Genomic DNA, 71,128 nt, shown 5'->3' with positions numbered 1-71,128 from the left:
ATACGTAGTACTCCATCCGTTTCACAATGTAAGTCATTCTATCATTTTTCACATTTATATTGATGTTAATGAATCTTTATTAACATTAACTAGGAAGGAAGCCCGCGCAGATGCGCGGGCAATTTATTTTTTGTTTATAAAAACTACCGAAAAAAGTCATATATCATCATAAAGAAGCACATATTACCTCATAACTTTACCGTAAAAGAAGGAAATATTTATACCATGAAATAGGCCATAGATTTTGATATACTAAATGATAATGTCTATCATATTCAAACAAAAATCACATTATTTCAGTTATATGTAAACTTACCTATCATCATCCTTTGCAAACATAATATGAGTTTTGATCTTTTTTCTTTTATTATACATCAGTTTTGATCTTTTTTCTTTTATTATACATCTAATTCACCTATACATGTTCATGGGTATATACAAAGGAATACTCTATATTGTCAAAATTATTTGTACTAATTGTTAACACAATTTATATGAGAACGACATAATTAAAAAGATAAAATATGGTTCCATATGACATTTTTGATTGTATGTATGTTTTTTTTTTTGCAAATGGTAATCTCTTGTATGTACGTGCTTTTTTATGTTTTTTTGACAAATATTTTTCTCTCATATGAGGTATGGTGTGCGTATGTGCATTCATAGGGTGGGTGTGCACACGTTTATATGTCTGCCTATAATTGCCTTTTGAATTGTTAGTTAAAAAATATTTTCAAGAAAATTGGTGAGGGTGGCATGAAGCAGCGCCATGGCAGCGTGACTTATTCGTCAACCTTGCAAATAGCGGTCGATACATATATGCATAATTTGAGGAAAACCTTAGGGCTACAAAGAAAGAAACAAAAAACTACCAAACAGGGTGGACCATATATGCACTCTTCTTTTTTGATTTTGATATCTCCGGTGTATGTGCGTGCATAGAGAGGGATTAGCTGGTTTTTAGGAGCGAGGGCTTACGTGAATATATCTAATTTAATGGTTGAAAATAATGGATTCACCGGTTTAAATGCAAATCGATGGCTAGATGTTTTTTTCCCTTATATTTTTTCTTAAATTTTCTCCTATTTATTAGAGCATCACATGGTATCTCACAAGTGTTTGTAGGAGTATAGGAACGCTATTACTTATACTCATAATCTACTTGTAGTCAACTATCGTTTCTTATGATTTTGTGGCATCCTCTATTTACCTATCATTTTTTATTAATGGTTGCCCACATAGTATCATCATTTATCTTTGGTGCTTGATGACACACGTGCTTATTGGATGTCAACTAATTATTAGGTGCATTGTGCATTGATGTATCATAAGCAATATAACTTGATGATTAGTGACATGGGTTTGTATATAGAGCTTATTACGTAGGATTTAGCGGGGACATATGATTGATATATTATAATATTATTGATTCAAAAAGTATATTTTGTACCACATATTTACTTTTAGTACATAAGTAATAAATTTATGGTTATGTTCTAAAGTGCTTATTGGATTGGCTACTCCGTTATTTGTCATGACCATGCTTACCGAATTGCTAAATGGTGTGTACTTTAAAAAATAATTTTTATTATATAAGTTTTCTAAAAAACAAATAAATCTATTTTCAAATTTTTAGTATTAAATACTCGATTAATCTTGTGCTAATGACTTATGTCGTTTCGCGTGCCCTGGATAAACTAATTCAATGAGCTAGATCGAACGAAGTCAAAGCCCTGGATTAGGTGTTGATATGGTGTCAAATGAATATATTTGATCTTCAGCTTTCTAATAATATATGAATAGAGTAAAAACATAATACATGAAAATATATTTATGATAAATTTAGTAATATCCTTTTGCCATATCAGTATTTTTTACAATAGGGAGTGAGTAATTTTTGAAAATTCTACACACAGTTGAAGTTGTTTTTATTTTGGAAATTGTAAGTCTAATTTAATTATAACATAATCTATACTTTTAATTTATTTATATTTTTTATGGATGTTTCGATGACATGCGCCTAATTTGAATACAATTCAAAATAGCATATATTTTTACAACTTAAAGCATAGTTAATATTTTTTTTAGTTATTAGTTTGGTTCCATCTAATCTAAATGAGAAGAAAAAAAAGGAAAAATAAGCATGCGGGACCCGGCGCGTGTATGTACCGTACATATGTACATATTTTTTCTTAAGCAGGAATACCTGTGTACGTAGGTATGTACTTTTCTTAAGGAGGAATACCAACGTATCTAATGCATGTATATTGTCCGGTAGTGGCATTACGATGTGGGAGTAATTTTTAAGATAGATCTAATGGTTGAAAATAAAAGATCCACCAGATCATATAAAAACCGATGGTCGGATGTTTTTTTTTTACAATTTCTATGATTTATTAGAGCACCACATAGCGGTTTAAAAGCGTTTATAGGGTACTATGTGGCGGATTAGAAGCGTTTGTAGGAAGTTTATCCTCTTGATTACTTTTTCTCCCTTTTTCTCTTTATGAAAATATTTACAACAATAATTTTTAAATAACCACATCCTTCTAAATTATGTATTTTTAAATAACCACATCCTTCTAAATTATGTATATTTATTTGTGACAATATATTTTTTATCGTCATAATTTTTAACTTTTAAATCATACGTTCATTTCTTTTATCTATTTGGATCATTGTGTTATTTATGATAAAAATCACAATTAGAATTTATGACATATGTTTTCTACTTCACTCGTAAAATGTATATTCTTCTAAGTTCTATTTACTATCCTTTGCATGTTATTCAAACATATATGAAAAAGAAAGTGATTATATATTATTTCATCATGTACCATTTCACTGCGCTGGCATGCATAAATAAAATAGAAAGTGCTATATATTGTTCGATCGACTTTTTAAAGCCTCACCTATAAGAAGAATGCCCGCGTAGCTGAAAACATATATTTTTACATCATATATTTTTTATTGTAGCGTAGCTGAAAACATATATTTTTACATCATGTATGTTATTGTACATTTTTTTACCATATTTGTGGATTAATAAATTTTGTTTTTCTACAATAAAAAATACTATTTTAAAAAACCATCTATTTTTTTCTACCCATGTACATATATTTTTTTAGTCTTAATTATAGCTTTTCTTTTTACTTGCATATATACGTCCGTATTTTTTTAAAGTAAACAGGGCCTTTTAATAGTTTTCTATCGTAGATACGTTTTTTAAATGAACAGTACCTCTTTTTTTCTTTCTTTTTTTTTTTGCAACTGTGAGTACTTACGTCAGATTTTCCTTCCTTTTCCATTGTACGTACTTAACTGGGATTTCCCGGTATAAACGATTTCACTGGTATACACATGATATTAAGAGGAAGCAAATATATCTAATCTAACGGTGTAAATAACGGGTCCACCAATTTAAAAGAAAATCAACGGTGAGATTATAAAATGCCACGTGGCAATCTAAGAGCGTTTGTAGGAACACCATATGGCGGCTTAGGAGTGTTTGTAGGAAGTTTAATAGACTTTTAGTATATAATAGATAGATATGAATGTGGGAAATGCTAAAATGACTTACATTGTGAAATAGAGGAAGCAGTAGATATGATATGCGGCTAGACATGTTTAATTAGGTTGTGACCAGTACGGATCAAGTTTTTATCTACAAATCAATAGCTAATGTTGGATCTGATGGACGAGGAATAACCGAATAACCTATTTTGAATAAGTTATCATACAGGCCCACATGAAGAACAATATGTTTTCTGAAAGAACTTAAATATCTATTTCCCATCGCAACTTCGCAAGCCAAGGTACGGTACTTTGTCCGCCTTATGCAGTCCATTTAACTACCCACGCAGTTTTTCTTAACAAATCAATCGCAAACTCTAATTAACTGAAAAAAAAGAGAAAAATTCTCACTTTGCTTTTTTTGGGAATTTTCTAATTATCTAATGTTTGAGAAAAAAAAAGAATTTAGCGTGCAGTCCATTTAAATACCCACGCAGTTTCTCATTAGAAGAACAGTTTTTCTTTTTTTTTTTTTTTGGAAATTATCTTTGAGAATAAAAAAGAGAAAACAGTTTTTTTTTTGGGACGGATAGAAGTAGACATTAGCGTTAAGACTCGAGCAATTTCCAAAAACAATGATACTATACTTCTGTTGACTAAGATTTCGTCGGGTCAACGACATGCCCCGCGAAGAGTACCGCGCCCGACGATTCCTCCACCACAAAGAAGGCGAACGGATGGTCGGCGACGAAGTCCTCCCTTGGCGGCGGCGGCGGCGCATACCGCGCCGCACCTTCCATTAACACTGCCGTGGCCGCCGCCGCCTCGGTGCCCTCCTCGTTCACCTCGATCACGGCCTTGTGCAGGACGTCCGACACGCGCAGCGGCTCGCCCTCGATCATGTCCGGCAGCTCGGCCCGATCGAACACGGCGTTCACCCCGACACCCCGGAGCGCGCGCACGACGCTGCGGCTGAAGGAGAGCTTGAACCTGGGGATCCTGAACTCGCCGACCTCGACGCGTCGCACCGGCATGTGCTCGCTGAGGAAGCCCTCGCCGCCGCCGCCGCCACCGGCCGCCGCCATCCTGTCCTCGAGGCTGGACAGGCCGTCGCGCTCGTCGGGGAGGAGGATGTACATGGAGTAGTACCGCGGCGAGGGTTGTGGCGCCGCGTGGTCGTGGGCGTACGGCATCTTGAGCACCTTGAACCCGTCGTGCGCCGCGATGTACTGGTCCTCGCCGGTGCGCATGAAGTCCGCGTCGACGGTGCCGTGGCCGTCGAGGAGGTGGAACTTGTCCTTCTTGGTGTCCTGCTTTCGGAATGGCGTCTGCCATGTGCCGTTGAAGTAGATGGCGCTGGTGACCACGAGACCCGTGTCCGTGCTCACCGACCCCGGCGGGAGGATCGTGTCGATGAGGTTCTCCGTCGCGGCCGCAACCCAGCTGTTGATCTCCTTCCTCGCTTCTTCCGGCTGCATGGAGGATTGATCGAGAGGAGATCAATGGCGGGTGGGTTAGTGACATTAGATTGACATAGATTGCGTCACAATGTTATTGGCTTACGTTGGCGAGGAAGTCGACGGCGCGGGTTGCGGCGTTGAAGGAGGCGGCGGCGGCGTCCCGGAACGCCAGCTTGAGCGACCTCGTCCGCTCGTGCCAGAGGCCGCACGCGTGCGCGACGCGGGGCCCGCCCGTCGCCGTGCCGCCGGCGAGGGCGCGCGCGATCTCGGCGGCGTTCTTGGCGAGCGCGTCGCGGGACGGCGCGCCGAGGGCGGCGAGCAGCTCGGTCAGGGTGGTGCCCCGCGCGCCGGCGGTGACCACGGAGAGCGCGGAGTAGATGGACAGCGGCGAGAAGACGAGGTTGCCGCCGCCGCCGCCGCCGTCCTCCTCCGCGGAGAACTGCTCGGCGAGGCGCAGCGATATCCCCATCAGGCCGGAGGCGGCGCACCGCCGCGAACACGCCTCCGTGGTCGAACTGTTCCCGTCCTTTCGTCCGCCGCTCGTCGGAGAGTCCGATTCCGGTCGCCACCACCTGCCCCGACGGCTCGCGATCTCCCCGAGACGAAGCAGCAACGAGCGAGGCGAGAGGAGGAATCGAGCGGAGGAGGAGGAGGAGGATCCAATTCCAGGAGAGGCTAGACAGATCAGAAACGAGGAGATTAACGCCATGAAAACAACGAACAAATCGATCCAATTCCAGAGAGAAGAAAGAAACAAAGGGGGAAAAGATAAAAGCCGTACAGGGGAAGCGGAGGTCGAGCGGGTGGTCGTCGCGGAAGAGCTCGCCGCCGGCGAGCACAAGCACCGCGAGCACGTAGACGAGGAACAACACCACGAAACCCTGGATCGCGCAGCACCGGCGGCGCGGCGGCGGCGGGCTCCCCATTGGACGGCGACGGCCGCGGCAGCAAACCTGGCGGCCGGAGACGGAAAACCCTAACCCTAGAGGAAGCGCGCGCGCGACGGGCACAGCCGGAGCGGAGCCGCGGGTGGACGGCCGGCCGGCCGCGCGGAGGTCGGAGGAGACGCGGAGGCGGCCAGGCGAACCAACGCGATGGGTGAAGGACGGGATTGGTTTCTAGTCCCTCGAGCAGATATCCCCTCGTATATCTTTTTCTTTCAAACTCGATGTAAATAGTTGTGAAAAATTCTAAAAAAAATAATAATGTAGAGTATAATGATACCTACTAGTCTACCAAAATTTAAGTTCAAATTCGATCTACACATTGAGAAACAAAAAAGACAAATTTAGATATAAACAGTACACTACTATTCATACGCTGAATTTGTCTTTTTTATATCTCGACGTGTGAGTTGAGTTTGGACTTATGATTTTGTGGAGTTATATACATGTGTTGTATGAATGTTGTCAAATTTTTCCAGAATTTTTCATAACCATTTAGATGATTTTTAAGCAAACGAGAGGATATTCCCTTGAGGGATCAGGATAGTTTCCCGGTGAAGGACACTAGTAGTAGTAGAGGAATTGAGGGGCGAGTGAAGTGTGGCTAGCCAGCTGGGTGGGGTGGGCTGGCGTGGACCGTGGACACGGTGTATATGCTCTCCTGTCCCGTGCAACGAGAGCCTTCAAGGCTAAGGTAATGACAGTTGGAGCACGGACAGTGTCCACGGCGATAAACGCGTGGATAGGTTGGTGACTGCTGTTTCCGTGAGGTATGGGCAGCACTCTAGATTGGCCAAATGGGCATGGCCCGGCCCCGGCCCAGGCACGACTAAAGCACGGTCCGAGATCAGTCGGGCCGGTATGGTCCGACCAACACGCCGTGTCGTGTCGTGCTCGTTCATGGGATGTACCTATGGCCTAGGCAATGCTAAAAAAGACTCCGATTGTACCGTGCCACCCCTTGAAGGCGCGATCAGTCCACCGTGTTCTTCCTTGGAATAAGTTTATTTTAACTCTCTTATCTCTTTGGGTCGTGTCTTGAATGGCTCAAATAAGTCTATTTTGTTTCCCTCATCTCTTTGGGCTGGTCGTCGATTGATTACGGCACGTCGGAGCGTTGGGCAGGGTTGACACGTCGTACGAGGAAGAGCCCAAGGCATGGTCTAACGGTCGGGTCGGGCCATGCTGTGTCTGTGTCAGACCAAATCTTCATGCCTTGGGTCAGGCCGTCGAGTTGTAGGCCTTTTGGCCAACTATAAGCCTGACCCTTATGCGGTGGGGCCACACCCTGTTGACCTATCTACTCAACATCGAAGGCTGCGTTCTTTTGGAAAGGTCGGGAACCCCTCCCCTCTGTACGGAAAACAGAGCGATAGATTAACATGTGATTAATTAAGTATTAGCTATAAAAATTTGAAAAATGGATTAATATGATTTTTAAAGCAACTTTCTTATATAAACTTTTTACAAATGTGTAATGTTTAGCGGTTTGAAAAGCGTGCATGCAGAAAACGAGGGAGGTGGGTTGGGAACCCATGAGGAAGAACACAGCCTAAGGGTGTGTTCGGCAACCCCTTTTTCCACCCATCTCCCTCGTTTTTCGCGCGCACGCTTTTCAAGCTGTTAACCAGTGTGTTTTTTTTCAAAAAGTTTCTATAAAGTTGATTAAAAAAATCAAATTAATCCATTTTTCTAAAAAAATTAGTGAATATTTAATTAATCACGCGCTAATGGACCGCTCCATTTTTCGTGAGTACTATTTTGGGTGGGAACTGGAAATGGCGAACACAGCGTGTGTTCGGGAGGGCTGGTTCACAGCTCCCTCCGCCTTGTTTTCCGCGCGCACGCTTCCTAAACTGCTATATGATGTGTTTTTTTGCAAAGTTTCTATACAAAAGTTGCTTAAAAAATCATATTGTTCCATTTTGAAAAAAAATTAGCTAATACTTAATTAATCATGCACTAATGGATCGCTCCGTTTTCCGTGTGCGCACTGCGCTGGTTGGGAACTAGCTCCAGCGAACACACCGCCGCTCCCTGCCACATCGCCGGCGCTGCCTCCGGATCCGGATGGGTGAGGGGCGCCACCACCGGGGAGTGCGACACCAAGCTGCCACCGCTCCCGCTCGCGCCCGCCCCACGCCCGTGAGGTGTAAAGATGGAGAGGGAAACGAGGATAATGATGAGGAGAGAGGTTAATGAGGATAAGGATGGGGAGGTGAGAGAGATGGAGAGAGATGATAAGGATGAAATTTTTGGTTGAGAGGGAAAAGATGTACGAGGAGGGAGGGGTATTTTCACGTGCGGTCCTTTTAAGAGGTATGTATGCGAAAATTGATTTTTACGTGTGGCCCTTTAAGAGGTTCGCCTGCAAAATATGCTATTTTTGTGTGCGGAACTGCAGATCCTTAAAAGGTCCTCTTAAGTGTCCGCATACAAAAATAGGAGGACAATTTTTACAGACGCGACCAGTTACATCCGTCTGCAATCTAAATAGTTTCTTATACAGGAAAATCCTTTTTTTAGTACTGAAAATTCTAACCCAAAACAGAAAAAAAAAATGCACAACGTTATTGAATAGTCCGGAAAACGATTGAGATCAAACATATCCCCCACCAAAAATTCTCATGCCAGATCGCGCACGCGTGCGCGACGCGCGGCCCGCCGCGCTGCGGGGTGCCGTCGGGGAGGGCGCGCGCCATCGTCTTGGCGACGTTCTCGGCGAGCTCCTCGCGGGACCCGGCGCCGAGGGCTTTGAGGAGCTCGCTCTGGGTGCGCCCGCGCGCGCCGGCGGCGACCACGGACAGCGCGGAGTAGATGGACAGCGGCGAGAGGACGAGGTTGCTGGGGCCGGCCTTGCTGGCGCCGCCGTTCTGCTGGACGCCGGCTGCGGCGAGGTGGTCGCCGCCGGTGGAGAGCTGCTTGGTGAGGCGCATGGACAGCGCCGCCAGGCCGGAGCCGGCGAACAACCGTGCCCATGCTTCCATGGAGGAGAATTCGGTTTTTTTACGTACGCTGAAAGGATTACACGTAATCTATCCGTGGATTATATGTATCGCACCTGCATGCATATAAGAGACACATATGTCGTGTTAAACACGGTAGGATTTGAGCTGTTTTGCGGTCATCCACTAGATGCCTCGTAGGGTACGTTTAATGGTACGTTTTTATGCCGTTGATGCTATTTAGCTCTATTTTCCATTCACTTGTAATTCGGTTAAATTTAGCGGAATTGCTAAATATTTGTTGACAGATTTTTTATGGCTAAATCTTTCACTTTCTAAACCGTTGGATGTGTCCTCTAGATTCATGCTAACAGTTTAATACGCATCAAGATATGTGCTTTTAGGAAGAAAAAGCAAACCATATTTAGGGATCGATCCTGTGACCTCATTGGGCTATTATATTTTTATGATCTAGTTTGAACTTACATCTTACTTATACTGTAATTACATGCGAGTTACATGCAAGTTACATATGTAATTATAGTACAAATATAATGTAATTATGAAAATTACATATTTAATTATAGTATAAACATAGTGTAATTATGTTACAGATACATTTGACAGATTTTTAGGCTAATTTTCAGTCCAATGTTGTATAGATAGTCCCATTTAGTAGTATGTGTTCCAAAAAAGAGCTATATCTACTCTCTCCGTAGTACAATATGATGGGAGTGGATTCTAATCCCTCGAGGGGATATCCCCTCGTATACCTTTTTTTTTTCCAAATTCGATGCAAATAGTTGTGAAAAATTCTGAAAAAAAATAACAACGTAGAGTATAATGATACCTATTAGTCCACCAAAATTCATGTTCAAATTCGATCTACACATCGAGAAACAAAAAAGACAAATTTAGATATAAACATTACGCTACTATTCATACGCTGAATTTGTCTTTTTTATATCTCGACGTGTGAGTTGAGTTTAGACTTAAGATTTTGGGAAGTTGTATATATGTGTTGTATGAATGTTGTATAATTTTTCCAGAATTTTTCATAACCGTTTAGATGGTTTTTGAGCAAACGAGGGAACATCCCCTCGAGGGATTAGAATAGTTTCCCCAATATGAAACACTCTCCCACACGGACGCCTGATGAAAGACAAAAAATATCAGACACTCTTAGATTTTTCGTACCACTCCCTCCGCCGCTCTGCATCGCTTCCTCCGTCCCCATTGCCTCTGCTGCGGCCACCAAACCACCACTTCTGCCTCCCCCTTCTCCAACTCCCATAACCCCAACCTCCGCCGCCCCTTCACCTTCCTCTGCCCGTCCCTACCACCACCGGTGGCGGCAACATGGGCTCAGGGTGACCATGGAAGAATATGACAGCATGAGCGTCTCATCGTGCCAGGCGCTGCAGGCATAGGAGATGGGCGGCTCGCCAGACGCGGACTCGTCGGCGAGATCGACCTCCATGACGCGATGGATGGACTCCGTGAGGTCATCGAGCGACGCCGCACCGTGCAGTGCGAGGAGCTCGTCGAGGGTGGTGCCCCTGGCCCCAGCCACCGCCAGTGCCAGCACGGCGTACAGGGACACCGGCGAGAAGACGATGTTCTTCTTGTTGTTGTTGCCGCTGCTGCCGCCACCGCCGGCGAGACGCTTCGCCAGGCGGAGCGCGAATGCCGTCATGCCGCGGCCGCCGGCGTCTTCCATGGTAGTCATGGTGATAGCTATTGATTGGATTGATAGTTTTCGTAGAAGTTGAATAACTATTTTCAACTTATTTTGTTCTTTTTGTTGCAACTTGTAGAAGTTAAATTTGGTCTTGCATAATTGTAGAGGGATGAAAATCCATATCCTATATATAGACGATGTTTTCGCGCTACTAATTTTGGACCCCCTGGCAAGCAACAATCTCCCTCGCAATTTTCAGGTTTTTTAGTAATTTTTATGAATTCAAATTTAGTAAAAATAGTTAAATTTCAAATATTTTCGTGTAAAAAAGTTTTGAAAAAACCGAAACTCGTGAAATTTTTGTTGACACTGAAATCACATAATTTTTTCCCTTCCTTGTTTGCACAAATCTTGAAACAAATCTAACAGTTCAAAATTATATAAAAATTACTCCCTCCGCTTTATATGATAAGTCATTTGATTTTTTTTCTTAGTCAAACTTTTTAAAGTTTGATAAGTTTGTAGAAACATATAGTGATATTTCAAATACAAAACAAATATTGTTTTAAAATATATTCAATGTTGGATTTAATGAAACTAATTTGGTGTTATAGATGTTACTAATTTTTCTATAAATTTGCTCAAACCTAAAGAACTTTGACTAAAAAAGTACATTACACTATGTACGATTGTACTATAATTATATTTGTCAACTTTTTAAAAGAAATTTTGTTGATAAATATGTAGCAAAATTGAAACTATTTACAAAATTCCACGTGAAGCGTACATCTGTTCAAGGTATGTGCACGGCTATAAGGTAGATGCAAAATAATTCGAGTTCGGATGTATCCTTGATCACCTCAAGGGGATTTATGTAGATGCGCGTTCTTGCGGGGTATGAAATGTATCTTACCAAGTTAAACCCGTGATATTTACTTGCGTGTGTCACGTTTGTATATGCGTGGTCGGACAGGAAAAGATCAAAGTACCAAATATTTACAAGGTGTGGCAACCTTTACTTACCGCGCACTCTAGCAATTTACATAGCACAAAACAGATAACATAGAGTTAGAGATATAGGACGATGACATGAAAATAATTTTTCATGTATTATATGACTGATGTTACAAGTGTTCCTAACCATTCCATATATATATATATATATATGACAAGTTGACAACTAGGCTTGTTCTATGTCGGTGGATAAACCGTGTGTTGATTAATAAGTCCAGGGATGGCCTAGCCCACATTGAGCTCCCATATAAACTAACATTATGAAAAAGTCTAGCTCCATGAACTTTTAGTCCAAGGCCTCGAGACATGGACCAGGTTCCTCAAGGCCCAGATCTGCATATGTGTGAACAACAAATCCCACAAACATAAATAGCACCTAATCTATGCCGACGTTATGATTTACCCTATCCTGAAGATATTTAAACTACACTAGCTTTGTGTTTACCTTATCTTCTCTCATTAGAATTTAAATTACATCAAAGTTTTTCTCCCTATATGGCGTATTATATTTTTCACTCTTTTGGAGCCCTTTATACGCTATTCACCTAAAATAGAATACCATGATTTTCACTATAAAAAGGTCACCTACCTCTATTTGCAAACACACACAAAAACAAATTACAAGTCATTTCCATTACCAAGTCCGTGTCTGTGCGCGCGCATAGGTGAGGTGTGCCATGGCAAAGCTTACCAGGCCAACAATATTGCCCGCAAAGTGACTCTTAGGAAGCGTAGTGCTGGATTGATTAAAAAGGTAACAGAGCTATCAATCTTGTGCAGTGTCAAGGCTAGTATCATGGTGTACAACATCAATGAGACAGGTGATCCAGTGGCATGGCCATCCATTGAGGAGGCCAAAGACATGTGGAGCAAACTCATGGACATGCCAGAGGCTGTCCAGAAGAAGTGGATGCAAGACTCCAAGACCCTACTTCAGCAGCAAATTGCGAAGCTCCAGAAGAGAAGAAGCTGGACAATCTGAAGGCTGAGACCTACAAACGTGAGATCACCAATATAATTTCTGAGCTATCAGTTGGTCTCTGCAAGAACCTAGATGATCTATCTCCCGAGATGGTCAAAGGTGTCAAGCTGGAGGTGGCGAAGCATAGGGAGGCTATTAGAAACCGCATTGTCGAGCTTCGCGCCCAAGGTGCTTCTTCTTCGGTGGTTGTGGCTCCACAAGAGGAAATAGTTGCACCACATGCTTTTCAATTTGATTTGAATGAACCTGCAGCGGTTGATGATGATCCTCCCATAGTGAGGAAGAGGTCGATCTCCCCTGCAACTAAAGGTGCTTTGTTTGGCAAGACTTTTATATGAGTACTGGTTTCAAGGAACATGGTCCTCACATAGCTAGTCTATCACTTGTTGCATGAAAGGAGAATATTTCGATAGTTTAGTTGGTGGCAATATTCCGTCTTTTATAGTTATAATCAATAAACAATGGGGCATTTGCGCTTTTAATCCTGTTTTGAAGCCTAACTACCAATTTGTCCATGCCTTTTCAAGTTTGCTCATTTCAAGGGAAAAAACCCCTTTGTGTCCATTTGATCCTAGTTTTCAGTGGTTCTTGTTTTTTCAATCCAGTTTGTACATCAGTGTATAGAAAATATGTGATGGAATTTTTAACTAATTTCATGATGCAGTAATATTTTTTATTTCATGAGGTCACACTACTACCTCATGGAAATTTGACTAATCTCAAGACACGGTAATGCCCTACACCGTTGGATGTGGCCTTCCCCTTCTTGATGCCGTCGGATGCTACCGCGCCACTGATGCATGCGGCTTGTGGATGGGAGAGAGCAAGGAGGCCATGTCGATGTAGCCTAGCCACCATCCTCGCCGTGGCGTTGCTGTCATTGACCCGCAGCAGTTGAAGTCCAACATGGCCACGGAAGACTTACCGCCGCCGGATTCATCGCCCGGGACTTGCCGCAGCCCAAGCTCCACCATCAGATCCACTAATCCTCCTCCTCATCGTCGAGCTGTCGCCGCACAGCTGCTTCTGCATGAGGACAATGGGAGATGGCGAGGAGAGCGCTTCTTCATGCTATGGTGAGAGAGAGGAGAGGGAGAGGGCTCCTCTTTATTGCCAAGCCGCTATCCCTCCATGCATTATTGACCCAAAGGTATGCTCGAGTGCATAATTAGATGGGCAAATGAGTAAATGACTCACTGTAACGCCCCGCAATAATTAGAGAAAAAGAAAAGAGAGAAAAGAGCAAACTAGCAGCCCAGCTAAGCCTTGGGCCTTGGCCCATGCGTGCAGCCCAGCAAGTAGCAAGCAGCAGCAGGCCAGCCCATGCATGCATGCAGCCCACAGCAGCAACATGAAGCAGGAATTTTTTTTATTTATACATTTTTTTATAAAAATATTTACAAAAATAATTTTTTGTTTCGAAAATTTACAAATCTAATTGCCTGCCGCCCTCTAGGAATCGCCCTCTCCAAGGGCGGCAAGGGACCTAAATACAAAATTTTTATTTGTGTTCAAACCCTTCCCACCGGTTTTAATTGCTTAAAAACTAATAATGCTTATTCGATACTCCAAATGATTTTAAATGGAAAAGTGATAAACTACAAAGTTATAGATCTCATCAAGATCTACAACTTTTATATAAAGTTTATCTCCATCCAATGTCGTTTGAAATGTAGATCTGAGATTTTTTTAAATGTGTTTTATATTTTGTAACGAATATTTGGACATCTTAAATGAAAAAGTTATTAACTACAAAATTGTAGATCTCCTTGAGCTCTACACTTTTGATATAAAGTTTTATTTCATCTGACTTTATATAATATAATTTTAAATTGTAAAATCATAGAGCTAACAAGTTATGCTGGAAAATTTACATTTAGGTCCCTTGCCGCCCTGTGGAAGGGCGATTTTTAAAAATCGCCCTCCCAAAGGGCGGCAGGCGATTAGATTTGTTAATTTTCAAAACAACAAATTATTTTTGTAAATATTTTAATAAAAAAAAGTATAAATAAAAAAAATTCCATGAAGCAGCAGTAGCTAGCATGCAGCAGCGAGCAGAGCAAGAGCAGCAGCAACAGCTGTAGCTAACTTTAGTCCCACCTCGCCAATTTGAGAAGAGAGGGAGCAGCTTATAAGGAAGGCAGCACGGTCGCTAGGAATTCTGATTTTGGAATTTTTGCGTTAAAGCGAGGTCGATAGTGTTAAATAGTGTTAAGTGTGATTCAACTCAGATGGATCCGATACCGTTTTCGGGCTGGTAAACTTCGTCGAGTATATTGCTTTCTCTACTGTTAGAAATAACATTTTGAGTTCAAGAACATAGACAACTTAAAAGCATCAGTGATACGGTGGTGAAGTCATGAGTTATACCCACAAATATTATGCATATGTAAGTGGGCTTTCAACACGAATTTAATCAGTGAAATCATATACGTGCCGCTGATTTTCATCTATTTGAGAGTGTGTTAGGGAGCGTATTCGTGAGTGTGTGAGTGTGGTGTTACATGTACAGTGATATATGTGCATGTGAGTTTGTTGTGTAATAAAAAAAAGAATTACTCATTATAATAATCTTCTGAACATCTCGCAAAACCGAAAATTTTGTGATCCATTAACACCCTAGGTGGCTAGGCCAGAAGAAGCCCAAAGAACACAATTCCACATTGGACCTAGAAGAATAAGACCAAACTAGAATAATTAAACATATATAAACAATGCTCAAATTGTTCATCTCGAGCAGAGTTGGGTCGCGTCGGCTCACCCCAGTGGCAACTAATCCCAGCCCGCCTTATGGCATAGTCTGGGTGGTGGAGGGAGCAGTAGCCCCCCAGCAAGCGCTCGCCGCTGACAATGATGACGACGACTATAGCGACTGACGGGGCGGCGGCAGCCTGCCCGCCTGCTTTGGTGCCGAGCTCCTATGCATCGGCCATCAAGCTCCCATGCGGCGTCGGCTCTTTCTTGGATTTCCGTGGTAAGGATTCGGACTCAGTTCCCTATGGTTTTATTGGGGGTTTCTATTCAATTTGTTCCATAGAGATATCCCAACCCAAATGTGTTGGTCTCGATTTTAGGGGTTCCTCTCGATGTTCGTGGGCTAGGGCTTTCAGTCTTTGTTGCTCCATTCTTGCAGGCTTGCAGCATGTTTCATGTGGCTGCAAATTCACCACATGTAAGCAAAGAGGGTTCACAGCTCCACAGTTCACACAGTAGTGCAGCAATGTGCAAGTTCTAGCATTGCCATGGCATAATGTGGGAATTCTCTGGCTTTCTTTAGGTTAGAACAATGGATTAGTATGTGCTCTCGTACTCCAATTGTATGAGCAAGATTGCATTCTCCAATTCCAGAGAAAAAAAACCCCTAAACTCAGGTGATGCAATCCTTAAATTTCCCTACAAATTCATCAATTACTATTATGAAAGTTTTTTCCATCCATGAGGATGTATCAGGAGGTACTAAGTACCACCAGTACGATTGAAATATGTCCGTTCAATTCGCAGGGACACGATAGTCATAAAAAAAAGAGTGGTTTGATAGGGCTGCCCCATGCTGGTGTTGACTACTTGACTTTGCCTTCCATCCTAATTCATCGTCGCCGTTTTCGTCGCCCCTGCTAGCCTACTCTCTCCCTACTCCCCAGCCTCAAACTCCTCCTGATCTAGCGGCAACGGCAGCGCACTATCCGGAGTGTGGCCTCGTCCCCGTTCTCACCACCCTCACCTAGGGGGGTAGCGGGGCGGGGCGGGGCCGGGTTGGATAGGAACCCCCCCGCTCCCCGCATTCCCTCCCCCCCAGCTGTTAACAGTGAAATTTGGTAAGCCCGGAGTAGTCATCGGCTTAGAGTCAGCATCGGCTTTGAAGTCCTGCAATTGGCCGATGAGAATTGTCAAGTCGTTAGTTGTCGGATTCTTGCTATATTCGGTTAAGAAAATTGATCTACTAAAGGAAGCTTATCTAGAAGAGACCGAGTTCAAAGAGAATGCGGCATGGCAAGTTATCTATTAATTAGGAATAGTTTGTTAGTTTCCTTTTATCTTTAGGAAAGTGTGTTTAGTATCCTATAAGGACTTTATCTTTTCCTTTTATCTTTAGGAAAGTTTTTTTCTTGTCCAACAAGGACTGGTATCAACCCATGGGTATAAATATGTACACCCGGGGTCTATGTAATCTATCACTACGATCAATACAATTCGGCGCATCGCCACCCTTTTTACTTCTACTTTTGTTTTTACGTTCCGGCGGAACCTGGCACCCGACGCGGGGCTGCATCGTCTTCGATCTCCGGCGAAGGGATAAGTCCAATGTTCCGCCGGTCCAGGCAATTGTATCGTCTACGTCGGCGTCGTTCAAGGCTGCATCAGTACATTCGACCTCTTGGATTACTCTGGTTTGGATAATATATTTGCCTGGCTATTTATCATATGTCTATGTTAATCTAGTCCTAGCATCTCAATTTAGCTCTATCGGCTGTCTCTCACTTTAGGGTTTCTGCCAGTATCGGCTAAATCGCTTTGCTAGATTAGATTAGCCTAGACATCTACCACCCTGAAAATCAGTCAACGGCTTGATTGTCTAGATATTGTGTTTCTTTTTATACTTAGTGCTGCATCAGTTAAGTTTGATCTACTAAGTCGTGCTTAGAACCATAATCTCTAGCCTGCTTTTTGATTGCCAATAAGGGTTTCATCGGGGTTTCAGCCGGTGAGTTATCTGGACGTTGCATCGGCTCATAAGGATTGCATATACATATAAGTTGGATTTAGCCGATGACAACAAAGGTTTCATTGTTTAATCTAATCTTGTGGATTTCATGACATCGGACCTCCAGCCGATGTGTGCTTTAACCTTCGGATCGATGCTTATTTATCATATCAATGCTAGCCGATTGGTTTATACTGGATTATATTGTTATTTTATTACATCATCATCAGCCGATTGTCTTTATATCATTATCTACATTGGACATATAGCCGATTGCTTAAACCCTATCGCTATCGGCTGGTATTGGCATCGGCTATTATCGGCTATCGGCTGGAACCACTCCATCGGCTTGTCAGACGATCAGCTATTTGATCTACTATTTGCATATCTTGTCAGTTGCAGGATCAAACTGACTAGCACGCTCGCATCTCATCAACCTTTGTACCTGCATAGGAGCTAAGCAGATCTCCCAGACCGGTGTGTTCGATTTTTTCATCAACACCAGCCCCCGTCCCCGCCCCCGCATTGGTCACCACGTGGAAAACCTCCCCCGCCCCTGCAGGGAGCCCGGCGGGTGAGCGGGGCCCCGCACCATCTGGGTGGAGTTGGTACTCTATTGAAACAACACAACACACTGAATAAACAATGACATGATCACAATAACTTTTCAAGTATTATTATGTGATTGATGTTACAAGTGTTGCTAACATTTCATATATAGCCATATAGGTACGACAACTAGGCAAGTTCTATGCCCACGGACAAGCCGTGTGCTGATTAATAAAATCTTGGGATAGCCGAGCCCACATTGAGCCCCATATAAATTAACACTATAAAAAAAGTCTAGCACCGTAAACTTTTAGTCTAAGGCCTCGAGCCATGGATCAGATTCCTCAAGCCCCAAATCTGCATTTGTGTGTGGACAAATCCCATAAATGTAAATAGCACCTAATATATGCCGACGTTATGATTTACCCTATCCTGAAGCTATTTCAAACTACACTAGCTTTACGGTTACCTTATCTTATCTCATTAGAATTTAAATTACACCAAAGTTTCGCTCTCTATTATGGTGTCTTATCTTTTTCACTATTTAGAGCTCTTTACGCGCCATTCACCTAAAATAGAATACCATGTTTTTCACTATAAAAAGATCACCCTACCTCTATCGGCAAACACAGAAAAACAAATCACAAGTGTCATTTTCATTACTAGGTTCGTGTCCGTGCGCCCATGTAGGTGAGGTGTGCTATGGCACGGCTTACCAAAAACGCTGCCCGCAGAGTGACTCTTAGGAGGCGTCGTGCTGGATTGATTAAAAAGGTAACAGAACTATCAATCTTGTGCAGTGTCCAAGCTAGTATCGTGGTGTACAACATCGATGAAGCAGGTGATCCAGTGGTATGGCCATCTATTGAAGAGGCCAAAAACATGTGGAGCAAACTCATGGACATGTCAGAGGCTACCCAGAAGAAGTGGATGCAAGACTCCAAGACCCTACTCCAGCAACAAATTATGAAGCTCAACAAAAAGCTAGACAATCTGAAGGCTGAGAACTACAAACGTGAGATCACCAACATAATTTCTCAGATAGGAGGTGGACACCGCAAGAACTTAAATGATTTATCTCCCGAGATGGTCAAAAATGTCAAGCGGGAGGTGGCCAAGCTCCGGGAGGCCATTAGAAACCGCATCATCAAGCTCCACGCACAAGGTGCTTCTTCTTCGGTGGTTGTGGCTCCACAAGTGGAAATAGTTGCACCACATGCTTCTCGATTTGATTTGAATGAACATGCACTAGTTTAATATGGCGTGCCCATAGTGAGGGAAGAGGCTGATGTCCCTTGCAACTAAATGTGCTTTTGTTTGGCAAAACTTTTATGTGATTACCGGTTGCAAGGGGAACATGGCTAGCCTATTACTTGTTGTATGTGAGAAGAATATTGATATTGTTTAATTGGTGGTAATGTTTCATCTATTATAAGCTTGTTGTGATGTGAATAAATAAATTGTTGTTGCGTCAGTAATAGAAAAATGTATTGACTACATTATATTTTCTATGGTAAGAAATAGTTAATGACTTAATTTTGTAACGCCATAGTTTTAGTGAGGCATTAATAAAAACCTAATTTCAAAAGTGTGAATTGTGCTAGAATGATACGATCAATAAATAGTAGAAAAATGATTAAGCAATGTTTTATATTGATATTGTTTGTGGTTTAAAGCTAATATTGAAAAATAAACTGCAATAACAATACCCAAAATTAACTTTAAAAAAAATCAAATTTCAAGATTTAAATTTTTGCTATGGCTGATAAGCGAATAAGTAGACACTTATGATAGTCTTGGTATCTTCTTTGCCAAAAAAGAAATGACGTTTTGGATATCGATATACTAGTCCTCAAGGTCCATGCTATCATCTCTCTCTCAAACTATATATTATCAAAAATAATTTAAATATAACTGTATGAGATATCTTTTTTTTATGAAAAACTACTAATATAGTTTCTGCATTTTGATTGCTGATAATTTTGTAATATGTATTAATTAATGATTTAATTAAGATGTTAAGGTTACACACTCTAACATGTCATCGAAGGATACTTGTAAACTCCATTGAGTATATTGCATTCTCTAGCGTTAGGAAGAATTTGCATTTTGACTTTTTTTTACTACAAGAACGTAGATAGATTTGAGATTGTCTTTAGTGACAGCTAAAGTGAACTTATTTCAAAATGGTGTGGCGGGAACAATGCACGGACATCCGCTGATCCGCCACGGCGCCATTTCGCCCGCGCAGGTGACCACGCACTAGAGCGCAGGGTGCACTGGTGGAGAAACCATCTTTCATCGGTCGGCCGATTTCCACAATAGTCCCGGATGCAATAAAAACCGGGGCTAAAGATGATCTTTAGTCCCGGTTCAAAAGGGTAACGGGCATATTTGATCTTTAGTCCCGGTTTGTGTTACCAACCGGGACTAAAGATCATCTTTAGTCCCGGTTCGAATGCTGTCAGGGCCTGTCAGGCCCCCCGGGATCTTTAGTCCCGGTTGGTAACACCAACCGGGACTAAAGATCGTAACTTTAGTCCCGGTTGGTAATACCAACCGGGACTAAAGATCCCGGTGATCTTTAGCCCCGGTTGGTGCTACCAACCGGTATATATGTGTCTTCTTCCTCCTCCAGCTGCCCGAGCAAGCTTCAAAATTTCTTCAAAAAAGAGGGGAGGTCATGCCAAAATTTCTATTGAATTTATTTTGGTGATTACATACAAATCGGAGGTGCCTAAAAGGTTTGCAACTTCATCCTCCAATGTTTTTTTTTGTCATACTACATTTGCACCTATGTTTTGCACACTTTTTTTGTCTCCAAAATTTAGTTGTAAGTTGATGAGAGAGAAAATGTGTGTGGGGAAGAAAGAATATATAGAAATTTAGTTCATTTGCTAAACAAGGTTTTATAAAATAGTTGAGAAGGAAAACTCTAGTGAAAGTTAATCTTAAATAATAGAAAACAAACTAAAATGAAAATTAAAAGAAGTAAAACACATTAAAATTAGTTTAAAACTTTACAAATAGTTTTTAAGAATTATTTGGTGTAATATTTTATGATTTTTGTATGAATAAAGATATCTTATAATTATTGTATGACTGTCATTATTGTAAGAATAATTATTTGTGTACGGTTTTTTGACTCATGTAGATGGATCGGCAATGGATGTACGTTGACCGGCGGTCCAAAGAGTTTATTGACGGCGTGCACTATTTTTTGAGAGTGGCCGAAGCTAACAGGCAAAGGGGTTTTATTTGTTGTCCATGCAATAAGTGTAAGAATCAGAAGGAGTATTCTGCATCCAGGACTATTCATTTCCACTTGTTTGAGTCGGGGTTCATGCCAAGCTATAATTGTTGGACATCCCACGGAGAGCAAGGTGTTGAAATGGAAGAAAATGAAGTGGAAGACGACAATATTCCGGACTTTGCTCAGTATGTTGGATTTGAAGGAAATCAAACGGGCGAGGAGGAAATAGCTGCTGATGGTAACGACGTTGCGGATGATCTTGGTCAGATGTTGCAGGACGCCAGGGAGGACTGCGAAAGTGAAAAGGAGGCCCATAAATTGGACAAGATATTGGAGGACCACAGAACTTCGTTGTACCCAGGTTGCGAGCAGGGGCACAAAAAGTTGGATACCACTCTGGAGTTGTTGCAATGGAAGGCAAAAAATGGGGTTAGTGACAAGGCATTTGGCGATTTATTGAAACTCGTCAAGAACATTCTTCCGGGGGGAAACAAATTGCCCGAGACAACGTACGAGGCTAAGAAGATAGTCTGCCCGTTAGGACTGGAAGTTCATAAGATTCACGCATGTCCGAACGATTGTATCCTATATCGCGGTGAGGAGTATGAGAACCTAGAAGCATGCCCTGTTTGCAAAGCACTACGATACAAGATTAGACGGGACGATCCAGGAGAAGTTGACGGGCAGCTAACAAAGAAGAGAATTCCTGCTAAGGTGATGTGGTATTTGCCTATAATACCACGGCTAAGGCGTTTGTTCAGGAACAAGGGGAATGCTAGAATGTTGCGATGGCACGCTGAAGAGCGTCAACAGGACGGGATGCTGAGACACCCCGCCGATGGTTCGCAGTGGCGAAATATCGACAGAAAATTTAAAGAATTTGGAAAAGACGCACGAAACATACGGTTTGGTTTGAGTACGGATGGCATGAATCCTTTTGGAGAGATGAGCAGCGGCCATAGCACTTGGCCCGTTACGATGTGTATCTACAACCTCCCCCCCTGGCTATGCATGAAGAGGAAGTACATAATGATGCTGATTATTATTCAAGGCCCCAAGCAACCTGGTAACGACATCGACGTGTACCTAAGACCACTGGTCGAAGATCTTAAACAGTTGTGGAAGAAGGAAGGTGTCCCCGTGTGGGACGAGGACAAACAGGAGGAGTTTAACCTACGAGCGCTGCTGTTCGTAGCCATCAACGATTGGCCTGCACTTAGCAACCTATCCGGACAGTCCAACAAGGGGTACAAGGCTTGCACTCACTGTATGGATGAAACAGAAAGTACGTATCTTAAGCACTGTAGGAAGGTTGTATACATGGGTCATCGTCGATTCCTTGCAGCAAACCACCCGGTACGGAAGAAAGGCAAGCACTTGGAACATAAGGCCGACCACCGTACGAAGCCTAAACATCGCAGCAGGAAAACAGTGTTTGCTATGGTTAAAGATCTTAAAGTAGTGTTCGGAAAGGGGCCTGGAAGCCAGCATATAGAGAGTGAAGATGGTCACGCGGCGATGTGGAAAAAGAACTCTATATTTTGGGAGTTACCATATTGGGAATTCTTGGATGTACGCCACGCAATCGACGTGATGCACCTCACTAACAACCTTTGCGTAAACCTTCTTGGCTTCCTAGGTGTATACGGAAAGTCGAAAGATACACTGGAAGCACGTAATGATCTGAAGCATATGGAACAACGCGGCGACCTTCACCCGGAACCAAAGGAGAAAGGAAGCCATTACTTGAGTCCAGCCAGCTACACTCTTAGCAAGGCAGAGAAGGAAAGTATGTTTGAATGCTTGGAGAGCATAAAGGTACCGTCTGGATACTCCACGAATATCAAGCGAATAATAAGCACGAAGGAGAAGAAGTTCACAAACCTAAAGTCTCATGACTGTCACGTGTTGATGACACAACTGCTACCAGTTGTAATAAGGGGTATCATTCCAGACAATGTCCGGGCAACAATAACAAAGCTATGTGCATTCATGAACGCAATTTCGCAGAAGGTCATCGATCCGGATAGATTAGAAGCCCTTCAGAATGAAGTGGTGCAATGTCTCGTCAGTTTTGAGTTGATATTTCCACCTTCATTTTTCAATATAATGACGCATCTGCTTTGTCACCTTGTGAAAGAGATCCGTATTCTCGGGCCTATGTACCTACACAACATGTTTCCTTTCGAGAGGTACATGGGCGTTCTGAAGAAGTATGTTCGTACCCGTGCTCGTCCAGAGGCAAGCATCGCCAAGGGTTATGGAACAGAGGAGGTCATCGAATTTTGCGTAGAATTTATTGAAGACCTTCGCCCAATCGGGGTACCTGAATCACGCCATGAAGGGAGACTACGGGGAAAGGGAACTCTCGGAAGGAAAGCAATAACGACGGTAGACAACAATTTATTCAGTAAAGCCCATTTCACTGTTCTGCAACACTCTTCATTGGTAGCTCCTTACATCGAGGAGCACTTGGCTCTAGTTCGCGCCAGGAACATCGGTAAGTCCGATGCATGGATTACACGGCATCACATTGATACTTTCCCCGCGTGGCTACAACAACATCTCATGGGTAACGAGTCGATCAACCAACAACTTGCCTTCCTGGCGAGGGGACCGTCTGGGTCGATCGCGACATTCCAGGGATATGAGATCAATGGGTACACATTCTACACGAGAGCCCAAGACATGAAGAGCACGAACCAAAACAGCGCTGTTCGTGTCGATGCCATGGGACACAATGGAACAACTGCCACGTATTACGGTGCCATCGAGGACATATGGGAACTTGACTATGGTCCTCTCAAGGTTCCTCTGTTCCGGTGCCAATGGGTTAGGTTGACTGGTGGAGGCGTAATGATTGATGACAGTGGGATGACAACTGTTGACCTTAACAAGGTTGGATACTCGGACGAACCTTTTGTCCTTGCCAATGATGTAACGCAAGTCTTTTTCGTGAAGGACATGTCTAGCAAAGGAAAAAAGGGCAGAGGGCCTGATGAGCCTAAGCGTCAAGTGGTTCTCCCAGGCAAAAGAAAAATCGTCGGAGTTGAGGACAAGACTGACGAGGATTACGATCAGTTGGATGGGCAACCCCCTTTCACGGTGACGATTGACCCTAGCATCCTCCTATCAAATGAAGACACCCCTTACTCACGCAGCGATCACAAGGAGGGAACAATAGTGAGGAGAAAGTACGTGCCGTAATTATTGTGTACACGATGTAAACTATTTTGGATGTATTGATTATCCATATAAATCAATTGATGTATGGCATATGTTAATTACGCACGATTATTAGAGGTTTCAACAAGTTTAAATCATGTATATGCTAGTTATATGTGATACTTACAATTTTTAAAAGTTTTAAATCACACAGGTGGCAATTTCATATGTATGTTAATTAGAGTTTTTAACATTTAATTTACTAGCATTCATATGCTAATTATAATTGACTAGAGGATTTTTAAAAGTTTTAAATCACGCAAGTGGCAATTTCATATGTTAATTAGAGTTTTTAACATTTAATTTACTATCATTCATATGCTAATTATAATTGACTGGAGAATTTTTAAAAGTATTAAATTTAATATATTTTTAAAACTATCATTCATATATTAGAGTTTTTCACAATTTAATTTACTATCTTTCATATGCTACTTATATATGACTATTCGAATTTTTAAAAGGTTTAAATCATGCATGTGGCATTTACATATGTTAATTAGAGTTTTTAGCATTTAATTTAATATAATTCCTACGCTAAGTACATATGATGATTACAATTTTTATTAATTTTAAATCATGCAGTATGTACATACATATCTTAATTAGAGTTTTTACCAATATAATAATATCATTCATATATATGCTAAGTATATATGATTATTGGAATTTTTATTAATTATATTTGTTTATTACGATTTATCCACTTAATTTATTACAGACAAAAATAATTTTTCGAAGTAATTGTCATTAATCTTTGTACTTTAAATAATGTTAATGCATTAACTTCTATTTTATAAACACATATGTAAGCGAAAATCATATGCAGTGCTATAATCTTTAGTCCCGGTTCTTAACCCTAACCGGGTTTAAAAAGAATTTCGAAATAGCGGGAAAAGATATTTACTCCCGGTTGTTGAGAACAACCGGGACTCTTTAGTCCCGGTTGTTCTCAACAACCGGGAGTAAAGATCTTTTCTTTACTCCCGGTTGTTCTAAACAACCGGGACTAAAGATATCTTTAGTCCCGGTTGTTGAGAACAACCGGGGGTAAAGATCCGGGGGTATATATATTTCCGGTGCGCCCTCGTCTTCTTCACCAACACTTAGACGTTTTCGGCCGATCGATCTCTCTCGGCCTCTCTCCTTCGCCGCCACTGCCTAGGGCAAATCCCCGCGCCGACGCCGCCGTATCTCACCGTCGTCTCGAGCTCGTCGTCCTCGCCGCCGCCTCCGCCTCCTCCGCTGCCGCCGCATCTCTGGGGTGAGAGCCGCCGCCGCCAGATCTCCCTTCATGCATCTCGATCTCTCCGATCTCGATCTCTCTCCGTCGCGCCGCCCACCATGAGACGCCGCGCCACGACGACGACGCGCCACGCCGCCGCCTTCGCCGCCGCGCAACGCCGCCGCCGCATGCCAACGCCACGCCACCGCCGCCGTCGCCACGCCGCCGCCGCCTTCGCCGCCGCGCGCGCAATGCCGCCGCCGCCACGCCACGCCGCCGCCGCCACGGCCCCGCAACGCCACGCCGCCGCCGCCGTCGCCACGCCGCCGCCGCCGCCGCCACGCCGCCGCGCCAACCGCCGCCCCGATGCCGCCACACCGCCGTTAACGAACGAGAACGAGAACGATCGAACGAACGTGAATGAGAACGAGCGAACGAACGTGAACGAGCTAGGGAACGTGAACGAGCGAACGAACGAGGACGAACGTTAACGTGAAATGCAATCTATATATATATATATATATATATATATATATATATATATATATATATATATATATATATACATGTTACTTCGCATTTATCCTAATACATCTTTTTGTATCTTGCAGAAAAGACGTGTTGTCGGAGTCGTCCGTCAAGCCTGAGTGGAAGAGCTAGCCCTAGAAGGAATTGGAGCAGGCAAGTGACGTAATAATATAAATGATTGTTATATTTGTAATGCAATTAATTAAGATTATTAGACCTGTAATTAGACTTATCATATAAGATTGTGTAGTGTTCTAATATTATTTGAGTTTTAATATAAGATTATTTTATTGCAAATTAGACTTAGTATGACATTATTGACTACGGAATTGGTGCGACTCCTAGCAATTGACTATTGTAGTCTTAATTAGACTTAGCATATACGCACGAAACACTTAGCATACATGACTATTTTAGTCTTAGCATGTAATATTATTTGAGTTTTAATATAAGATTACTTTATTTGTAATTAGACTTAGTATGTAATTATTGACTACGGAATTGGTGCGACAAGTAGCAATTGACTATTGTAGTCTTAATTAGACTTAGCATATACGCACGAAACACTTAGCATATACATGACTATTTTAGTCTTAGCATGTAATATTATTTAAGTTTTAATATAAGATTATTTTATTTGTAATTAGACTTAGTATATAATTATTTACTAGCTAGGGTTGTATAATATACGTCACCTAGACTTAGCTTATATCACGATTTGTAATTAGACTTAGCACGTAAGGTTGTGTAGGGTTCTAATGTACGACATTTACACTTAGCATACATGACTTAGATTGTTAAAACATAAATGTCTCGTGACTTAGCAGATGTTTCTTGTATCAACAGATGGCTGACCGCGATGAGGAACAGATATTGTACGATACAATCGCGGAGGGAAGCAGCCAGTACTGGAATGAAGAAGAGGGGAACGAGGATCCAAACCAGTACTTGAACGAGGAAGGGAACGTGGAGAGGGATGCGGAGGGGAACCAGCAGGGGCACGTGGAATGGGATGTAGAGGGGAACCAGGAGGAGGAGGCTAGTGGTAGTCAACCCTCCGTTGGACAGAAGAGGGCACGCGGGCAACGAGGTGCAGCGAAGAAGCTTGAGGGTCGGCACATCATAACGGAAGTGGAAGAAGATGGACGTCCTAGTGCCCCGGCCGAAGCCGCCAAGAACTATGTACGTCACAGCGGTTGGGTTGTGCGGGATAACGTGCCTGTCAGTACGGTGTACTGGCGAAGAACAAGGGCACGCGGAGATCATGAGAGCTTTGTCCCAGATTCGGAGAAAGAGATGCTGTGGACCACAATGCTCGAGACATTCACCCTTCCTGCGGGTATAGAGGACAAAGTGAAAAGGTGGACTCTGAAGAAAATGGCAGAACAGTTTCAGAGCTTCAAGGGAGATCTGTACCAGAAGTATATACTGAAGGGGCAGACACCGAACTTCGACACATTCCCAAAGCTAAGGGATCACTGGGACGAGTTCGTTGCATATAAGACAGGTGAACAAGGGCAGGCGATGATGGAAAGAAACAAAGAAAATGCCGCCAAGAAGAAGTACCATCACCACTTGGGGTCAGGAGGCTATAGCGTCGCGATGCCGAAGTGGGAGCAGATGGAGGCTAGCTTGATTGAGAGGGGTATCGAACCGGCAACAGCCAATTGGCCGGAACGATCGAAGTTCTGGTACTACGCTCACGGTGGAACGCTCAACCCAGCTGATGGCTCACTGGTCTTCGGCGATCAGATACGAGAGGCTGCGCGACGACTAACAGATGCAGTGGAAGCCTCCTCTCAGGGCACGTTCCGACCAGACAGAGATAGGGACGAGCTGACACTCGCCCTGCAGACTCCAGAGCATCCAGGACGAACACGAGGGAAAGGGGTGATTCCTTGGAAGATTGGTTTCAAGGAGGACATCCACACGTACAGGAGTCGGATGAGGAGCAAGAGAGATACCGAGGCGAAGATTGCAGACCTAGAGTTCCGGGTATCGAGCTACGAACTCAACATGCAAGAGGAGGTGGCAAGGAAGGTTGATGAACGCATGGCCGCACATCGGTCCCATGATCCCCAGCCGACCATTCCTCCTGCAATGGTGAGCCCGTCAGGAAACCGTAGCAGCTGCGCCTCAACGGGGCAGGTAGGATCACAGAGCATGGACGCCATGCAAACACAGGACGAATCGACCTGTCCCGTTGATGACATCACTCAGCGGACACCATGTGAGCTGCATATTCCTTTCAAGAACTTATCAATAAAGGTAAGATTTAGCCATTCCGCTAGTTGCTGCTTATATATGTTGATTACTAATAAATAATCTCTCACAACATGAAGGTGGCGTCGGGCATGGCCATCCCAACGGACCCTTCAGGTACTTACCACTGCAGGCCGATTCCAGCAGGATACTCGAAGGTCGAAGTTAAGTTGGTCGAAGGCGCGTACGAGGACCTCGAGCTGGATTACCCTGGAGGAGACGGTGAGACGCATCTACGAGACACATGCCATGCCATTATTCTATGGCGCAGGCGGTACATCATCCTCCCTGGGCGACAAGCGGCGTCTCGTGCACCATCTCCTCCGGCTCCGCCATCTCCTCCTCAGGATCCTGCACCGTCTCCTCCTCATGCTCCGCCAGCACCGTCTCCACCTCAGGCTCCAGCATCGACTCCTCCTCAGGATCCTGCACCGACTCCTCCTCGTGCTCCTACACCTACTCCCCCGCAAGCTCCTCTTCCGGCACCTTCAAAGTCAAGGGCCCCCCCAGCTCCACCGCCTGCCCACACAAGGGCAACGAAGAAGGCGAAAGTTGACGCCGCCAAGAACAAGGACCCGAGGTACGATTGCACGCAAGAGGAGCTTGACGCTTACGTTGCATCAGAAGTCAAGAGACAATTCAAGCCTCGAAGTCCAGAAAAGAAGATTCCTATAGACCCCAGTGTCAGGAACTTCTTCAGGGGTATGTCTGCATCTGTCAAGGAGGCCATCAAGCTATCGGACTATGAGCGAACGCTGAAGAAAGCATCTTCTGGAAAGTCCAAACCAGTCCCTCAGCTTGGAGAGCAACCAAACCAGGAGATCGAGCCGTTGGTGACCGGTAAAGAAATGACGATAGAACAATTTATTACTGACACCGGTCTAACTACGGATCAATTGCTAGGAGTCGCACCAATCGAAAAGGCGGAAGTGAAATACATGTACGAACTCGGTAAACCGCTTGTCAAGCCTGAGCTGCTGCAGTCCCTACCCACACAAATGTACAAGTTCCATCAGCTGTACATGGAGATGAGCGCCACCGGTAGAGAGATGATCGGAGCGAGGATCAGGGACACGGACTTCTTGCAAGGAGATGATATTCTCTGGATAAATTTCAGGGTAATCTACGAACTATACCAGCTGGACGCCCTCGACGTCTCTATTATGAGTTGCTGGATTTTGTAAGTATATCGTTCAGTTAGATTTCTTACTATACGTCTCCTTTAATTAATTAGGTCCTTGTATATAAGTAGACTATAGAAAATAATATACTCCCTTTTATCGTTGTAGAATGGAGATTCAAAGGGCCCGACGGCGGAGGGTTTTCGATACTGGATTCATCGACCCTCGGAAAGTAAACGTCGCAATGCTCGACCAATATCCACAAGAAACAGAAGACAATCTCGTCCATCTCCTGAAGGCGCAGCATTACAAGACGTTCATATTGTTGCCATACAACACAGAGTTAGTTTAATTTTACTGTCTTCCTACATACCAAATTTCATTCCCGTACGAACTTGCTAAGTGTTTCATATGTAATGCATCCCACGCACATTGCAGATTCCACTGGGTGCTTTTACTCTTCGACCTGGAGGCCTGCACCGTCAACGTATATGACTCAATGGATAAAAAAGAGTCTACGTTTGACAAGGTTTTCGAAGTTATAGACAGGTACCGTCATAAGTTCCTTTGTTAATTAAGAAAATCTTGTTATGTTAATTGCTACTACGAATCATAGCTTTAAACTCCATGTAGGGCTTGGTATCGGTTCCGTCATTTGGTCCGCGGCAAATGGAGAGAAAGACTTAGGCGGAAGTTCAAATTTCCTGTGAGTACACATGCTCTACATTTATATTTCTCCGATTCAAATACATACAAGTGTATATTAATTAGATCTCTCGTTTGTCATTTATTTGTAGTGCGCAAAGCAAAAGCAGGGAACTAACTTGTGCGGCTATTACGTGTGCGAGTATTGCCACTGCCTTGTATACCAAATCATCACCACAAGAGAGCTCGATGTACGTACAAATAAATTCAAAATTTCATTTCGTAGCGATTTCTTGTTTAATTACTAATCAATTTCATACATTCATATAGTTTATTCACATGAGGGATAACCTGACCACACACAAGGAATTTATCGCGGCGGTTCAAGAACAACTCATGGGATTCATCAACGAAGAAATCCTTGATCCCAAGGGTGAATTCTACTACGACGGAAACACAATTCACCGGTCCTTAGCTTCTGAGCTAGCAGCGACTACTACTACGTCGAAATCGTAGCTAGCTAGGACATATAATGGATTGTAATTAATACATGACTACATATGTTTCTATATGCATGTGTACACATTTTCTATAATGTAAATATATTTTGGTCATATATATATCTATATACATATGCATTTGCATAACATATATATGTATAAATACATATATATTATGCATGTATATACATATAATATAATAATATATATATATATATACATATATATATGTATGCATATATATGTATTGAAACATATATACATATATATATATATATATATATATATATATATATATATATATATATATATATATATATATATATATATATATATATATATATATATATATATATATATATATATATATATATATATATATATATATATATATATATATATATATATAAACCATGCAGCAACAGGGCCATGCAAAAAAAAAAAGGTCAGCTCGATCTTTAGTCCCGGTTGGTAACACCAACCGGGACTAAAGATGGCTCAGCCGGCCACGTGGCTGAGCCATCTTTAGTCCCGGTTGGTGTTACCAACCGGGACTAAAGATCGATCTTTATTCCTGGTTATTTCACCCGGGACTAAAGATAGCGATCTTTAGTCCCGGATTGGTACTCCTGGTTTGGAAACCGGGACTAAAGGGGGGTTACGAACCGGGACTACAAAGGTTTTCTCCACCAGTGGTGACTCCGTCGTCGCCTGCCACCCATGTAACGTCCCGCCTTTCTCAGGCCGGACGGACCCGCTTACATCTGACAGCTTTTATAGATCGTAGACTGCTCGGGCCCTTTTACATGCCTTTCTTAGGCCAGGCCCGCTTACATTTGACAGCTTTTATAGATCATAGACTGCCCGAGCCCGCTTACATCTGACAGCTGGCCCGCTTACATGTCTTTCCCAGGCCGGGTCCGCTTATATTTGACAGCTTTTATAGGTCATAGACTGCCCGGGCCCACTTACATCTGACAGCTTTTAACACAAGTCTCGTGTGCACCCGAGAAGAATTTAGTCTTTTCTGCACACTTTGTCCTCACTCGTGTGCACCTGAGAAGAATTTCCCGGGTCGGTCACCCATCCCAAATTACTCCAAACCAAGCACGCTTAACCTCGGAGTTCTTTGGAGATTGGCTTCCGGAAAAAAAGTTGCAACTCATTGATATGAGTATTCTATTAATTCTATTAAGCCCTAGGCTGGGATGTCACAACCCATCTCTTCACTGCCGAGAGATGGGAAAAAAGAGTGAAGAGGGAGAGGCAGAGGAGGGAGAAGAGATGGGTTGCTAACATGTGGGGTCCACGTGGGTCCCCCTCGTCATGTCAGCCAAAACCGGTCACTATACTGTCGAGTGATCAAAGTTAACACGGTATTGTGAGTTGAGGGATGTGCTATACCGTATTTCGGTTCAGGGGTGAGTTGTAGACTCGGTGACAAATTGAGGGACCTAAAGTGAACTTGTACCAAAATGAAATGAACCCGTCGGCCCAGATCAGATCGGAGACCATCCCCTCGACTCTGCGGCGGAGTAGCCGAGCCCAAGCAAGCGCTCGCCGGCGGCGGCCATGGACGACGACCGTCGGCGGCGCCTCTTCCTGGATTCGTCAGGTAACGCCCGGATTCAGTTCCCTGCGATTTTGGTGGGGTTGCCCCATTCGATTCATTCCATGAAGATATTCCCAGAATCCCAGGTGTCGATTTTAAGGGTTTCGTGTCAATTGCGCGGCAGATTCGTGTTCTAGTGCGTTCAGTTATGTTTTCTAGGTGTTCATCCTTCTTGCATGTTTCATCTGGTTAAAATATTGGCGCATGAAATGTACAGAGGGTTCACACTTGCATGGTATATCTGTGCAGCAATGCATCAACTCTAGCTTGCAATGGCCTACAATGGGAGTTGTCAGAATTTCTTCAGCTAAACAATAGTAGTAGATTACAACAAAGTTTAAGGGCTGCATCATCTGATTGCTTTAGTTATTTTTTCTGAAATTCGAGAATGCAATCTAACTCATAGAAGTATAAGGAACTTACCCTTAGATAATAAACGAATGCTATGAGATCATTCTGCAGAACAACGATCTCAAAAATGAACAGAAAGGAAAAACATTGTCTAAACGCAGTTCAATAGTAAAAGGGCCTCTTATAACAATCTCCAAAGCAATCAAAATAACAGAAGAACACTTCAGGTCCAGATGGATAAGAAAGCGAATGTTTCAGGTAGGCTAGCAAAGTAGCAACAACTCCATAACGATGAACTTATTGGAATGGTCAATGGACTTGACAAATGCAGAGGCATCAAACAAGATTGCTAATGTAGGGAGAAGGTAACTAGCACTCCTAGTCTCCTACAAAATCAGCTCTTGAAGATGCTGCATTTTTTGGTCCATCTCACTCTCAATCCAGTGAGCTTCGAAGTCCCAGTGCAGATCAACCAGCCAGAGTTTCTTCAGGGTCCGAAGGGTTTCAATGCCAGAAGGGACACTCTCCAGCCCTGACAGAGCCACAATGTACAAACCTTCAATGACTGGAAGTGCACCACTTATAATTTTTAGCTGGTTGACATCAGGCATGTGCTTTCGCACAAGTGTCTTCAGGCATGGGAAAGCCGCCGCGTCAAGAACCAATCTTTTTGCGCTATGCATGTTGTTCAGTCTTAGATAAGTGAGGTTTGACAAATGTGATGCAAGCATCGCCAATGGATCCTCTCCAAGATTACACCTACTTAGAGCTAAATATTTCAGATGTGTACCATGGCTATGAAATATCGGGTAGTCTAGTGTGCCCTTAGCACATTGCCCTCTGATAATTAACCTGTGGAGTTCATTGGAAATGGGCTGGAGAGCCTCAAAGCAAAGTGGCTCATTTTCATCCTTTGCCGAAAGAAGCAAGCTGGAAAGAAGCGGCATATTTGATAGTGTAGCAAAAATATTTCCACAATCAGCAGAACTTATGTTGTCAATCCAAATACTTCTTATCTGCATTAGTTCCTTCAGCTGCTCGGCCAAGTCCTTGCTGGCTTCCACAGTCTCAAGAGTCTGAAGTTCTTCCAACTTAGACAGATCATTGGGTGCTTGCACTCCTTTGAAGTACCGGAACTCTGAATGTTTCTCACCATCAGATCTATCAGCTAGCAGGTGCCTTAGCTTCTTGATCTTAGTGATTCCACGTGGTAGCTTCTCTATTTTGGTTTGCTTGATGTCCAGAGTTTAAAGGTTGGAGAGCTTGTCAATAGACTCTGGTAGTGAGTAGAGTCTTGTCCGCCTTAAGCCAATGTAACGTAAATTAAACAAGTAACAACAAAGAATGCCAGGTTCCATCCAAGAAACTCGGATTTTTTTTTTGAGGAGAAAAAAAAACGCATACATGCAGTTCTAATTTAGAATGATTCGTTCAAAGATGGCCATATGTGCTATATAAAGTAAATTTGGTTTAGCCTTATTATAGCAGCACTTTGGTTTAGCTCCAGCTCCACGTGGTGAGAATTCTAGGCGGATAGATCTGAAGCAATATCCGGTTTTAAGAGTTGGGGAGTCGAGATATCCGGTTTTGTGGTTTAGGGTCACGGATTAGATTTTGATCACTTTTGAGGGTAACAATGTGAACTTATTCCTATGCAAAAACAGGTCGGCCCAACTTGTGTATCCCCTTCTCAGCCCAACAAGCATAGGCCGCCTTCTTCCCGGCCCAGCCCATTGGTCACTTCAACTCGCACGGTCGCACCGCATATGGACAATCCGGTGCCCAGTGGCCCAGCCCCAACACCCTCTCGCCGGCGACGGCCACGGCCGCCGCCGCGCCGCGCCGCTCACGTCCACTCCATCGCGTCCAACGCCGCCGACCGCAGGTAGCTCCCCCTCGTCCCCACCCCCGGCGCGGGCGTCGGCTTCGGCGTCGGCAACGGCTGGAGGCTGGTCCGCTTTTGGCCCTGGTAACGCCCTGAATTTTTCTGCGGTTTATCGCTCAGATTATCCCAGTTCATCGCTGGTTTTGTTGATATTTGCGTGTATGCTGCTGTAGTAGCGCTTTCACTTCCCTATATGGGTGGAAATTCCGTTGTTCATGTTTGTTGAGGATGAGATACAAACAAGTTCGTAGTACTCGAGATTGCCCTGTCACACACAGCACAGAGCCGCTTGAAATAAAATGCAGAGTAGTCATTTGGACTGTTTCGGCTAAATACAGTGGTAAAATCAAGGGGAAAATGACTATACCATTTGAAACTTTGTTTTTTCACAACTGTTTAGCATCTTATCCATGGGATGTGACCCTTATCCGTTTCGCCTTATTTAGTCAACTACACAAAATCAATTGCTGGCTGCTGAATCTTTGCCCCCTTTTGAACTGAAACCTGTCAGGAGAGCTGCCTGCTTGATAGTTAAGAAGAAAATTATTTCAGATGTGTGTTTTTTTACTTTATCTGTTGAATAACGTGTTTTATCATCTTAGTTATCTAAACCGGGCAAGCATTTAAAACGTTTGAGGGTTAAGTCCCATTTGATTTTTTGTGGAGTGGAAGGCACCCCTCTACTGTGAATTTGTGATGATGCTCCATTTCAGTGGTACTATACCAAATGTTATGCGGTTATTTATTAACACTGTGTACCAACTAGCAACCTTTCTAGTAATCATGAATTTGGAGATGAAAAAGAGTGACACCATTAATCAAGAATGCAGGTCAACAATAAAAGGACCAGTTTCATAAATTCTGCAAAGTTGTGAAGCAAAAACAATAGGACATATGACAAAGTAGTTTCCTGATGGCCATGAAAGCCAATATTTCAGGACTTATTTCCAATAACGAGGTTGCGATGTAGTGGTGCCGCTAGCTCATCTGTCATAAACTGATCATTTGTTGGAAAAGACTAAATGCATAATGTGGCTGAGCCCATAATCACCAGACAGAAATAATACTGCAAAAGTAAGCAAAGTTTCTAGTCCTTGACATGCAGCTCTGGAACATGTTGCATCTTTTGGTGCATTCCATTTTTTTGCCACTGAGACCTGAAATTCTTATGCAGACCCAAGAGCCACAGCTTCTTCAGATACCTAAGAGACTCAATGCCTTGAGGGACATTGTCCAACTTTGGCAATGACACAACATATAAACCTTCAATGTGTTGGAGGGCACCGCCTATAATCTCCAAGTGGTTTACATCAGGCATACGCTTCAAGACAAGTGTCTTCAGCTGAGGGAAGCAATCTGCAGAAAGAACCAAGGTGCTTGCACTATTCACCCTGTTAAGGCTAAGAAAGACAAGGTTTGGCACATAGGGTGCAAGGAGGAGTAGAGGATCTTCCTGAAGACGGCACCAGCTTATGGCCAGATACTTGATATTTTTCCCATGGTCACGAAATATTGGGTACTCAAGTGTCCTAGCTGCCCAGCACCCTCTGACAATCAGCCTATGAAGCTCCTCTGATTCTGGTTTGAGAGCTTCCAAGCAAAGTGTCTCGTTTTCATGACTTGCAGATAGAAGCAAGCTGGAAAGAAGTGGCATCTTTGATAGTGTAGCAAAAAGATTTGCACAATCATCAGTTCTTATGTTGTCAATCCACACGCTCCGTAGTTGCATAAGTTTCATCAACTGCTCAGCCAATTCTTTGCTGGCTTCCACAGTCTCAAGGGTCTGGAGTTCTTCCAAGTTGGATAGCTCTTTGGGTGCTTGCATTCCAATGAAATAGCGAAACGCTGACTGCTTCTCGTCTTCATATCTGTCAGCTAGAAGGTGCCTCAGCTTCTTAATCTTAACAATGCTTTGTGGTAGCTTTTGTATTTTGGTTTGCTTGATGTTGAGAGTCAGGAGGCTTGAGAGCTTCCCAATAGATTCTGGAAGTGATTTGACTCTAGTGCGCTGCAGGCCGATGTAGCGTAGATTAAATAGCTCTCCTATGGATGCTGGCACTTCAGTTATTTCAGAATCTTGCAACTCGAGAACAGTAAGATAGTTGGATTCAGACAAAATTGAGGATAACATGTGACGAGAGGGTGTTTTCATTCCAAGTGCCACTAGGGTCCGGAGACGCATGAATTTAACTTGCAACACAGGTTTGCCCTTCCATCCATATGATGACAAGCGACGAACTTCCTTATCCATCCTCTCCATAGTGTCATAATTATTTGCAGAGCCGAACTTCTCCTCTTTAGCAATAGAAAGAGCCAGGTCCCGCACGAGGTCATGCATCTTAAAGGTACTAACCCTGCCTAGCTCATCATTTCCAAGAACTTCCAACATATTCCTTTGTATCAATTCACGAAGATATTTTTCAGCCACCTCCTCTGGTGTGTTTTCTTCATTTTGTACTGCAAACCCTTCTGCGACCCACAACCGTACAACGGTCTCACGTGATAATTCATGATCTTCGGGGAACAGGCTACAATACAAGAAGCAGTTTCTAAGATCTCCCGGTAAGTCATGATAGCTCATATTTAGAATTGCTTGAACATTATTGTTTTTTGTGAGCTCACTTCGAAGTTGCTTGTATGTTTCATTCCAGACTTGATTCTCTGGTGGCAATGAAGACAATAGGCCACCTATAGATACGATTGCCAGTGGCAGACCTTGGCACCTAACTACTATATCATTAGTCAGTTTCTCAAGGTTCTGTGGACACTTGCAGTTTCTGTAGAAAGCCCTTCTACAGAAGAGTTCAAGCGCGTCAGTGTGCTCCAATGGGTTGAGTTTGAGTTGGCGTGCTGACTGAGCAAGAGTTGCTACATCACCCTGTCGTGTTGTGATGATTATGCGACTTGCTTGGAAGTTTGGGAATGCATCTGCTATTTGAGTGTATGCTTCTCGGTTCCAGACATCATCCAATACAATTAGAAAATTTTCATCCTTAAGCTTTTCCTTTATTCTAATTTTCAAGTCATGAGCATCCAAATCTAATAGCTGTGTTTGATCATCAGGCACAATCTTCCTAAGCAATTTCCTCAGCAAATCAACGACATCATATGACTGTGACACGACAATCCAAGTACTAACTTCGAAATTGTTCTTCTCCCGCTCATATACATTATTGACCAGGGTGGTTTTCCCCAATCCACCCATACCAGATACTGTTATTATTGTGTTATCTTGCTCTTTGGAGTACAACCAGTCAGTCAACAGTTTCCTGTTGTCTTCTATCCCAACTAGATCATCTGGAGCTAGAAGGCAGTCTTGGGACCGTTTCCTTTCAATATCTGCAAGCGGATTGGGAGTGTGTTGAGACTGCTGCTGCCACCGTTTTTTCCGCATTGCAACATTTTCAATTTTTTTCTCTATCTTGCTAATCTCTTCAGCAATTTCACTGAAAACCGTGACATAATTCGGTGTGGTGAAGAGTTTCTTGACAGAATTTTCTTCTTCCAATTTAAGAGCATGGTATGAATATTTGTCCATTATGTCCTGAACACGGTGGGCCAGACCTCGCACCTCTGCAATCCAACCCTTGACAACCTCGTCTGTAAGATTTGTTGTACTCATCTGTTTTATAACATTGTTCATCGTCTTCAGTTCATCCTCTATTTCCTCAACCTTTGATGGCAGTTCCTTAAGATTTGTAGCTTTTTCAGATAGCTTGGTTATAGCAGCTTTGGTGGCTTCCTCCACTAAAACAGAACCAATCTTTGAGACAGCGAGGATTACAGCCTCCATGTGTGCTGAACAAAGGCACAGATTGTATTACATAATGCAGTAACAAACTAAAGCAAACTAACAGAACACAGGGCATCAGTCCTTGTAGGAGTTAATTAGCAAAAAGGCTATGAAAATAAATACTTATGTGCCACTCAGTTTCGTTTCATCCCTTACATTATCTTGAGTTTTAATTTATTTTCATCCTCTATGTGCCCACCCTGTTACATGAGGGTAATTTTTACATATTTTATTATAAATTAACCCCCTGATAAAACTTTTCTGAAACATTCCTTAAGCATAGAGCCATGAAATTTTGGCGCAGTTTATATGTAGCCTGGTGCTGCAAGACTTGGCGTCATGTGGGGTGGCATGTAGAACCTCTATGGCTCCATTGACCATCCTACAAGGTCGCCTGACGACAAATACTTTGGTGCGACGCTATGAACCAGGGGTGGATACAAGACCCGACGAGCTAGGTCATTATCAGTATAATGATCTCTTATATATTAATTGCAGTCAATAAATTTGTGCAAGCAACAATTTGACCGTATTTACACCAAATCAGGGCATCCCTGTTCTTTCAAGTTCTGAATTTTTCTGAATTTGGCGATATCAGTTCTGGATTTTTTCTAAGTGAATTTTCAAGATACTGATTTTGATTTTAATCATGAATGATTTGCACTCTAACTTTTCCACATTTATTTTGTGTATCCATCACCATCATCTAGCAGGAGCAGAACCTACCCATTGTCGCACCAACCACCTGCTTCCGTTCTTCAGACCCCTTGTTGTTTCCCATTTGGTTAATCTGAACATATTGCCATACTTGACACTTTCCCAATTCCCATGCTCTATTTAGTGCATTATATTTTCCATTAGACTGGTCTGGACAGATTTCTAAGTAACTCAATTGGTTGTAAGGTTAATCGCAATATCAACAATATCTGGTTAGTATTCTTAAGGAGTGCCATACGGGAAAGCGATCATATGACTATATGAGAAGTTAGGTCATTCTATTCTTCTTACTTAATGGTATATGCTTCCAGAAGTGCTATATGACTGATATACATTGTCACTTTACCTTACCATTACCATGCATTTAACCGTGACAGATTTTACTCCTAGCATATATGTTACACCATAATAAAAAAATGAATTTGAAGACTGGAAGTGTGACTGAAATTGAGGTCTGAATATTATATTCGAGGCCTGGAAGTAAATCTTAAATTGACTTTTGAATCACACGTAACTCCTGAGGTTATATCCCCAATCCATCACACTTCAATTGAGTTTTGAATAACACTTGTATTAATAGGTGTGCAAATTTTACTATAATAACAGATTTTGGATCCCCTTCTTTTTGCAGCTCGTTGAAACCTGAAACTGTTAACCAGGGGAAATTTGTTTCTCATGAAATTATTATCTATCTTTTGCAAGAAAAATCTTCATAGCAAGGTGAATCAGGATTATTCTGGATGTTTTTTCAGTTACTGGAAAACAAGCGGTTAGTATTTTGCACATTTCTGAATTGACATGTGTTAGCTCTAAATTTCAGATATTTGCTCTAACAAGAACCTCATTGGTATGGAAAGGGGGACACTTTTTTTTATTAAATATGATGATTGTACAAGGACTAATATCTTATACTCTTTTTGTTATGTTGCATAAAAAATAAAGGTTAGACTTTGGATAATGGACTGGTTTCTGGTTAACATCCAAAGATTGTATCGCTTGCTGATGAAAAACCCCTGGTAATCTATTTATTGGTTATGGAAGTTATAAAAATTTTGTTCAAGCTTATAAGCTTGCAATTGTCTGCTGGTCATTTTAGAAATATCTATTGACATGATATTGTAAGTGTACAGGATCAAATGATGAATGCCCTGTCGAACAGGATCATATCAGATTTGTTACCTTAATCAAGTCCAAGCACTATGCATGTTTTGGTTTTGAACTGCTTAGGTTGGAGATACTTCTCAGATAGGAATCCAAATATCAGAGGTTGTCCTTGTACAAATTGTCAATCCAGAAAGAAACACAGTGGAAGTCAAGAGGAAGCAATGAAAGTAGATTACAAGCCTCGTCCTTATTGACCATCATATATTGTTTTAATGAAAATACTGCATTTTATTATGTATCTGATTGTTATTGTAAATGTTGCGAGGGATGTTATGAATGTGATACCATATAAAAAATGATGAGTTGGATAATGCCAGAGGAGTGACACAAACTGCCATCACAAGCCCACTAATTATGTATGAGTTTCCCGTCTTTTAGTGGTTCTTTCAGGGTAAATTCTTGGAGTGTTGATCTGGTTGATGCTTTACACCGTGCAACAAAGTTGACTGAATCCGAGAAAATGTTACATCATGAAAAGCACAACCATTATGTAGATCTCATCTCATAACGTTCCTTAATGGACGTATAGCTTTGCTCAAAGATCTAGAAAGTTTCTTTCTTACGTGAACTTTAAATTATCATCTTTTAGTTATTTTATTTAGAGTAAAATATATGTCCAGTTCTTAAACTTGTAGGGCGGTGTTACTTAGATCCCTAAACTTAAAAATTACATGTCAAGATTCATGAACTTGGTTTAATGTACCATCCCTTTCAATTGCCTTTTGACCACGTTTGACCGTCAACGTGACACGTCACGCAAGTAACACTTTTGCCCTTGGTCCCCTCTACACGTCACGCCACCGCTAACCTCGCCACACGGCACCGTCTCTTGCCACTAATCTCGCCGCCAAGGCCGCCACAACCGCTACCTCACCGCCTCCTGCCACTAACTCCACCGTCGAAACCCTAACGGCCAGGCTTGAGAAGGTATATGTGGAGGGGGCTGAGACGCAAAAGGGTTATCTGTGTGGTGTGCCACATTAGCGGCCGAATGCAATCAAAGGACGATTGGACTAGGGGTGATACATTAAACCAAGTTCACATATCTAAACGTGCAATTTTCAAGTTCACTGATCTAAGTGACACCAGCACACAAGTTTAGAGACCGACCATTTATTTCACTCTTTTATTTACATTATAAGTTCCCCCGTAATGTTAGTACGGGCATATTACTAGTTTTATTATAAATTAACCCCCTGATAAAACTTCTCTGAAACATACCTTAAACATAGAGCCATGAAATTTTGGCGCAGTTTATATGTAGCCTAGTGCTGCAAGACTTGGCGTCATGTGGGGTGGCATGTAGAACCTCTATGGCTTCATTGACCATCCTACAAGGCCGCCTGACGCCAAATACTTTGGTGCGACGCTATGAACCAGGGGTGGATACAAGACCTATAGATAGCCAAAAGGCCCAAGGCCCGGCCCACGGCACGGCGTTTTGGCCCGGCCCAAGCACGACACGGCCCGTCAAGGGTCGGGCCCGTGCCGGCCCGGCCCGACCACCAGGCCGTGCCTGGGCCTCTCCACCGGCACGGCACGATGGGCCGCAGGCCAGGCCCGACACATAAACAATACGGAGTAAAAATAGACATATTATATGCCACGGTCGAAAGAATAAGGATGTAAAATAGACTTATTTTAGCTATATATATGTCAGCCCAAAGAGGAGGGATGGAAAATAGACTTATTTTCACTATATATATGTCACAGCCCAAAGAGGAGGGACGAAAAATAGACTTATTTTCGCTATACATATGTCACAGCCCAAAGAGGAGGGACGAAAAATAGACTTATTTAGAAAAAGGCACAATGAGCCACCCGCGCCTTCGTGTCGGCCCGGCACGGCCTGACGGCTGGTGAGCCGTGCCTGGGCGGGAGGCGCAGCCCATGGGCCGGCACGGCCCAGCACGAAGTGCTGATCGGGCCGTGCCGGCCCGATGGATGGTGGGCCATGCCTGGCCATGCCTGGGCCGGGCCGGGCCGAGCGGGCCTTTTGGCCATCTATAACAAGACCCGACGACCCTAGGCAGCCGCTCGGACTCGCTGGCAGATCACGCAATTGTAATCGTAATCGTAAAATCTATAACCTGAGAACTGTTCCGTTTACAGGGTCTCCAACATTTACTGTCACTGAGGGTCCGTGTTTTTATGTGCCATTTGTTTGTAGTTTTCATATTTGTATTTAGCCTGAGACCTACTGCTTAATATTTTGAAGTACCAGCTATACCCAGCTATCAGCCTTGAAGGCGATAGAGTGTATGGTAGGTAAAGTCATATTAAGATAGGATTGATTTGTGTGGATTTTTTACATATATGTAATCCTTCCTTATCTCTTTCCCATGTATTCCTATATACACCGGTCCCCTGAAGATCCCCTGAGGCTCAATACAATCTATTCACGTTACGCAGTATATCTCAGAAGATGAATCTTGGCGATCACCTATGTTTTCTATGGCAGGTGATAATTCAAGTGTACTCAATCTAATGTTTTCAGCCTTTCCAGTTTCCATCTTTCTACTAAGGAATTATTTTGCCTCTATAGAAACACTGGTTATTTTGTAAAGCAACAATTCAACTACTATATAGCAACGTATATGTCAGGATTGATTGACCATATGAACATTTCTTTGGATTATGGTTTGAATGCCCATGGAAACTATTAGTACTAATCATTTCAGCAGGAACAAAGTATGGAGATGCAACACTTGCTTGGCACCTAGCTTAAGATATCCTTGCAGCAGATAACCAACAATAAGATAATAAAAGGTGAAAAATACGGGAAACATGTAGTGTATGAAGTGATATGCTCGCTCAGGGTGAAATTTCAGAAATAATTTCCCAATATTTTCAAGCAAAGAGACTTAACAGTTCCTCACCTCATCGAGGCAAAATTCACAGGAAGAAAAGGCAGAATTTTCCAGCAGACATAAGTACAAAAGTAAAAGCTGATTACAGCTACGAACTGCTTGATACAAAGCAAGATTAACCAATCTAACCTGAGGTGCAGATCGAGAGTATCTCGAAGAGCAGAGCTGGCGAGAGACGACCAGAGTATATGAGGTTTGAGAGACGTAAAGAAGCATATATATAAGCACAAATCCACTAGCCTCAAATCTCCGATCAAGGCCATGTTCAGTTCCAAAATAATTCTTCAAACTTCAAACTTTTTCATCACATCAAAACTTTCCTACACACATAAACTTTTCCGTCACATCGTTCCAATTTCAACCAAACTTCCAAACTTTCAATTTTGATGTGAACTAAACACAACCCAAATCTTTGTTTCTCTGAATTTTCTGAACTAGCCGCCGACGACTTGACGCAACCCAAATCCTTGTTTCTCTGAATTTTCTGAACTAGCCGCCGACGACTTGACGCGACGTCGACGCGGTAAGTGTTGTTGCAGACTTGCAGAGCTCATTATTATTTAGGGAAAATATGTGGTGAAAATCACATATACAGTGAAAACTTAAAAACTATCATTGGATCGAAAAATAGACGTATGAAATTCGTTCACGTCATCATTAATAAAAATTTTACTCACGGATCTATTTGTGAGTAAAAATACTACCGTGAGTCTACTATCCTGCAGCCTGCTCACTGGTCACGCTGTTCGCTGCATCTTGGCCATATAGTAAGCTACATGCCGTGTCACCTAAAGCAGTCGGTCAGTCCGTGTACTGAACACTGAATCTAAACTATAAAACCAAACATTCGACACCTCTCAACTTTCCAAACTATTCGAATAACGCTAGCGTTATTTTGGGCGGATTCAGCATGAGCTGATACATGTGGTCCGATTCCTGTGCCTTCATGAAAGAAAAATGCAAGGAAAAACGTACTGCAGGACAAAGGGCTGATGGTGAAGCATTGTACTGTTCATCGCCCAGTGGCCAAGTTGCGCTTACACTAGTACTCCAAGAAATTCAGATTTGAAAGGTCATACGCACAGCGTTCCAACCATCTTTTAAATAAAAACGCAAAAATAGTGATTCGTTCAGAGATGTCCATATGTGTTCCGTAAAGTAAATTCAAATGCTCCGTTATAAAAGGTTTAGAATCTTCAACTTTAGCACCACCTCTCCGGAAGGTTGAGGCTAACGGTTTCAGCTTCACCTTAGCGAGCTAGAGTGATCTTAAAAAAAAAAAAAGGGGCTGCTAACACGCATAGCTGCGCCGGGCAGGTGCAGAGGTACAATATATTAGGAGGGGGGGTTGCCCCAGGAACTCTATCAAGAAAACATTTTAGCTATACCTCACCTATTTTCACTATGTGTGCACCTCTCTCAATACAAACTTAGGTACCCGGATCAGTTTAAACTTAATCTAAAGTAGAGTAAATTAAGCAAGTAGCACCTCTCTATTTCATTCTAGCTCCGCCCTCCCGTGTCAGGAGAGAAGGCTGCACACACCCCGTGCGGCAGGCCCGCCTCTCCAAGTGATTAGCGGTAAGCATATTTTTTTAATAAAATAATAATAAACAATCAAGTTAAAAATTTTAAAGTACGAGTTGCATTGTTGAAAGTTGAAATTTGAAGTTCAAAATTTTAAATATGAGTTGAAAGCTTTTATAATTTGAGTTGAAAGTTTCAAACAACCCCTGCTAAATAGCTCTTCCGATAAAAATTAACTACAGAAGTGAAGCATTGTTATGGAGTTAGAGTTAGAACCATACCCAACAAACATGCCGCTTGTAGTACTTGGCTTGGGAATTTTAATTTTTTAATTAGAAAATTATAAAAAATAATTTTTTGTTTTACAAATTTACAGATCTACCCTCCTAACGCCATGTAGGTTTTTTAAGAAAAAAACACCCTTCTTGAGAGCGAGAAGGGTTTAAAATATTTTTTTATTTAGACCCTCTCGTTGGTTTTAATTACTAAAAAATAGAAATATTTATTTGATACTCTAAATATTTTTAAATGAGAAAAAGGGTAAATTATAAAGTTGTAGATCTCATTAATGTCTACAACTTTTATATAAAGCTTGTCTTCATCGGAGATCATTTGAAATATATATCTGAAATTTTATTAAAAAAATTCAGATTTTGTAACGAATATTTGTACACCTAAACGATCTTAAATAAAAAGGTTGCTAACCATAAAGTTGTAAATCTCCTCAAGTTCTACAATTTTGATATAAATTTTAGTTGCATCCGACTTCATATGACCTATTTTAAAATTGTAAAAATACAAGTTGATAAGTTGTACGGGAAATTTTGCATTTAAGCCCTTTGTTGCTCATCTAGAGAGCGTTTTCTTAAGAGAAAAAAAATAATAAAAAAAACGCCCTCCAAAGGACTGGAAGAGTGTAATCTCTAAACTTTTAAAACAAAAAACTATTTAATTTTTGTAAATATTCTAATAAACAAGAAAATAAAAATTTTAAAAATTCCTTGGCTCGGCTCCAGCTCCATTATCCTAGGGCTGAAGCAATGAAAAACAGGCCAAAATGCGCATCCTGCGAGCCCTTCATCCCAATCCACCGCCTGCTCTCTCAGCCCAACAGGCGCAGGCCCGGCCCAACCCATCGGGCCCTTCAACTCGCACCGCATACGGCCTTCGAGTCCTCGACTACAAAGCACAGCAGTGCCCAGCCCAGTGGCAAGGCCTCCACGGGGCTCTCGCCGGCGGCGGGCTCCGGCGCCGCCGCCCGTCCACTCCATCGCGCTCAGCGCCGCCGGCCGGGGGGCAGCTTCCGTAGCGAACGGCCACCGCCCGCCCACGCCCCCCCTCGCGCGGGCGCCGGCCCTCTTCTCGCCCTGGTAACTCCCCCCAGTTCACCGCTGATTCTGTCGATATTTTCGTGTACGCTGATGTGAGTAGAATGGAAATGCCATTGTTCATGTTTGTTGAGTATGGGGATACATACACATTCAGTTCAGAGCAAACGATTCTCGTAGTGCTCAGGAGTCTCAGGACTGCCATGTCACACAGAGCACATGGTCAGATAGCCTCTTTAGAGCAAGTTTAATAGTATAGCCAACTATTAGCTTCAAATCAACTATAGTCAATTTAATAACCAATTCATATACAATAGTTATCTATAAACATATATACTACACTAATTAATATATAGTCCCACCTGTCATACAAACATTGTGTCTTGGAGTCCGTGCTGCAGCTGGCTACAAATCTGTAGCCCGCTACTCTTCTCTCTCTTCTTTTATCTTCTGGATATGTGTTTATAGCTGGTTTATAGATGCAGAGTAGTCATTCAGACTATTTCAGCTAAATACAATACCAAAATCAAGGAAAGATGACTACACCATTGAACTCCGTTTGTCTCAGTTGTTTAGCATCTTTGTCCATTGCGCCTTATTTTCTGTCATCCTTTGCTGCTGAATCCCCCATCCCTTTGAACAGAAACCTGTCAGGAGAGCTGCTTGCTTGGAAAGCTAAGAAGAAATTTATTTCAGATGTGTGTTTTTTACTTCATCTTTTGTTCAAGAGTGTGTTTTATCATCTTGATCATTTAAATCGGGCAAGCAATTAAAATGTTTGAGAGTTAACTTTAGATACATTTGAATTTTTGCGGAGCGGAAGGCACCCCTGTATTGTGAATTTGTGATGGTGCCACCATTTCAATTGGTACTACACCAAATGTCATATGTTCAACAATGAAAGGACTGGTTTCATAAATTCTGCAAAGTTGTGAAGAAATAAAACTACAATAGAAAATATGACAAATGAGTTCCCTGATGGCTAGGATAGCCAATATTTCAGGACTTATTTCCAATAATGAGGTTGTGATGTAGTGGTGCAGCTAGCTCATCTGTCATAAACTGATCATTTGTTGGAGTGTGGCTGAACACAGACTCACCAGACAGATATTACGGCAAAAACAAGCAAGTTTCTAGTCCTTGACACGCAACTCTGGAACATGTTGCATCTTTTGTTGCATTCCATTTTTTTCCCACTGAGATCTGAAATTCTTATGCAGACCCAAAAGCCACAGCTTCTTCAGGTACCTAAGGGACTCAATGCCTTCAGGGATAGTGTCCAGCTTTGGGAGTGACACTACATATAAACCTTCAATATGCTGGAGGGCACCGCCTATGATCTCCAAGTGGTTTACATCAGGCATACGCTTCAAGGCGAGCGTCTTCAGCTGTGGGAAGCAACCTGCAGAAAGAACCAAGCTGCTTGCACTACTCACCCTGTTAAGTTTAAGATAGGTGAGGTTTGGCACATGTGGTGCTAGGAGGAGTAGAGAATCTTCCTGAAGATGGCACCAGCTTATGGCCAGATACTTGAGAAATTTCCCATGGTCACGAAATATTGGGGACTGTAGTGTCCCAGCTGCCCAGCACCCTCTGATAATCAACCTATGGAGATTTTCCGAACTTGGCTTGAGATTTTCCAAGCAAAGTGTCTCCTTCTCGTGACTTGCGGATAGAAGCAAGCTAGAAAGAAGCGGCATCTTTGATAGTGTAGCAAAAAGATTTGCACAGTCAGCAGCACTTATGTTGTCAATCCACACGCTCCGTAGTTGCATAAGTTTCTTCAGCTGCTCAGCCAGGTCCTTGCTGGCTTCCACTGTCTCAAGGGTCTGGAGTTCTTCCAGATTGGATAGCTCTTTAGGTGCTTGCACTCCAATAAAATACCGGAACTCTGACTTATTTTCATCCTCATATCTGTCAGCTAGAAGGTGCCGCAACTTCTTGACCTTAACGATGCCTCGTGGTAGCTTTTGTATTTTGGTTTGTTTGATGTTGAGAGTGTGGAGGCTGGACAGGTTCCCAATAGACTCTGGAAGTGACTTGACTCTAGTGCGTTGCAGGCCAATATAACGTAGATTAAACAAATTTCCTATGGATGCCGGCACTTCAGTTATTTCAGAGTCTTGTAGCTCGAGAACAGTAAGGTAGCTGGATTCAGACAAAATTGAGGATAACATCTGAGGGGAGGATGTTGTAATTCCAAGTGCCACTAGGGTCCTAAGACGCAGGAACTTAACTTTCAACATAGTTTTGTCTTTCCATCCACATGATGACAGGCGGCGAACTTCCCTGTTTGTCTTTACCATGGTGCCAAAATCATTTGCGTAACCGAACTTCTCCTCTTTAGCAATAGAAAGAGCAAGGTCCCGTACGAGATCATGCATCTTACACTTACTAACCCTGCCTAGCTCATCATATTCCAGAACTTCTAGCATATTCCGTTGTATCAGTTCCCGAAGATATCTTTCGGCCACCTCCTCTGGTGTGTTATGTTCTTTTTGCACTGCAAAGCCTTCTGCAACCCACAACCGTACAAGGGTCTCCCGTGACAACTCATGATCTTCAGGGAACAAACTACAATACAAGAAGCAGTTTCTAAGTTCTCCTAGTAAGTCCTGGTAGCTCAGATTTAGAATTGCTTGAACATGATTGTTGTTTGCTAGATCACTTCGTAGTTGCTTGTATGTTTCATTCCAGACATATTTCGTTGGCGGCATTGAAGACAACAGGCCACCTATAGATACGATTGCTAGTGGCAGTCCTTGGCACCTATCTACTATATCATCAGCCAGTTTCTCAAGCTCCTGCGGGCACTTGCAGCCCATGCTGGCATTGAAAGCCTTTCTACATAAGAGATCAAATGCATCATTGTGCTTCAATGGCAGGAGTTTGAGTTGCCGTGTTATGTTTGCTAAAGATGCTACCTGGTCCTGTCGTGTTGTGATGATTATGCGACTTGCTTTTTGGTTCTGGAATGCATCCCCTATCTGAGTGTATACTTCTCGGTTCCAGACATCATCCAATACAACCAAACATTTACTATCTTTTAATCTTTCCTTTATGGCACTTTTCAAGTCATGAGCGTCCAAATCTGCTAGCTGTGTATGTTCTAGAGACCAACATTTTCTCAACATTTTTCTCAGCAATTCAGCTATGTCATATTTTTGTGACACGACAATCCAATGATAAACGTTGAAGTTCATCTTTTCTTGCTCGTATACATTTGCAACCAGGGTGGTTTTTCCAAGTCCACCCATACCAGATACTGTTATCACTGTGCTGCCTTGCTCATCGGAGTACAACCATTTGGTCAATTGTTTCCTGTTATCTTCAATACCAACAAGATCATCTTGAACAAGTTCCAGTAGACAATCTCGAGATTGTTTTCTTTGAACATCAGCCAGTGGGTAGGGTGTAAGCTCAGACAGTTGCAGCCACCGATCTTTCCGCTTTACAGCATTCTCAATTTTCCCCTCGATCTGGGTAATCTCATCAGCAATTTCGCTGAAAACTTTGATATAATTAGCTTTGGTGAAGATTTGTTTCACAGCATTTTCTTCATCCAATTTAAGAGCATGATATGAATATTTATCAAGTACATCCTCAACACAGTGGGCCAGCTCTCGCACCTCAGCAATCCAGGCCTTGACATCATCTGTAAGATCGGTTGTACTTATCCTTTTTATAAAAGTGTTCATCATGTTCAGTTCTTTCCCTATTTCCTTAACCTTGACCGGCAATTCCTTCAGATTAGTAATCTTTTCAGATAGCTTGCTTATCACTGTGAAGGTGATTTCCTCTAATAAAACGGAGCCAATCTTTGAGACCACAAGCATTACAGCCTCTGCCATTTGTGCTGAACAAAAGAAAACAGTTCGTGTTACATGATTCAGCAGCAAATTGGTGTAAACTAGTAGAATCCAGGGGCAGGATGTTCAAACTTGAAACTGAAGTATTGGAAAAGATGAAACTATGAATTATGAACTTTTTATGACTGTGAGCAGGACCTTACAGCTACATATCAGGTTAATTAGCAAATTAGGATTCAGTCAAATAAAGCGTGGAGATTACCTAGCTGGAAAGAGATGAGGTTTGTTACTAAAATAGAGATAGAGATTGGATTGGTTTGTATAATATTACAGATTAATTCCTTGGATGCTAAGTCAGCCCTCCATATATAAAGGGACCCCATGTACCCCATTATCACCTAACACTGAATCTCTAAAGTCCAATAAGTCTCAGAGCCTCTCTTTGCTTTGAACGAGAGAAGCTCTGCTGGTGCTAACTGAGGGTGGACGTCCTATCCCCTGTTCTTCGGACCCTTACCCTATCCATGAATCAACATCCATAACGTATACTGTTACATAAAAAATTAAAGTTTGAACTTTGAATTCAATCCAAGTTATATGTTTAAGAAAAATATAGATAGTACTGGTGATTATGCTGGTGCTTTTTGATTCAGGTACTGGGTAAGATCAATGTTGCAAAAGAGAATTGAAAGGTACTATCCTTTGACTGCTCTCCTTTTTACTTGTTGATATTCTTGAATATATTTGTTATGTACTCTACAGTACTACTTGGTTATTCTGGTTTGTAAAAAAGAAAAAAATAACACAATGATGATCACACATCAGACATATTTGATCACTTTTGGTGGATATAGCTGATACTTGAGAACTGTTTTGTTTGAAGCGCCTGCAACACTCGTAATTTCATCAGGTAAATAGTTTTGGACCATTTATGGTGTTATATGTCACTGAAGGTAAGCATTTTTGTGCCCGTAAAGTTCATAATTTTCATTGTATTCGTTAGCTGGAGAGACCTACTTCTTATTGATTTAAATCCCAGTGCTATGATTTCTTCTACTAATTGAATGAATTATGTCTTAATTGTCTTGTTGGAAATCATCTATGTTTTCTTCAAGAGGTGATGTTACCATGTTTCCCCAATGATTTCTGCTATTTCATCTTTCTTAACAAACTGCTTTCTTGTTCGTAACAAGATTGTTATTCTTATGCATTATCAGGTGGACCTACTTATCAAAAGGTATATATATTCTTTATCCAAAGTAGGAAATTAACTTTCTTAGAAGTGCAAAGCAAAGGATGATAATGTTGCCTAAATTCCAATATAATATTTCCTTTCATATCTAAGGTTATGGACGAATTTCTCAACCAAGCGGCCATAACCTGTTCTGTTTGTGGTGTGGAATTATATAGTGTCCAAGTTCATCATGAACCAATCCTGAAGGGTCCTTACTGGAGGAATGGCATTTGCGGTCATTTCCTGTTCTGTTTAATCCAGAAATAGTGCTGGAGATGGGGAAGTCTATTGCAAGATGGTGATCCTAATCCATTTTCATTTCTAAGCCTGTGGCAAACTGTTGCTCCTTAAAAATTGTTATGTTCATTGAAAGACCCTGGTTCTATTGGAAGAGGTATTGCATGGTGCAGTCTTATTTTATACTCCCTCCGTTTCACAATGTAAGTCATTCTAGCATTTTCCATATTCATATTGATGCTAATGAATTTAGATATTCACAATGCAAGTCATTCTAGCATTTTCCACATTCATATTGATGCTAATGAATTTAGATATATATAGATATTAGCATCAATATGAATGTGGAAAATGCTAGAATGACTTACATTGTGAAACTGAGGAAGTAGTTTATAGCTGTCTTTTACCCTTAGGGAATTAGTAAAATCAATCCTTTCTGAATGTCATGGAAATTAGTCATTGTTTCCCACCAATCTGAACTTCTCAAGTGGTTGGATCTTACCCTCTGCCTAGCCAAAAAGCTTTTTAAAGTTCAAAGCAGTTTCATATCTAAAGACACGACCATTGGATGTACTTGTGGGTTCAGAACTTCAAATTTCTTTATACCAAGATGTAGAATGGTTATTTTGGTTGAATCCTTTACTGGTGCAATGCTCTATTTGTAGAAATGCTTTCTTTACAACAGAACTTCACTGAAGCTCTGAGGCTTGTGTTTGTGTGAGAGTTGAACTGAAAATAAACTGATGTTTTTTGGACAATCAGTTAATGTGGCCTCTGCTAAATGCATGAGCATCAGCAGTTTAGCCAAGGACCCAGGAACCAAGTTGGCATGTTTCTATCTCTTTATGTCGCCAAACTAATTTATCCTGTAACATTTATTTTATTCTGTAACATTATGCTTTCACCCAAGTACAGGGTGATGTAAAACTACATTGCAGTGAAATTATTAGGATTGTTACTAATGAGAATTCTTTATCTAAACTGAATCAGATGGCCGTAGCAACTCGATATAACATGGGCCACAGAGAAATAAATATATGAGAGGATGCAAACATTTGAGACTGATCACCTCGTGGGGGCTTGACTTGAGCTTGTAGTTATAAGTATTATTGCAGCAGATGGCGAAATAATGTGATGAAAACCCTGCACCAAAGTTAAAAACAAAATATTATTCTTCCAACAAAACATCAGAAGTAAACAATGTGATGTTGAAATTGATATAGTTATACTGCCAGCATATACAGAAATCTCCAAAATGCAGAACTAGACCAAAACAAAAAAGAAAAAAAGCTCGCTTTTGGCGGTGAGAGGATCGACTGTTATTTTTTTGGAACAAAAAGAACTGTTCACTGCTGTTCTATGTGATGCTCGCTCAAATTCATAACGAATCCCCAAGATTTTCAAGCAAAAAAGAACTGATAATCTCTAATCCCAGGAGGAAAATTCTCGCCAGAAACTGAAGAACTTTCAACCAGACCAAAAAAAAAGAAGGAAAACTATTCGAGATCTGAGAGTCTCTAAGGCACCAAAAAATATACAAGAAGATTCAGTACAGATCTTCGAGCTAGAGCTGCAAGCAGCAAGAGATAGAATCTCACCTGTAAATCAGAACAAGGGTCTTCTTTCGTCAGCTAATCCATCGAAGCGCAGAGCTAGTCAGATGATGATTTCTGGAGGTCGAGAGGCTACTCCCCTCTCTCTCCCTCGCCTTGATCTGAACTTCTTTAGCCTGCGACGACTTGAGACCAAGTCCCACGCGCTTAGCAGCATCCACACTGAACTAGCAGAAGAAACCGCTGCGAAAGTTCAGCCAAAATTTCCAGGAAGAAGCCTAGAGAAGAGATATCCACTACCGCAGTCAATCTGAGCCGTCGGTTGGACGGCTCAATGGCCAGATTTTGTCAAGTTCATCTGGGCCGGGTCAACACTCAGCAGCGAGGTCAACGACTCAACGTCGTCAATTATTTTCTTTTCCTTTTCTTTTTTTTTATTTGACAAAATACTCGGTTACTATAATGGGCTTAGTAGTGTGGGCCGGAATTCACTTGTGGGCCGCTCTATAGCAGGCCGAAACCCAACAAGCGCTCGCCGGCGACGGCATTTTTCACGGCGAGCGTTTTCTGGAGTCTCCGGCGGCCGGCGAGGTGGGCTGCGCCGACGCTTCTGGCCAGATTCGCCTGGTAACTCACCGATTCAATCTATCGGATTATTTGCTTGGATAGCTAGCCCAATTCGTTGGTTGCGTTTCAGATGTTTGAGCTAGGTGGTATATTGATGTGGTAGCGAGTTCAGTTTTGTCAAAATTTCAGTTCTGTAGATACTGTTCTTCCTTCCATGTTCATGTGGGGATTTATGCCCTAAAATACATATGGCACTTTCAACACAAAGAGAGTTCATACAGTACTAGAGCAATGAATTAGTGCCTTTAGTGGTGGCATGCCATGTCGTATTGAGGGTTGCCCACTGCTCATACTGTTTCAGTATAAAACTTTACATCGGCTTTATCAATAGGTTTGTTTATTATTGCTTTGAGTGTTTCACCGAATTTTCGTTTGCCAAAGTATATATGTTTGAAATGCTAGGAGGCTAGATCTGTTTTTGTCTCTGAAATTTGATGTTGCAATCCTGCTTTCCTACAGAGGAGTGTATTGCTGCTATCGTCCAACAAACAATATATAAAGGGATGCTATGAGATCATTATGTAATAAATCCATGTCAAAATGGGAAGAAAGGATCATTATTCATATTAAACAGTGCGCTACCTGAAACGGATTTAAGAACTGGAAGTGAAACACAAGGCAAAGACCCAAGGAACTTCAGGTCGTGACTCCTGATGGCAAAGAGACTAAGAGAGTCGATATTTCATGACTTGTTGAAGAAAAATATGAACCAGATGTACAGATACCAAGTACACCAGAGCCAATGTCTTTTTAGAGAGGATTGGGTGAATGCAGATGCACTTTTCAAGTTATTCATCGAAGGAAGATGTAGCACACCACTCCTAAACACGCAGATCTGGAACATGCTGCATTTTCCGGTGCATTTCTCTATGAATCCAGTCTGCTTTGAAGTCTTGATGCAGATTGAGAAGCCAGAGTTTCTTCAGGGAGAAAAGGTTTTCAATGCCCACAGGGACTCTCTCCAGCCCTGCCAGTGAATCGATGTATAAACCTTCAATGACTGGAAGTGCATCATCTGCGATCTTCAGCCGGTTGACATTTGGCATGAGCTTCAAGACAATTGTCTTCAACTTGGGAAAGGATCCTGCAGTAATGATCAACCTGTTTGCACTATTCATGTTGTTAAGTCTCAGGTATGTGAGGTTTGGAACATGTAGCCCGAGCACTCGAAGTGGATCCTCTCCAAGTTGGCACCAACTTAGAGCTAGGTACCTGAGATTTTTACCATGTTCCTGAAATATCGGCAATTCCAGTGTCCCAGTGGCCCACTGCCCTCGGACAATTAGCCTATGGAACATCTTGGATATTGGATTGAGATTTTGGAAGCAGAGTACCTCCTTCTCATCACATGCAGAGAGAAGCAGGCTTGAAAGAAGTGGCATCTTGGACAGAGCAGTAAAAAGCTTTGCACAATTAGTAGCACTGATATTATCAATCCACAAGTTTTGCAGTTTCGTCAGCTTCTCCAGCTGTTCTGCTAATTCCTTGCTGGCTTGAACAGTTTCAAGAGTCTGTAGTTCTTCCAAACCAGATAACCCTTTAGGAGCTTCCACTCCAATGAAGTATCGGAACTCTGTCCGTTTCTCATCAGCATATCTGTCAGCTATAAGGTGCCGCAACTTCTTGACCTTAACAATTCCTCGTGGTAATTTCACTATTTTGGTTTGCTTGATATCTAAAGTTTGCAGATTAGAGAGATTCTCAATACATTCTGGGAGCTTACTTACGTTGGTGCGTCTTAAGCCAATGTACCGCAGATTAAACAGATTACCTATGGATGTCGGCACTTCACTGATTTCAGAGTCTTGCAGCTCGAGAACACTAAGGTAGTTTGATCCAGAAAAAATTGAGTTCAGCATGCTGGTGGAGGATGAAACTGCTTGAAGGGACAATAGAGTTCGGAGGTGCGGAAATGACACCCTTGGTGCGCTATCATCTTTCCATCCACATGTTGAGAAGCGACGAACTTCTGTATCCAGCTGCGTCATTGTGCCATTATCACTTGCTGAGCCAAACATCTCCTCTTTAGCAACATCAAGAGCCAGGTTGCGCACAATGTCATGCATCTTACAGGTACTCACCCTGCTGAGCTCATCATTCTCAACAACTTCCAACATATTACGGTGAATGAGTTCCATGAGATTTCCTTCAGCTACATCCTCTGGTTTGTTACCATCTTTTCTCACTACAAAGCCTTCTGCAACCCATAATCGCACAAGGCTCTCCCTTGACATGGAGTAATCCTCAGGGAACATGCTGCAATACAAGAAGCAGTTTCTTAGGTCTCCTGGCATGTCGTGGTAGCTCAGATTTAGGATCGCCCGGACATGATCATTTTTTATCATCTCATTTCTAAGTTGGCTGTATGTTTGATTCCAGGCATATTCTGTTTGTTTCCTTGAGGACAACAGGCTTCCCATAAATACAATCGCTAGCGGTAGACCTTGACACCTCTTGACTATAGAAGTAGCCACCTCCATAAGTTTGGCTGAGCGGACGAGGAAGTGGGAGGAGGAGAGGAGGAGGAGCGCCGAGAGGGCAAGTCCCCGGCGGTTCCTTCCGGCAATCGGCGAGGTGAGGCCAAGCAGAAGGCCCCCGCCGAGGACATTGATGACGGCGATGATGACCTAGGCTTCCAAGAGCCTGGGGCCACCATTGCCACCGTCGATGGGGGAGCGTGCGCTCACGTTTCTCGCCGGAGCCTCAAGGCCATGAAGCGAGAGCTTCTGGCCGCGGCCCCTACTCATGAGGCGACGCGCCGGGCGCGGTGGTCGGAGGTTGCCCTCACCTTCGACCAGACCGACCACCCACCGTGCGTTGCCCGGGGAGGGCAGATTGCAATGGTGGTTTCCCCCACTGTTTGCAACGTGAAGCTGGGGCGTGTCCTCATTGATGGAGGAGCAGCCCTCAACATCCTTTCCCCCGCGGCCTTTGACGCCATCAAGGCCCCGGGGATGGTGCTCCGGCCGTCCCAGCCGATTATCGGTGTGACGCCGGGTCACACTTGGCCGCTAGGTCATATCGACCTCCCGGTCACCTTCGGTGGATCCGCCAATTTCCGCACGGAGCGGGTGAACTTTGATGTGGCGGACCTCAGTCTGCCCTACAACGCGGTCCTGGGGAGGCCCGCGTTGGTGAAGTTCATGGCGGCGGTCCACTATGCCTACCTCCAGATGAAGATGCCGGGCCCCGGTGGCCCCATCTCTGTCCATGGCGACCTCAAAGTCGCGCTCGCTTGTATGGAGCAGCGTGCGGACCACCTCTCCGCCGCGTCCAAGCCCGAGGGTGGCGACGAGAGGCTTGGCACCTCCGTCCCCACCGCCCCGAGGCAGCGGATGATCACATGTGACGAGGTCCCGGTCAAGGAGGTTGCCCTGGGCGACGGCCCGTCCAAGACCACTCGGATTGGTGGTCTTCTGGACGGCAAATAGGAAGACGCGCTCGTCTCCTTCCTGCGGGCAAACGCTGACGTCTTCGCATGGAGACCGGCGGATATGCCCGGGGTCCCCAGGGAGGTGATTGAGCACCGTCTCGCCGTGCTGCCGGGCGCAAGGCCGGTTCGGCAGAAAGTGCGGCGGCAGGCCCCCGAACGTCAAGCCTTCATCCGCGAGGAGGTGGCGCGACTTCTGGAGGCCGGATTCATCCGCGAGGTCATCCATCCGGAGTGGCTGGCGAACCCGGTGGTCGTTCCCAAGGCGAACGGCAAGCTTCGGATGTGCATCGACTACACCGACCTTAACAAGGCATGTCCTAAGGACCCTTACCCCCTGCCTCGCATAGATCAGATTGTCGATTCCACAGCGGGGTGCGACCTTTTGTGTTTTCTAGATGCATATTCTGGTTACCATCAGATTCGCATGGCTAGGGAGGATGAGGAAAAAACTGCGTTCATTACCCCCATAGGAACTTATTGTTATACGACAATGCCCTTTGGGTTAAAGAATGCAGGTCCTACTTTTCAACGTACTACTCGAATTTCTTTGGGTAGCCAAATAGGACGTAATGTTGAAGCTTATGTCGATGACTTGGTTGTAAAGACGCGCAACCAAGAGACCTTACTCTCAGATCTAGCGGAAACTTTTGAGAATCTCCGCTCCGCCCGCATAAAACTGAACCCCGATAAGTGCGTGTTCGGTGTACCTGCGGGCAAGCTTCTCGGGTTCTTGGTCTCTGCCCGAGGCATCGAGGCCAACCCCGAGAAGATACGAGCTATAGAGCGGATGCGCCCCCCAGCAAACTTAGGGATGTGCAATGCGTCACTGGTTGCATGGCCGCCCTAAGTCGGTTCATATCGAGGCTGGGAGAGAAGGCGCTACCCTTATTCAAGCTCCTCAAACGCTCCGGGCCGTTTACTTGGACGGAGGAAGCTGAACGTGCCCTCACTCAGTTGAAGGCGTATCTCAGCTCTCCCCCAGTTCTGGTCGCCCCGGAGCCAAATGAGCCTTTGCTACTCTACTTAGCGGCGACCCCGCAAGTAGTTAGTGCAGCATTGGTTGTGGAGCGCGATGAGGACAATCCTCATTCCACGCATCCCCACCCTGTGCTAGCTTGGCCCGGGAGAGAGCAGGGAGGAGAGGCCCCCGAGCCGAACGATGGCCCAAGGCCCCCGACGACCGGAGCTGGCCCTCTGCCCGCTTGTCAGATGGTGCCAGGTGCCCCCGACCCCCAGGATGGCCCGGCGGCCACTGCGGGAAGGCCGCACCTATCGCCCTCTGACCCCGAGGCTAACCCTGTGCCGACTCGACCCGGGAGAGAGCAGGGAGAAGAGGCCCCTGAGTCGAACGGTGGCCTAAGGCCCCTGACGACCGGAGTTAGCCCTTTGCCCGCTTGTCCGACGACGCTAGGAGCCCCCGACCCCCAGGATGGCCCCGAGGCCACTGTGGGAAGGCCGCCCCTGTCGTCCTCCGACCCCGAGGTCATCGGCACAGAAGACGAGTGCGCCCCACGTGGCCGCTTGGACGAAGAACGCCCCAAGAACGCAGCCCCTAGCGGAGAGGGTCGGCCCCACCGAAAGGTGCAGCGGCCTGTCTACTTTGTTAGTGAGGCCCTCCGGGACGCCAAGACCCGATACCCTCAGGCCCAGAAGATGCTTTACGCTATTCTGATGGCTTCGAGGAAACTGCGCCATTATTTCCAGGCGCATCGGGTCACAGTGGTTACGTCTTATCCCCTCGGCCAAATTCTCAGAAGAGATTGAATGAGTCAGTGTTGCCTAAAGGTTGGAGCTCAAGGCGATATTTTGAGGATGCAAGAGCTGCCACATCTTCCTTCCTTGTCGTGATGACAATCCGACTTTCCTGGAGATTCTGGAATGCATTGCGCATCATAGTGTATGCTTCATGGTCCCATACATCATCCAGTACAATCAAGCACTTGCTATCTTCTAACTTTTTCTTTATTTTATCTGTTAACTCATAAACATCCATTTTATTCATGTTTGCAGCTGGTGATTGCTCTCGGTATGCAACCTTCATAAGTAGAGTGCGCAGCAATTCTTCCACATCGTAGGTCTGCGATACAACAATCCAAGCATGAGCAGGGAAGTTTCCCTTTTCCCGGTCGTACACATTTTTTACCAATGTAGTTTTTCCCAGTCCACCCATGCCGAACACTGTTATCACTGTACCATGCGGCTCATTGGAATACAGCCATCCAGTCAATTTTCTCCTATTTTCTTCAACCCCCACAAGGTCTTCATCTTTAATAAATTCTGGCAGGCAGCCTCCAGATATTTGTCTCTCAATATCATCAGGTGTATTTGTACTCATGAGCTCTGCCGAAAGAGACCATTTCATTAGATCTTTAACATGCTTGATCTCTTCTTCCATCCGGACAATTTCGTCAGCAATTTCATCAAAAATCTTGATATATTGTGCTCCTTTCACAAACTTCTTCATTTTCCCATCTTCCTGCATTTGATGAGCATGATACAAGTACTTATCCATTACATCCTCAACATGGTAGGCCAGCTTGCGCACCTCCGCAATCCAACCCTTGACGGTATTTTTTCTGATATCTGCTGTGCCCAAATCTTGTATTACATTGTTCATCATCTTCAGTTCCTTTTCTATTCTTGTTACATTCCTTGGCAGATTTTTCAAATTTGTTACCTTTTCAGACAGTTTTGCTAGAACAGCCTTGGTGGCTTCTTCTCCTAAAGTGGTACCAATCTTTGAGATGGCAAGGATTACTGCCTCCGCCATCAGTGCTGAAGAACAGAAACATGGAGTCAGTCTTTTATGTGATATGCTAACAATTAAGAATATCAGGCAAGAACATCATCTGATTGAATAGATCTGATCCATGTATTATGTGCTTTACAGATGATGGAAATAAGGAACACATAAGCCAAACAACATTTAATCCAATGCATGTAAAAAAAATGAAACAAAATCCAAAAGCAGTAACAGTCAAATACAGTTTCCAGCGAGATGCAAGCACAATGAATATATAAATTCATTTTGAAATTAAATTGGAGCTATCTCTTCTGTATACTGAAATTAGTATATGTGAGTATTAAAAAATTATTTACCGTAGGTTTGTGCTATATAAGTTCCCTAGGTTATTTTACATTAGGTCAGTATTATGCAAGGTTACACATTGTAACGAAATTCAGGTTTAGTTTTGAAACTCCAATGTATTATATAGAAATCAATAACAAACTAGAAATTAAATGGACTGCTCTAGGCAAGACCATTTCATTCTAGAGTCATTATCCATGCTAGTTTCATAAAAAAAAGTACCAACACGATTAAAAAAATACATAATAATCTGAATTTCTCTGGAATATCTAAAACTCCAGCAAATTAAACATACCCATGTTAATTGGTACCAGCAAGAGCTGGCCATGTGGTTTTCTATTTGTACAAACGGGCCCATCTATTTCCATTGAAATTGTTAGCGTAGATTCTTGTAAAGGTTTGAGAGTTGATGCATATTTGTTATTACATAACTGGTTCATAATAATTAGATCGGGTATTTCAAATCATTTACTTGGGAGGTAATTTTTTTTGTTTTCCTTTTTTACATATGCCGTACATGCATACAGAAATATCTAATTATGAGACTCCCTGATGGTAGACTTTCAGAAATATTTTAATAAACTAAATTACTTTCTGGACCTTGATTCACTTGCTCCCTAGTGTTTGAGCTGCTGCCTGCTGATGCTTTTCACATAGTTATTGAATTTGATCATATTGGTTACAACTGCTCATTGAAAAAGTGAACTGAGGCCCTCGTGTCCTCCCAATTTTTCCCTTTCTGATGGTGCTCCAGAGGTGCTTTACGTTCTACTTTTACATCAAAGGCTCCTGTACTTTCCCAGTTACCCTGCTTTCCAATATCATGGTTTTCTTAGCCGTAAAAAAAAAAGTATCATGTTTTTCACATATTAGTAGTAGGTAAAGTTGACGCTCATGAGTTATTTCTTATGAAAACATGTGATACGATCTTTTATTTCTTCATTAGCTGAAATGCCTAAACAATTTTATTTCTTAATGACTATAGGTATTTTTTTGTCTCTGCTTCAGCAATTCGATATTTTTGTCTGGATTACTTTCTTGTCATTAGTAGTATGGACCTTGTCAGCCAAAGATATGTCTGGTGATAATATTATTCAAAAAGGAGGATTATGAGTTAAGAATCATGTTGTGCTAGCTAAGATTTTAGATAGATTTTTCTAATGACGTGGATTCAAAATCCACTGAAGTATGCATCTTATCATTTTTCTTTTTTTTGCAAAATTAGTGACAAGCCGGTGTGCTTTCAGATTATTCTCTCACATTTATCTTGTCTTGCTGAAGGCACCTGGACACTGGTTTCTGTTGGAGTAATGTTTCAAATTGGCTTTCCTCAATAATATCAGGTCCTTAATCCCTTTGTCTTTGACGCTTTAAAACATCTATGTTCTCTGTGATTTACTATCTTCAGTTTGAAGTTATTTAATGAGATGTGGACATAAATATGAGGTCAAGAACACCAGAAGAATGCACTCACACTTTAGCAGGAATAACTTCATTCACAGAAGAGAGAGAGAGAGAGGCTATTTTACTATGCCAAACTATTTTCCGGTGCACGTAACCTCCGAACTATTTTTTGGTTCACCTTATTCCCCGATTATTGAAAATGGCTCACTTTACCCTCTACTTTTTGACGATATTTGTCTTTAATGTTTTTCTTTCTACAAGATGTATTTTAAGTTGAAATTTCGGAGATGAAATCAAGAGGTATCCTCTACTGCATCCGTCTAAACGGTTGAAACCGTGGCTGGATTTTGTTGTTGTGTTCATCCGGTGAGGTTTAAACTAGGCAAGTAGATGCCACTGAGGGGAAAACCACGTCAAATCTTCGATTTTTGCAAGCATTAAAACCCACAAGCCCCACAATGCCAAGAATTTTCCATCAAACATAGACATAAAAGCACCAAACCAAAAGATACAAAGCAAGATTCAGTACAAATCAATCTAACCTGAGCTGCAGATCAAGAGCCCGTCTGTAACAGCAGATGAGCTGGTGATACTACGCCTTGCCCTGACGATGAAGGATGAGAGGTTCAGAGAGGCAGCAAGGCAGGTATAATGCCTCTCGGTCTTGAAATCTCAATCAGATCCTGTCAGTTTGGTCGCAATTTCTGAGAATCAGTCACCGACGACTTGACGCGCAGTCTACACGGCTAAGCGGTTGCAGTGCCATTGTCGTCCAGTGGCCAAGTTGGCGCGTATAAGACATGAGTCCACTGTGGATGTTTCCTTCCATGAAATTTCTGGTTTTTATGATTTATATGTGCAGCGTCCGAGCTTTTCTAATCACATCCTGTGCGTTATAACGGGTCAAACCTATATAATTAAAGATAGGCATGTTTTAACGTATGATACTCACGTAGTTAGGTACTCCCTCTGTTTCACAATGTAAGTTATTCTAGCTTTTACTACTTTCATATTGATGTTAATGAATCCATCTAGATTCATTAACATCAATATGAATGTGAAAAATGCTATAATAACTTATATTACGAAACGGAGGAAGTATGTGCTATGAAAAAGAGAGGATGGAAGATGATTGAAGGAGATGGAAGGAAGAGGATTCCACTTTTACAGTAGTATAGTTAGAGGCATGTAAAAGTTGAAAGAGTTATTGTGCAGTAAGAGAGAAGATATGGAAACACTTTAAAAAGGCGTCAATAATTCACATGGAAATGAAAATAAGCTAATGGAGAGGACGGTAAGTAGGTCATGACATATTTTTTTTCTATAGTCCACTACGCAAATTAGGATATCAAATTTTCTATAATTGTGTCGCCACATTTTTGTCTCAGTTAATTTTTTACCCATCGGATTGAAGTTGATGTCCGTGTGCACCGTGCTTGGCTGTTTCATATTGTAAAATCAAGGGAGAATAGCCCATTTGATTCCTAAAGTTTCGCCTTAAGTCAATATCGTCCTTGATATTTTATTTTGTTCAATTAGATCCTTGAATTTTATTATATGGTCCAATATGAACCTTAGCCCTACCAGAAACGCCATGTAGAAATGCCATGTCATGATCTTATTAAAAATGGATGGTGAAATATATAATTTGTCCATTTATGTGTGATACGAAATACTATAACTAATTTTATATGATTATATAATTTAATCTAATCCTAGGAATTGATACATACACAAAATTGATTATGTTGCATGTATTGATAGATAAATCAATATATTTGAGTATTTGCAAATGTAAGAGTGTGTGACATTTTTCCTTTTTCTCTCTTATGTTGTATGTAAGGGTATATTAAGCATTTCATGACAGATTTGTATAAGATGATGAGATGGCATGCCTACGTGCCCTTTTTATAGGTCCAAGGACCATAGTAGACTCAAAGATAAGACTCCGAGAACTAATTCGAGCAAAATAAAAAAAATCAAGAACTATATTGACCATGAAAGTTTAAGGACCAAATAGGCTATTCCCCTAAAATCAACCAAATAAGGAGCCATTAGTTGTCGGTTTCTCGATTACACGTCGTCAGTTTCTTTTTCCTTTCTTATTTGGTAAAATATGCGGTTGCTATTTGTATAGACTCTATACAGAATAAGTTCATCGGAGGTCCCTTAACTTGTCAACAATCCGATTTTCGTCCCTCAACCGGAAAACCAGACACAACAGGTCCCTCAACTATCAAAACCGTGCAGATGAGGTCCCTCGGTGGTTTTGAGGGCGGTTTTAGCTGACGTGGCGCCTACGTGGCTAATTTGACTCGGTCTTCATATGACGTGGCGCTTATGTGGCAATTCGAGCCGAAAAAATAATAAAACCCATGGGACCCACGTGTCAGTTCACATACAAAATAATTAAGAAAATGGTGGGACCCACGTGGCCCCACATGTCATCCTCATTCCCTCCTCCTTTCTCTCTCCCCTCTTCTCGACGCCGACGCTTCCCATCCACGCATTCCTCGCCGCGGTGGCCGCCGACGCCGACCCACCTCGCGTCGTCCTCGTCTTCGGCGGCGGGTCCAGCCGCGGCGTACAGGTCGCCAACGCCGGCGGGGTCTACTCCACCGATGTCGCCGACTACGCTGTCGGCCTCCTGTTCGACGTTCTCGGCCACGTCTCCGTCGGAGACCGCTACGTCCGGCGTGGCCTCTGGCCGGAGCGCGGTGATTTCGTCCCCCTCGGATCCAAGATCGGCGGGAAGCGAGTCGGCATCATCGGGCTGGGCAACATCGGCTCGGCGATTGCGAGGAGACTGGAGGCGTTCGGCTGCGTCGTCTCCTACCACAACCGCCGGTGAAGGGAGGACGTGGTCTACACCTACTTCCCGACCGCCACCGACCTCGCCGCGAGCTCCGACGTGCTCGTCGTGGCGTGCACGCTGACGGCGGAGACACGGCACATCGTGGACCGGGGCGTGCTAGACGCGCTGGGGGAGCTTGGCGTGGTCGCCCGCTTCTGCTATGGGGAGCAGTTGGATCTCCATCAGGTTGCAGGCTTGCAGCTGCAGATGCAGATGCAGATGCAGATAAAAAGATCGAGGTGAAATTTCTGATGACATGCATCAGCTTTGGTTGTGATTCCTTCTCCCTTCTCTTGTTCTTGGGTAGACATGGCTGTCAACCGAAGCTGGTCACGGACGGCGGAGAGACGAAGTCCTTAACCTTCGCCTCCGTGAATTTCCAGGTGCGCTCGGGCCTGGTTGAGTATTTCCCAGCCCGGGCCGCAAACGACCGCTGGGCAACTGGGTGGTCGCAGTGCTGGTTCTACCTCGATGTCGGGGTGGACTCCGGGCTGGCTTCCACCAACAAGATCTACTTCCGCCACCTCCCGGAGGTCAATGCGGACGACGAAGACCTCGACCCGCTGCACCAGTCTCTCCGCAGGATGGCGAAGTGGCTCAGCATGCCGGACCTGACGGAGGAATTCGTCATGCTTCGGATCATTCCGCTCTGGAATGGCTGGGTCCACGACCTTACTTCGGGAGACGAAGACAAGGCCGGGGCCTATGTGGGCCCGGTGACCTCCTCAAGTAAGGCGCTGCTCCGGGTGCTCCGTTGATGAAAAAGGAGATCCCTTTTTCTGACTGCGCTCCGTTTTTGTAGCTTTGCTGACGCCGGTCTCTACGGCCATTACGGAGGCCGAGAAGATCCTTGGGAAGCCGGTCGTAAAGGAGAAGCAAGAGCGGACCGAACGGACCAGCTCTTGGGAGAGGACCAACCGGGTGGCAGCCCGGTTCAACTTGCAACTTCCGGCCCTCCCGTCCTTGAGCGAGGCCGAGGTGGAGGCCGAGGTGGCAGAGGCCGCCAAGTCCACTGGCAAGCGGAAAGGTTCACGAGGCGGTGGCGGAGGCTGGCGCACTAAGCGGACCAGGGGAAATGATTCCCCAATCCCGGCAATTCCTCTCCGGGCTGTGGCTCCCAACTATCTGCACTCGTAGGCTTCTAGCAGCCCGACGGCGGCTGCAGACGTGGTTTCTTCCTCCGCCGACCCCATCGTGATTCCCGCAGACTCCGAGGGCTCGGGGGAGTCTGCCTGGACAACCGCGTTTCCCGGTATTTGGCTCTCTTTCTTTTTTCTCCTTTTCTTAACTTATGTCTGACACAGGTGGGGGTTCGGGAGTTGCTCCGGGCGCGGAGGAATCATCCCCGCCTACTCCGGTGACTGTTCCTGGCTCCGATGGGGGAAACCAGGGGGCGGTGAACACCGGCGCTACGGCCGCTCCGGAGAGCCACGGGGGTGAGCTCTGGACACCTGCGGCCTCAGACGCCCCTGCTGCCCAAGTGGTTTTAGGGCCGAGCCCAACACATGGAGCGCGCACCGAAGCGCACTACAGGATGTATGTCATTTAAAGGCATTTTGTGGAAGGCATTTCTTTAAAACTGCCTCAAATCATCTCTTTCAAAGGCAATTTTCATAAAATGCCACAAAAAGTATCTCTATACATGGCAAATTTAATTAATGCCTTCAATACTTTTATCATTAGAAGGCGTTTTAAAGAAAAACGCCTCAAAAACTCTGTGCTTTCAAGGCATTTTCATTAGCGCCTTAGAAAATCTCCTATTTCAGGCGTAATCACGGAACGCCATAAATTTTAAAATCGCCAGGGTAACAGATAGAAGGCACTTTTGAGAGAAATTCCTCCTAATCTATACCATATATGCAAAAAGAACCCTGAAAGAATTTAAGGTATAAAAATTAGTCCTTCCACCACACGTACGCTACCTTATCAGATCCGAATCAGAATAGATCGATCAGATCAGATCGAAAAAAAAAAATCTCACGCGGCTAGCGAGCGCGCGTGATCGACTCCCGGCCGCTGCCCGGTGACTCGCCGCCGGCGACCGCCCGGCACCCCGCGCGCCCGCCCGTCGCCCGTCGCGCCATGCCGCCGTCGACGGTCGAATGTCGCCCATTGCGGCGTCGCCCATCTCCGCATCGGCGCATCGCGCCGTAGCGCTGCCCGTTGACCTAGCTCATAGGGAGATTCGCCGCCGGCGAGCGGCCTGCGTCCCGCCCGCCTGCTGCCCATCGCGGTGCCGCCATCGACGCTCGACCATCACCCGTTGCGCCGCCTCGCTGCCTCCACCCTCCAGCCCACGGCCTCACGCGCCCCGAGCCCGCGACGCCGCCGCCCGGAGGTCCAGCTTCCACCTACAGACGAAGCCACGCGTGAATTGGTAACTCTTCCCCTCATCCACTGCCTAAATGCTAAATCCAGGGATGGTTAGGAACATTTTTGGTTTGGAACTTAGGATTTAGTTAATAGTTGAATTTAGGCTCTCTCGATCTATTGGTGATATGATTTAAGGTGTGTGAAATGAGAATTTTAGTAGACATGTTAGTCTCCATCTCTACCCATCACACTACTGTTTGAGCACGATGATATCTTGAGGTTTGTGCTTTTCCATTTGGGTTGAATTTACCTCAGTTTTTCATGCATTGAAGGTGTTTGTAGTAATGCCTAAGCGAGTTTTTATAGTTCATAACTGGTTCGGTACGTATCATTCATACAGTGAGCTATAGGGAAGCAATTTCTTACACTGAAATAGTGTTCCAATTCATTGTACTGAAATTGCAGTGTTCATAACAAGCTTATGTTCTACTACGTATTTGCAACTAGTAGTGAACTTCAGTGTTATGCATGTCAAAGTGTTAGGTGCAGTAACTCTAGCATCCAAAATTCCAAACGAGATGTTTGTTTTATGTTTCTCAGAGACTGTTCTGCACAGTTCAATAATCTTGGTATGGAAGTAACACACGAGCGTAATACTCTATTTTCTATAAAATTAGAGTTAGTTTTGTTGTGAAGCATAAGCATGATTGAATAGGAACTCTATTGGCAGTTTTATCACAAGAAATCTTGGTGGTTATAACCTTATAGGAACAAAAATATACTATGGTTTGTGATGTGATCTGAACTTAGTGATTCATTATGTATGCGTGCTTAGTTGCAGGGGTGCCTTTTGAATAGTTGGGACTGGATTTATTAGTATATTAATTAGTATATGACTCAGAAATGTTAATTAGGCAACATAACTGGTAGTATATTGGATCTGACTGGTTAGCTGAATATATAGTTCTTTGCATTATGAGAGGCTCAACGACTAATTGAATCATGTATTTTGGATGAAGCCACCATATTGGATCTGCTCTTTTGTTTTCTAAAACAGTAACAATATAAATCCATTGGAAATGCTACTAGAACCTTTATGTTCACTTTAATCTTGATCCAAAGATTAGAATGCTAGTTTTCTGTGGGATATTCTACACACAAGTTTTTCCCCCATAAAATTTATGCACAGTTATAATTTGGGTTATAATTTTCTGCATATGCCTCACTAGATTTCTGTGGTTTGATGATATGTTTGAACTTTGAAGAGTTGAGCTGCTATCTGTCAGACTGTCACAAGTGCAAATTAACTTCGATTGATTGATCATGGATAAAGGGTGGATGAAAGGAGAACAATACATGATCTAACATGCAAGGATAACATAGGACATGAAGATGTACATTCTAGGACAAGTACTCTTGGAAAAGCCAGCGCTGGTTCCTTAAGTGCTATCAAGTTCACTAATAGCCAAGTGCTAACAACTTCACGGTTCTAGCTTATGAAAGTAAGTCTCCTATCCCAAGTTCGAATGTCTTTTCTCAAGACCATGGCAATAACTCTGCTGTTACATGATAAGAAATAGAACTATTGGTCTGGATATATTGTTTCTTACTAGTATTTAAGTGGATTTGCATTGTAAAATGTAGCAACTCATTTTATGGACAATTATAATTTCTGCAGATACCTCATTTGACTTGTATTACAGTTATTTGCCCCTAGATACTTTCATGGTGCATTCCCCAACAATTATACTATATATGTTTAAATCTTACGGATTCAGGATATTTTTCATGGTGCATTCCCTAATAATTCAAAATATTTTGGGCACCTACTAATGATTATATTTACTTCAGTGCTGGCCTAAGAATAGTAATCCTGAGAGCAATATAGGATAGTATGTTATGGTTGGTTAGCTGAGGAACACTGAGACAGTAAGTATCATCTCTTTGTGTCTCTTTGTTTGTTTGCATTATGTTCTGTTTAAAAGAGTATGTAGTCATGTAGAATGCAATCTGACTCAAATCGATCAACAATTTGTTACTTTGATTATGTGCACTGTATATATTGTGAATCTAATTCATGTAATTCTAGACTTATTCAACTTGCAGCTTGAGAGTTAAATGTTTTGAACTGATAGAAAATTAGAACACCATTATACTGCCACATCATTATATTGCAACATCATCAAAATTGGAACATCTTGATGGGACACTAAAATCTGTAGTTTTGCAATAAATGCATTGATAAATCTTGTATTGATGGAACATTAAAATATGTAGTCTTAATGTATATTTATAATACATTGCTAAATTTGTAGTTTTTGCAATACTGTGACTTGCAGCTTTTTGATAAATCTAGTGTTATAAGCTTGGATTTGTTGTTGTATGATTTTTGTTTTGTCCTAATACTTGCAGTTTCATGTAAAGTACACTAAATCAAATCTTTTTTTTTAAAAAAAACTAGTTTTACTGGAAACTGGCTTTGGTTATCCATTATTTTGTCTGTTAACCAAACAGACCAGCAATTTTCCAAGACCCTACTAGACCTGGTCTCTACAAAATTCATAACCCAAACAACCTAAGTCTTTCCTACCGATTTCATATGTGTTGTTGCTATGCATGATATCAAGGCAAGGCCTCTTTTTAGGCTGGTTGCCAGATTGTAATGATTTGATAATCTTGTATACTGGACGTTTCTTTTTCTTTATACTTTTGTATTCTTTAACAGAGCACAAAATATAATTGGAACATCATTTACTATTTTTACCACCACCCACCTTCTCAGGTTGTCATGGAGCGCAAAATATCTAACTTTTGCTGTCCATATCATACTTCATCATTTTGGTTCTTTTAGAAAGAACTTTGCTCAAGTCGTCCCGTGTTTATTACAGCATCATATAGCATAATAAAGCATATGTATCATCAGATGTTTGAGGTATGAGTTATGAATTATGTATCTGCACTGGGAATCAAATCAATAGTTGATCATCATTAATCTTTTAACAACATTGATCATTACGATGATTAAAGTGCAAAAATATTTCAAACTCTGCAGGCAATTATTGGATTTCATTTTTGGATTAGAGACATGTACGAAGATTATCGTTATCTGGCAAGTGTTCTGATGCCATTGGAAACAATTAGAAGCTATCACGTCAAGATATTCAACAACTGCACATGGCCCTTTATTGATTTGTTTGTCTTTTCCTCTCACTTGTAGCCAGTATATAACTTCAGTGTAACAGAATGTTATTTTTTTAGTTGTAAACTGTGATGTGAGAAATAGTTGGAAAGATATCTAAAAAAGATAGCAAACTGCAAATTTTTGGTGTTGAATGAGCACTAATATTGGTTTGATTGTACCAATATATCAGTATGTAATTGGATGATTCATTGGCCACAATTTAGGTTTTTTTTATTAGATGTTTTTTTCATTGGAGGCATTATAAAAAATGCCACAAAGCAAAGATGAAGGCATTTTGAATAATGCCACAGATACCTAAAATGGCATTCTGGAAACTGCCCTAGTAAGCTCTAACGGCATTCTTGAAAACGCCAGGCTAGACACTTTTTAAGGCGTTTGTAAAAATTGCCCTGGATTGCTTTTCCCGTCGGGAGTAAATGTGGCATTTTTCAAACTGCCTCTAAAGACCATTCAAGGCGTTTTTTTGACTATTCAAGGCATTCCAAATCGCCTCCTAAAGTGTGTCATCCTGTAGTGGCGGTTGCTTCGGGTTCGGCTAGGGCTCCATCGACCCCACAAGTCTTGGGGGCCCCGAGCGGCCTCCCCGGACTGGGGGTGGAGGGCGCCTCGCTTGACTGGAGGCCCCTTGTGGGGGATAGGGACAGCCTGTTGGCCGGCTCGTTGAACTCCGCGGAGCTATCCGACCTGCTCCGCGTTCTCGGCTGGTAGGTGAATTCTATAGCGCCCTACGCTTGCTATGTTCGGGCGCCTCTGACTCGCTCCTTTTCAGGTGATGGTGGCCGGAGCGGCGGCTGTTGAGCGTGGGGGCCGGGACGCCGCGGGCCTTCACTCAGAGCGACTCCACGTTCAAGAGCTCCGGGAGCAAGCTTCGACTGCAATCGCCGAAGCGGAAGCAGCTCAGGACTCCTCTCGCGCGGCAGTCTCCCGGGAGGACTTTGCCCGACAACAAGCGGAGCGCGACCTCAGGGTGGCGCGCGCGGAGTTGGCCCACGAGTGCGATGCCACCAAGCGACTGGCGGAGGAGGTTGGCGCGTTGAAGGCTACCCTTGGCAGCCATGAAGAGGAGGTGCGGGACGCCCGGAGCCGATATGACCAGGTCCGGCTCGCTCTCGACGAGCTAAACATCCGGGCCATTTCCACCATCCAGGCCCTTACTCACGCCTTCGGCAGCATCGGGGTCCAGGGCCCCGCGCCGCCTCCGAACGACAGCGCGGTTGCCGAGAAGCTGCGATGGGTGGAGAAGGCAGGCAGGTTTGCCTCGAAGGCGGCCTCCAGCTACGGGACGTGGTGCTCGTGGGCAACAACCCGCATGTTGTCCCTTCTGCTTCGGAGTAAGGGCTGCTCGCATATCGGGCCCTCCGCGCGCTCTACTCCGAGTGAAGTCACCACCCTGCGTACCACAAGCTCCGGAGGGACCTCCTCGAAGAAGGATGCAGACGACTTCACCCGGGCGGGGGGGTGGGGGGGGGGGGGCGGAGCTTTCTCAACGATGGTGAGCCACAGAGATTTACTTCGCTCAGCCGGAGCCGGAGTAGTCTCAACGGTGGCTTTTCTTTTAGTAAAGCTGCGGAGATTTAC

General features: G+C 43.3%; 7 protein-coding genes, 1 long non-coding RNA gene and 1 pseudogene across 8 annotated transcripts; 2 read left to right on the top strand and 7 right to left on the bottom strand.

Annotated features, from left to right (window-relative positions):
• Nucleotides 1-3,696: 3,696 nt before the first annotated feature.
• On the bottom strand, nt 3,697-6,080 carry LOC9268573 (putative serpin-Z6A). Its single transcript, XM_015761065.3, has 3 exons — nt 5,755-6,080; nt 5,077-5,648; nt 3,697-4,985 (listed from the first exon to the last, which is right to left on the bottom strand). The coding sequence occupies exons 1-3, from the start codon at nt 5,897-5,899 to the stop codon at nt 4,170-4,172; spliced, it is 1,533 nt and encodes a 510-aa protein (XP_015616551.1). The 5' UTR covers nt 5,900-6,080; the 3' UTR covers nt 3,697-4,169.
• Nucleotides 6,081-10,198: 4,118 nt separating this feature from the next.
• Nucleotides 10,199-10,591, bottom strand: LOC136354133 (serpin-Z2B-like). The gene has a single exon (XM_066305813.1). The coding sequence runs from the start codon at nt 10,589-10,591 to the stop codon at nt 10,199-10,201; it is 393 nt and encodes a 130-aa protein (XP_066161910.1).
• Nucleotides 10,592-32,678: 22,087 nt separating this feature from the next.
• Nucleotides 32,679-33,870, bottom strand: LOC107277429 (disease resistance protein RPM1-like; annotated as a pseudogene).
• A 1,352-nt stretch (nt 33,871-35,222) lies between these two features.
• On the bottom strand, nt 35,223-38,190 carry LOC4350133 (disease resistance protein RPM1). The gene has a single exon (XM_015762148.3). It carries the CDS (start codon nt 38,188-38,190, stop codon nt 35,485-35,487), a length of 2,706 nt encoding a protein of 901 aa, XP_015617634.1. The 3' UTR covers nt 35,223-35,484.
• A 7,455-nt stretch (nt 38,191-45,645) lies between these two features.
• On the top strand, nt 45,646-47,165 carry LOC112936935 (uncharacterized). The gene is made up of 2 exons (XR_003239464.2): nt 45,646-45,838; nt 46,440-47,165. It is a non-coding gene; the product is annotated as an uncharacterized lncRNA (long non-coding RNA).
• On the bottom strand, nt 46,685-52,888 carry LOC4350132 (disease resistance protein RPM1). Its single transcript, XM_015761360.3, has 3 exons — nt 52,675-52,888; nt 52,146-52,219; nt 46,685-49,652 (listed from the first exon to the last, which is right to left on the bottom strand). Exon 3 carries the CDS (start codon nt 49,645-49,647, stop codon nt 46,930-46,932), a length of 2,718 nt encoding a protein of 905 aa, XP_015616846.1. The 5' UTR covers nt 49,648-49,652; nt 52,146-52,219; nt 52,675-52,888; the 3' UTR covers nt 46,685-46,929.
• Nucleotides 52,889-53,778: 890 nt separating this feature from the next.
• On the bottom strand, nt 53,779-55,736 carry LOC136353868 (disease resistance protein RPM1-like). Its single transcript, XM_066305154.1, has one exon. It carries the CDS (start codon nt 55,734-55,736, stop codon nt 54,078-54,080), a length of 1,659 nt encoding a protein of 552 aa, XP_066161251.1. The 3' UTR covers nt 53,779-54,077.
• On the bottom strand, nt 53,779-61,820 carry LOC4350130 (disease resistance protein RPM1). Its single transcript, XM_066305155.1, has 2 exons — nt 61,724-61,820; nt 53,779-59,464 (listed from the first exon to the last, which is right to left on the bottom strand). The coding sequence occupies exon 2, from the start codon at nt 59,457-59,459 to the stop codon at nt 58,440-58,442; it is 1,020 nt and encodes a 339-aa protein (XP_066161252.1). The 5' UTR covers nt 59,460-59,464; nt 61,724-61,820; the 3' UTR covers nt 53,779-58,439.
• Nucleotides 61,469-69,766, top strand: LOC4350129 (uncharacterized). The gene is made up of 6 exons (XM_066305812.1): nt 61,469-61,481; nt 63,596-64,028; nt 64,229-64,764; nt 64,838-65,571; nt 67,614-67,850; nt 69,401-69,766. Exons 1-4 carry the CDS (start codon nt 61,469-61,471, stop codon nt 65,170-65,172), a joined length of 1,317 nt encoding a protein of 438 aa, XP_066161909.1. The 3' UTR covers nt 65,173-65,571; nt 67,614-67,850; nt 69,401-69,766.
• The last annotated feature ends 1,362 nt before the right edge of the window (nt 69,767-71,128 follow it).

The sequence above is a fragment of the Oryza sativa genome, chromosome 11, assembly GCF_034140825.1.
Source record: "Oryza sativa Japonica Group chromosome 11, ASM3414082v1".
NCBI lineage: Eukaryota > Viridiplantae > Streptophyta > Magnoliopsida > Poales > Poaceae > Oryza > Oryza sativa.
This window is presented reverse-complemented; position numbering and strand designations above follow the sequence as displayed.

Coding starts and splice junctions, on each gene's coding strand:
- LOC9268573 (XM_015761065.3), bottom strand. CDS start 5,899: ATGGGGAGCCCGCCGCCGCCGCGCCGCCGGTGCTGCGCGATCCAGGGT. Junction 5,649..5,754: donor GCTCGACCTCCGCTTCCCCT/GTACGGCTTTTA, acceptor TGATCTGTCTAG/CCTCTCCTGGAATTGGATCC. Junction 4,986..5,076: donor CCGTCGACTTCCTCGCCAAC/GTAAGCCAATAA, acceptor TCCTCCATGCAG/CCGGAAGAAGCGAGGAAGGA.
- LOC4350133 (XM_015762148.3), bottom strand. CDS start 38,190: ATGGAGGCTGTAATCCTCGCTGTCTCAAAGATTGGTTCTGTTTTAGTG.
- LOC136354133 (XM_066305813.1), bottom strand. CDS start 10,591: ATGACTACCATGGAAGACGCCGGCGGCCGCGGCATGACGGCATTCGCG.
- LOC136353868 (XM_066305154.1), bottom strand. CDS start 55,736: ATGGAGGTGGCTACTTCTATAGTCAAGAGGTGTCAAGGTCTACCGCTA.
- LOC4350130 (XM_066305155.1), bottom strand. CDS start 59,459: ATGGCGGAGGCAGTAATCCTTGCCATCTCAAAGATTGGTACCACTTTA.
- LOC4350129 (XM_066305812.1), top strand. Junction 64,029..64,228: donor GTCTCCTACCACAACCGCCG/GTGAAGGGAGGA, acceptor ATCAGGTTGCAG/GCTTGCAGCTGCAGATGCAG. Junction 64,765..64,837: donor GGGCCCGGTGACCTCCTCAA/GTAAGGCGCTGC, acceptor CCGTTTTTGTAG/CTTTGCTGACGCCGGTCTCT.
- LOC4350132 (XM_015761360.3), bottom strand. CDS start 49,647: ATGGCAGAGGCTGTAATGCTTGTGGTCTCAAAGATTGGCTCCGTTTTA.